This window comes from Pyrus communis, chromosome 15 (genome assembly GCF_041283825.1).
Source record: "Pyrus communis isolate YQ-2024b chromosome 15, ASM4128382v1, whole genome shotgun sequence".
In the NCBI taxonomy this organism is placed as follows: Eukaryota; Viridiplantae; Streptophyta; class Magnoliopsida; order Rosales; family Rosaceae; genus Pyrus; species Pyrus communis.
In genome coordinates this window covers 13,711,023-13,783,111 of record NC_142579.1, presented here as the reverse complement: position 1 = coordinate 13,783,111, position 72,089 = coordinate 13,711,023, and the positions used below count along the sequence as shown (strand labels likewise).

At 38.0% G+C, this 72,089-nt stretch overlaps 3 protein-coding genes across 3 annotated transcripts in view; 2 read left to right on the top strand and 1 right to left on the bottom strand.

Moving 5' to 3' along the window:
* LOC148690542 (uncharacterized) overlaps positions 1-120 on the top strand; it is a 1,420-nt gene extending 1,300 nt beyond the window's left edge. The window contains exon 3 of the mRNA XM_088686726.1: positions 1-120. This exon is cut by the window's left edge and continues 407 nt beyond it. Coding sequence (XP_088542852.1) covers positions 1-45 — 45 coding nt within the window. The 3' untranslated portion in view covers positions 46-120.
* Positions 121-21,841: 21,721 nt separating this feature from the next.
* LOC137738915 (callose synthase 5) lies at positions 21,842-38,703 on the bottom strand. The gene is made up of 43 exons (XM_068478387.2): positions 38,563-38,703; positions 38,066-38,359; positions 37,834-37,934; positions 36,892-37,013; positions 36,695-36,791; positions 35,403-35,513; positions 35,159-35,284; positions 34,975-35,067; positions 34,654-34,745; positions 34,378-34,504; positions 34,144-34,281; positions 33,981-34,057; positions 33,815-33,893; positions 33,608-33,733; positions 33,388-33,502; positions 31,342-31,676; positions 30,887-30,939; positions 30,705-30,765; positions 30,523-30,604; positions 30,395-30,444; positions 30,189-30,275; positions 29,423-29,545; positions 29,230-29,324; positions 29,056-29,140; positions 28,824-28,984; positions 28,302-28,425; positions 28,107-28,201; positions 27,860-27,977; positions 27,593-27,744; positions 27,029-27,138; positions 26,819-26,944; positions 26,683-26,751; positions 26,243-26,432; positions 26,017-26,134; positions 25,808-25,927; positions 25,606-25,721; positions 25,407-25,490; positions 24,832-24,944; positions 24,501-24,730; positions 23,058-23,855; positions 22,833-22,883; positions 22,546-22,731; positions 21,842-22,418 (listed from the first exon to the last, which is right to left on the bottom strand). Exons 2-43 carry the CDS (start codon positions 38,259-38,261, stop codon positions 22,182-22,184), a joined length of 5,769 nt encoding a protein of 1,922 aa, XP_068334488.2. The 5' UTR covers positions 38,262-38,359; positions 38,563-38,703; the 3' UTR covers positions 21,842-22,181.
* Positions 38,704-45,472: 6,769 nt separating this feature from the next.
* Positions 45,473-61,070, top strand: LOC137725674 (uncharacterized). The gene is made up of 8 exons (XM_088684940.1): positions 45,473-45,651; positions 45,754-45,869; positions 47,654-48,942; positions 49,031-49,075; positions 58,240-58,336; positions 60,301-60,364; positions 60,454-60,554; positions 60,652-61,070. The coding sequence occupies exons 4-8, from the start codon at positions 49,067-49,069 to the stop codon at positions 61,068-61,070; spliced, it is 690 nt and encodes a 229-aa protein (XP_088541066.1). The 5' UTR covers positions 45,473-45,651; positions 45,754-45,869; positions 47,654-48,942; positions 49,031-49,066.
* Positions 61,071-72,089: the final 11,019 nt, after the last annotated feature.

Below are 72,089 nucleotides of genomic sequence, written 5' to 3'. Positions count from 1 at the left end.
TTAAGAAATAGAATAGCAACAAGTTTGATGAATGCATCTAATTAGACTACTTTCAAGTACATTAACAATATTGTACTAATGAATCCTAGCTATTCACTCTAAAATATTTCTATTAAAGTAGTTTGTCATACTAATTAATATTTAAGATAAAGTTTATAAATATTTTTCTTCTAAAAATAAAATATATTTAGTAATTCACTTTTATTTGTTAAGAAAATTAAATTAATAGCACATCTAGTAATATACCCTTTTTGGTCATTTCAAACAGTCACAGCTATTTTACAAAAAAGTTTACCAAACACTATGATACTGCTTTTTTTTTTTTCCAAAAGCACTTTTACAAAAAAATTTACCAAACACTTTGCTGCTTTATTTCACAGCCGCTTATTCTCACAGCACAGCCGCTTATTCTCACAGCAGCTTTTTTTCAAAGCACAGCAATACCAAACCAGCCCTTAACCACATCAAGTGTCTACCCAAAGAAAAACACCTTAGAATTCAGTTTCTAAATTTTGCAAATTTTTTAGATCCATTATTTTATCAAAGGAGTGGTTGAACTTTGTTCCATAGATGTGAACCAAAGAAGGAAGGGAGGAAAGGGCAGTTATGAAATCAGAAGCGCAAAAATAGTCACATTTTTTAAGAGAAAAATAATCGCGAGAATTCTGTCATTACTTACACTGAAAAGGTCTCGCTCTCTCTCCAAATTTCTTGGTGATTTGTTGAATGTGTGTTGGTTGTGGGTTTTTTGCAGATAATTGAGAATGAATAGCTTCAATTAAGAAAGTATATTTGATTTCAATGTATTGTATATGGATCGTTCTGGGGAATTATTATTGCTTTAATTGTGTGTTTAATCAGTAATGCAGTGAACTAGAGTTGTTGTAGTCTATGAAATGAATAAGATGATCATTGAATATTGGTTTTAGTGATTGGCTGATGCTATAATTGGTTGTTTAGAAATGCAAATTGTTTGATGAACTAGGCAAGTTAAGGTTAAATTGGAAGTTTAGAGAGACTTTTTAGCTTAGTAGAATTTGCTAACCCTTTGTTTCTCTAATATAACTGCAGGACTTACTGTGCTGAGATTGCACACAACATTTCCACCAGGAAGAGGGAGGTGATCAATGAGCGTATAGCCCAATTTGATGTTGTTACCAACAAAATTGCCAAGAGGACAAGTAAATCTTGAAGTTGTTTTGGTTTATTTTGCTGTTGAATCTATACTATTTTACTAATCTAGTCATGTTTGACGATATTAAGTTCTACCAACTCGTTTGATTTTGCCATATTTTTGCCAATTCCTCGAGTAAATTTTTTAGTATTAATTACTCTTTTTATTTTTACCATCTAATGTCACTTTTTATTAAATTTTGGAATTCAGTTTGTTTTAAGTTTCTTACACTTTACAGTTCATTCACCTAAATGTTATCATAATTTTAGTACTTAGTGAATCGGTTTTTGTCTTGCCATGTGCATGTTTTCAATATGCATTGTGCATATCATGTGCATTCTTTGTGCATGACATGTGCACCTTTTGTGCATGACATGTGCATCTTTTGAGCATGAAATGTGCATAAGCAGTTATATATTCTTTTCGAATGATTATTAAATACGACTCACTAAACATTACGCATTTATCAGGTTGGGATTGCAATCACAGTGGTTTGAAAAGTTACAGAAAGTAATTAAAGCAATTATCCAGAGAACATTTTTTCGGCAAACCAACATCGAAAATGATAGCAGAATTCCATTATAATAATAAAGGCAAACCAACATGGGAAGGGCAGGCAATAATGACACACCCCGACCGAGATCAGGGCGTGCTGGCCGTCACACGAAGGTGACGTAGCCATGTGCACGTGCGGAAGCTAGTAAAGTAGTAATATAAAAAGTACGAATAATTAAAAACTAGCATACAAAGTACTAGAACAAGTGCTAGGGTAAGTGAAACACAATTCAGAGCAGGTCTACAGCAGTCCAAAAGAAAAGTTGCGACATAAGTACACCCGAAGGTGACCCTACAATGGTGAGTGTCTGTCAGAAAAGCCGGAAAAGCCCTCTGGGGAAACCACCGAAACTGCTAATCAACTAGAACCTGGAGGGGCACAAAACAAAAGCGTGAGTGGGCAAAAACAAAGCTCTTTGAAAACCATTTAGCAAAATACATTCTAACCCCTCGCCGTAAAACCTGTATACTTCCCAGAAAATAATCATGTATACGTATGTATAAATATGCCAAACATGCTCAAGGGTATATCAATCATGCTCAACAATGTGCCATGTCAAAGCCTCATAATGATATGCAAGTGCTCAGGTATAAATCACATCAATAGCATAACATCTGGCAGCCGGAGTCACCTAACATGACCTGTACGGCTGCATATAGAGCTCAAATCTCAAACTCAATAACTGAACCTGCCCACGAGTCGGAACCACCTAAAGTGGTCTATATGACAGGCCTGGGTGTAATATATATATATACGCTCTAGTGCTACGATCACGTGAAGGCTGTGCGAATAATCGCGGGTCACCTACGAGTCGGAACCACCTAAAGTGGTCTGTACGACAGGACTGTGCACCTAACTTGGATCCAAGCTGAGCGTGTGGTGCGGGAGGTGAACATCACGTGAAGGACTGTGCCCTACTCTGGGCGGGAGCACTAACACCGGGGGTGCAGGTTATGAGCTCTCTAAGCATCTCAAACTACTGCTGAATGTAAACATGAATAACACTTACCTGGCACTTACCTGTGCGTCCATAGCACCCAATATGCATATGTATAAGTATGCCACTACTAATGCATGCAATGATGCATAAACTAGAATAATATGGTGCATGGCATAAAACACTTAACCCTTTTTAAACAATTTCTGGGAAAATAAATGTATATAGGTATATACGGAAAACAAAAGCCCACTCACTGGTAAGTGGAAGGGTCGTAGCCCCCTTGCCTCGAGTGCGCACGCTCGTCCTCGGGGTACGTGTCACCTATACGCGAAATAACTATAAAAACGTTAACTTTAAAGCACATAACCAACTTCTCGTAATAACTTCTCATACATTGCTCAAAATGGACAAATGAATATACCAATGTGCTCTAGACAACCTCAGGATCACAACCATATTTTTAGAAAAATTTTCCTCCGCCGCACGTGCCCCCACGCGCTGGCCACGCGCAGGCACGTGCGGCGCACACGGACGGCGTCAACTGACGCCGTGAGGAATATTCCGTTATTTCTAACGGATTCCGTCAACAGCGTCAGGAATATTCCGTCAAATTTGACGGAATATTCCGTCACCTTCTCTGGCGAGCCTCCGGCGACGTCGCCGGCGCCGGAAAACTGGAAAAACTTCAAATCGTGATTTCTCGTTCGTTTCTCAACCATTTTCCACGATTCTTGAACCAAATTAAAGCTTAGGACTAGTAGAACAACGTTAGACCACTTTTAAAGCCTAAGAATCACGAGATCATACCTGTCACCAAGCTCAAAAACCGGCCAAACTCGAACAGGACGATCCCGACGTCCAAATTCGTCCAACGAAGCACTCCGAGGCTCCTTGGGACCTCACTAAGACATCTACGAGCTTCAAAATTCCAAAAACATGCTAGATTAAGTTTGCATGAATAGTACTCAAATCGGCCATTGTCGAATCGACGTGAAAACGTAGGATTTCTCACCTGAAAATGGTATGGTTGCACTCGCACGAGCTTCACGAGTTCGAAGGTGTCCTTAGTTTCCTCGATCCGTGATGATTTGGTGTAGTTCTGTGTGTGTCCGTACGTTGAAGGAAGAAGAAGAAGAATAGAGGACTCGGGGGAGCGAGAGAGACAGGGAAAATGACAGAGGGAGAGGGAGAGTGAGACAGTGTGTGTGTGTGTGGCCCGGCACCTGCCAACACCACACCAAGCAACCAAAAACACAACAAAACAAACTAGGGGTATAATTGTAATTTCACACGTACGCTTTAATATTTCCGGGACGGGATGTCACAAATAACCTATTTATAACTGAAAACTCATCGGACAACCACAACATATGCATGTGTTGAGCATGTAGTGTGCATGACCTATGCATCCTTTGAGCGTGAAATGTGTATGAGCAATTATATATTCTTTCCGAATGATTATTAACTACGACTTACTAAACATTGCGCATTTACTGGGTGGGGGTCACAATCATAGTGGCTTGAAAAGTTACAGAAAGTTATGAAAGCAATTATTTGAAGAATATTTTTCGGCAAACCAACATCGGAAATGATAATGGAATTCCATTATAATTAACAAAGGCAAACCAATATGGGAGGGGCAATAACCTATTTATATGGGAGGGGCAATAACTCATTTATAACTAAAAGCTCATCGGACAACCACAACATCCACAAACCATGTGCATGTTATTAGTATGCAGTGTGCATATCATGTGCATATGTAGAGTATACAATGTGCATGACATATGTATCTGTTGAGCATGTAGTGTGCATGACATATGCATCCTTTGAGGTCACTGACGATATTTTGAAGAGAGTGTTGCCTAACGACATCCACAAACCATGCACTCAAATGAGGAGATCTCGCATAGTTGCATTAAGTTCTTCAACTTTAGGGCTTGCACTTTGGCTGGCTCCAAATAATGCAAAAGTGGCATATGAACTATGTCTTTTAGAACCCGATGGGCTATCAAGCACTAGAGAATCCGTGGAAGCTCTGGATTATCTTGACTTGGCCAGAAACTTATTGAAACTACAGAACCTGTTACATTTACCCATGACTTTGGAGGGCCAAGAATGATGGAAATGTGTTTGGAATGGCTCTGCAATGCAAACAAGAGTCTCCCAATAAAAAGTGCCTTGTTAACGGTTACTGGCCCTTGCGTGTCTTTGCCAATTTACAAATAATCAAGCTCACTATTCAGTTGCACCAATATATTGGATACCATCATGCAACACTTATCTTGTAGATCGTGATTTGGAACATACTTCCAAAATCTTATTCATGTACTTCGCCCAAAGATTCTTAACCATATTATAGAGTATTATCTTTTAACGGTTTGACAGTTGGAGATCCCTTGTTGTACACTCACATGCCTCCATAATTAGGTAGCTTAACCCCAAAGATGTTGGTGACACCTCTCACATCATAGTGCCTTTAACATAGTCAAAGAATAAAGGCATAACCATAAGTCAACTATGATGCCTCAAGTCAAAAGACTACTTTGCATTATCCCAATTAGTGAGTTCTCATATGACATGAATATGAGAACTCATGGTCGATCGCATTCAGTAGACTCACTCTCTATTGAGAACCTACATAGTTGCCTTGGTGCATTTGACACCAATTGTGGTAGCAAATTTATGACATCTTCAGTCTTGATGAAATCATACCTACAAAACAAATGAACCCCTTTGATCAACACCCAAAGCCACATGCACTCACGAGATAGGGGATTTGGCCAATGGAACTCCGATTCCTAAGTCAATTTATTTGAAAATAGAGAGAGTTTAGGGCTTAAATGCATAGCAACTTACCAGAATTTGGTTGAGATGGTTATTCATAGAGCTAGGGTCGGTCACATGTAGGGTTTTCCCTTATATGTGTCACTATTTGATTGGTCATGATGTGTCATCTGTAGGAAAGTATAAAGATAAGATTTAGTAATTAATAATATCTTTGATACCTTTCGACATTTCTCCTTGCCATAGGTAGGGGAGCTGTGAAGAGATTGTAGTCAGCTACCCTAGCTTCCAAGGATGATGAATTGCACGTGGATTAAAGTGGGCTTCACCAATTTAATAAGGGCATTCTTTTCTCTTTCTAGAAAAAGTCCACATGTCAGTTCCAGTATTTTCCAGATTGTTTTTTGCTCCACACCAATGACTTGAGACCAGAAAAGAGATAGTATGTACTGATCTTTCCAAATTGTCAATGCCCAGTTGACAATTCTATGATTAAGAACATTTAGGATATGTATATGAAAGAGAAATGTCTCATGAATCTAACTTCTCTAGATTACATTCTCTTAATTACATATTCCCTTGACTTATTGTTTAGGTTTAAAACATTTAATGAGACAACTTTTAAAAATATATATATATATATATATATATATATATATATATATATATATGCTCTTAGATTAAACTAAATTAGTTTAATATGTAAATGTCCGTAAAGTATTATCTTATGATCGGCTTAAGGCACATTTCCAAAAATCTCCGACTTGCACTAAAGCTAATTAGCCGTGTGTTAACTGATGATACTTTTTCATATGTCATTCCAAAGATAGCTGAGTGATAAGCTAGTCAGTGGATATCTATATGTTATCCATAGAAGCAACCTTGAGATTAATGATGTCACCATTATCATGATTCTTTAATCATGTGGTTTAGTCTCTCAATTGTGTTTGGACCTTGATGAGACTTGATTCCCTGGCTTAAGCTATTGCCTCATTAATGTCGCATTAAGAGTGCATTAGCGACACTTTTTTGGCTGGAACCAAATAGAGAGTTCATAAATGAACTTTCCCATCCAAAAAATTTTGTTGTAAGCCTCTTAACGACAACATATATATATTGGATTGATTATGGAACGCATTAGAGTCAATATTTTTAGTGTTTCCAGTCAACTATATCTTTATTCATGACAAAGAGCCATCCAATGTTGGATATGATGTTAGATTCAAAACCAAATTAATTTTATGCTTCCATTAAAACTTTGACTTTCCTCATTCTTGAGGAATCCATCCTTTAGTTTTTCTTAAACACTTAAAGGATTCAATTGACAATTGCCATGGTTCTGATCATGGGCTTGCATTGATATAGTCATGTACTACACAGTATAATAGATATATGAAGGAACATTTTTGTGTATGCTAAGTTCATAGAGCAACATATATGCATGTATTTAACAATTAAAAGACGGACACATGCTTGTATGCACTCAAAAATAAAACTTAGGCAACTAGGGTTTTGGTTTTGTGATACTTCTTGTCATTTTGCATTTAACAAACAAAATGATGCCTTCTATATTATTTTCTTTCTATAGGCTAATGCTAATTGTTTTATGATTTTCCCCCCAAATGCACCTGCTCTTCCAAGCATATAGTTTAATTGAAGATCTTAGTGAATGCCACCTTTCCACTGACCTAAAAGCAAGGTTCTAAAAGATGCTAGCCGCTAGTTGGGCGATGGGATGTGGCCTAGCGCCTAGGTGGCTAGGCAGGACCTAGGTGGGGGTCTAGGCGGATTTAAGGAAAATTTATAATATTTTCATATAAATAAGTGTCTATTTATACTTAAAAAGGATTCATATTGTATTAAGATACATAAATTGTAGATTAAAATGGCATACAAATTATAAAGTATTAAAATATACTCAGAAATGAGGAGCAAACATATAATGAGTGCTCATTTGAGTATTCAACAAGTCTCTTACATATGAAAATATAAATTGCAAAATGATTGTCAATTTTCTATATAAGTGAGAGTCGTGACCTAGGTGGGTGCCTAGACGGGTCTAGGCGTGCTAGGCACTGTAGGTGAAGTCCTTATTAGGTCTAGGCGTCATTTCTTAATTTTCAAACGCCTAGGGGTTAATCAAGGCAGTGACCAGCCGCCTAGCGCCTCTGCGACAATTTTTAGAACAATGCCTAAAAGTCATAGGAAAAAGGCTTTTATGGAAGAATGAGGTCAAGAGCACCTTTTATCTGAAATTCGTCCTGAAGAATCGATCGTGGTACGTGCAAGGTCAAATTTTTCATCTTGAAAGGTGGACAACAAATTTCAAGGACACTGATGTTATCACCAAGCTGGTTGTCTGGGCTCGCTTACCTCGTGTCCCTGTGCAATACAAAGAAGAGAAGATTATAAAGGATATTACCCAGCTTATCGGTTGAGTGATCAAAGTGTATGAGGTAACATTAGGCTTAAACAGTCTTTTTGTCAATGTTCTTCTAGAAGTTGACTTACATTTTCCTCTAAAAAGTGTGCTCATTGTTAACCATAAGGATGACTATCCAATCCTTATCAGCTACAAAAAAAAAAATTTGAAGTGTGTTTTTGCAGCAGAAGAAGGAGGCTTGAGGGACATGTGTACCCTGAAATTGAAGCTAATGACGAGTGCTTTATGATTGACAATGTATTTGAGGATGAACCGTTTGTTTACCAGGAAGACGTGGTGGTGAATGAAGATATAAAGGCTAGTTTGCAGGAGGATGTTATGCTCTACTTTCCAAGTGCTACAAATGTGGAAGAGGACTACACAGAGATAGAGGAGTTTGGACAGTGCATGGAGGACGTGGGCCCTTGATGCGAGATTTACTTGACACTCAAATTAAACCCTCGTTTGACAATTGTAGTAGAATGGATAAGTGAGGGATCGTTCTAGACCGGGGATTAGGAGGGCTTGCTAAAACCTTCTAAATTGACTTAAAAACATAAAAACTAAATTAAAATACTCTTAACAAGACTACTATGACTCAGAAAGGCTTTGAAAAACTCAAATTGTCTAAAACAATCAAATTGACTCAAATAGAAGCTAGAACTTGATTTAGACGAATTTGCAATTGTTTATGACTCCAAAAGCTTAAAGATACAAAACTAAAACACATACGAATGATTAAAACTTAACAAAATAGAGGGGGGGAATTGTGTTTGGACGATATTAAATTAAAAAGACAGAATATAATTAAAGGCAAAATGTAAATATGAATGTGATGAAAATATGGATGATGGAATAGTCAAGGGGTTCTTCTCCACACATGTTACACTTGCAAACAAAATTGATTCTCAGTTGGTCTTTCGATAAGTTGTGAAACTCAATGCTCCAAGTTAATTAGATCCGCTTAGATTAACTTTCAGATTTCCCTAAATTCGTTGGATTGAATGGAATACGCATTACAACCAAATTATTCTTAATCAAAGTCCCTAACTATGGAATACGCATGATAGAGACATTCAACAAAGATCATTAAGTTCAACGGAAATCATAAACATCGACGAGGCATTCGTTACTATAGAATACGCATGAAACTTATGCCAAGAATTCGTTTAACGCGATTGTTTATAAGCAACCTCCACTACTTGTGAATGTAAGTTCATAGCGATTAGGTGAAATTCACTTATATTCTAGCGTCATATTTATGCATGAAAATTAAGCTTGCAATCTCAATGAACATACATAAATAAGTTATCAATCAAACAGTTAAACGAATTGAATCCACAACTTATGAAATTCCAACCAAACGTAATCAATTCAAATTGCAAATATAAACATAGTTTCGAATCACCCCCTAGCTAAAGGGGGTTTAGTTCCTCATAACTTTGAAATCAAAGAAACACCTAAACATTCCAACAACTCAAACTTGAATTGTATGAACGTTTAGGCACTCTTCTCTTCCATTCTCATACGTACAAAACAAAGAGAATTAAATTTAAACTTTGAAATCAAAGAAACACCTAAACATTCCAACAACTCAAACTTGAATTGTATGAACGTTTAGGCACTCTTTTCTTCCTCGTTGTTGTAGCACAAGGTCTAAGGTGAGCTTTGGGGATTATGTGAAGTGTTTTGGAGGGATGGGAAGTGGTTGGATAGTGGCTGCAATGAAGGAGAAAAACTGCACAGAAAATGGAAGTGTTTGTAACTGAAAATGTGTATGGAAGAGTGAATGAATTTTGAGGAGTGTTGGATGCTTATTTATAGGTGAAATGGGGGAACAAAAGAGGGAATATTGCAGCTAGGAGGGGATGAATGATTATGGGTGCATGTGTTTGGAATAATGAAGGGGGAATGTATGTAATAAAACAACTAGGAAAAGTTATGGAAAGCTGGAAATGGGAGTGGGAACTCACGGCATTGTTGGGTTGTTTATGGGAGAATAAATGTATGATAATGGCTAAATAATTAAAGGGAATGAATGGGAGTGACACTAGGTTGGTTATGCATGTGAATGCAAGGAGGAAAGCTGAAAATGCAAGGGAAGCTCACGGCACAATGTTGTTTTGCTTCTTGAAATGCATGTGAATGCATTTGAGTGTAATATGAAAAGAATGACTAATTAATGTATGTAGGGTTGATATGCATGTGAATTAGGTTGGAAAGAGGTGGAAGTGGAATGTTATGCAATGATAATGTCTTGTAAAGATGCTAATAAATAATGCATGTAGGGTTAGCTAGGTTGGCTTTGTTTGGGTGCATGTATGTTAATGGTGGTTTTGCATGTGAATTGATGGATTGTTTTTGATGGAATGGATGGTTCTTTGCATGGCTATAAGGGATAGAATAAGAGAGAATGGGCTAGGCCCTTTGTTTTATGTCCAAAGTGAAAATAAGGCCTTCAAATTCGTCCAAACTTTGGCTCCATGGATAAGCTATCCAATCCATGCCCAAAAATGCTCCAAATGGCCTCAAAATGCACTTTCTTGCTCCCTAAGCCCTTAGAACCTGAAAACACACAAAAGAAGCATAAAGAACTAAAATAACTAAAGAAACATAACGTAAATGTACGAGAACAAGCCATTTAAGTCGCATGAATATGCTCCTATCAAATACCCCCACACTTAGCTTTTGCTAGTCCTCGAGCAAAACAGAATAAAAACAAATAAACAAAACGACACTAAACACGTAAAACACAACCTAAACCTTCCAACAACCGTCTTAGGGATTTCCAATGCACATGACATGTTAAAAATCATCATTCTCACAGATTTTTAGTCATCTTCACACTTAAGTACATTCTTAATCATAGTCACCATATACTAGTTCACAATTAAGCATTTAAAACCATGTTTTGAATGTAGTAACATGCCTTAGAGAATTTGCTCAATTCCTTACAAGATATGCACTCGATTTTCACTCAGAATTTCTAACTACACACCCTAATCTAGTCATATGTGAGAAGATTGATGTAAACATGAAAACGAACACTCACATATATGTATCATAAAGAGAGCAATTTCTGGAGTTATAAGCATGTTTAGGTATGATCTCATGAATGGAATGCTACTACTTAGAATGAGAACCAGTGATTCCATAAGCTCATATCAATTTCAAACTCCGCAAATTGAAACACATAACACTCAAGATAGAAGTTGAGGGATGTAACGGGGCTAAGGGTAATGGTTTAACAAAGAAAGGTAGAGTACACAAACGTTCTTAAAGCAATAGTGAGCAAAGTATTGAATTAGGCACTTAGAATTCCCTTTAGAACGCAGAAGTTAACTTTGAACACCCAAGGGGAAGTCACAAAACTTAGGGCCATATTCAAACTTTTTGGGCCCTTTCATCAACAATCACACTTGTGAGTTCATTCTCACTTATTTTCACTCTTTTTCTTTCTTTTCTTTTTTTTTTTTTTTTTTTTTTTTTTTTTTTTTTTTTCCGTGCCTCCTTTAAGACTTAGGCACATACATACACACAAAAATCCCTTCCCCCACACTTATTTTCTGCAACATATTAATAAAAAGGAATTCAATTAAGTCATGCTCACTATCCTTTAAGAACAAAGGTATAGGAAAGTCCTACTCTAGGCTAGGTAAGGGTTGATGTGGGTTAACAAAGAATAAAGGCTAAACGAGGCTCAACGGGGTTAAAACTTACAATAAATACGAAATATGGGAAGTAAGGCTATTTGGTTATGGTGGCAACTACACAACTTCATCTTGATATATGTTATGCAATTCAATGTCATGCTTTGAATGAAACGGATATAAGTTCTAGCATTTAGTTGTATCATGATACAATTGCATTCTAAGTAGTAACCAAGCAAGGAATAATGAGATCATGCAACAACTTTAGAAAACAAAGAATCACAGAAAATACTCTCCAAAGAACGTTATAGGCTCAAGTCTCTCAGGGTTGTAGCATTTGTTTGAGTTCCTTCCTTCAGGCATGTTACAAAAACGAATATTTCTTTTATGATTGCATGTGAAGTCATACATTATAACCATAACTAAGCATAAACCAAGAGTAAATCAAACTTTTCTCTATGTTTATAATTCTTTTTAACAGTCATGCAATTACAAACCAAATCCTCGTCATAACGTTGGAAGGTACCCTAAGACACAAACACACAAAAACGACTCAAAACACTCTTTTTAGGCTTTTCAAAACATTTTCTTCAAATTTTTATGTGATTTTCGGAGTTATAAAACAAAACATACTAAAACACTCTAAAACAACTTAAAAACACCTTAAAACAGCAAGGAACAACATTTGAAGTTATGGGTGATAAAATCCCACGAATTTGCATTAACAACATTAGTTACCCCCCCACACTTAAATCAAACATTGTCCTCAATGTTTTAAGCATAGATTCACACAAAACATAAGTACACACACAAACAACAACTAAACATACTAAACATGGCAGAATGTAATTAACAAAGAGAAGAGTTTAGAGACGCAAATCTGGTTATAGAGTGTAAATTCCATCTTCTCCTTGGTAATTGCATTGAGGCTTTTGATCTTTGTGATTCCACAGGCTTACTCTTGAACTGGTTTCTGCCCATCGTTGATTTTCCTTTGTGCTACTTCTTGAACTGGGCAGCAGGATGGTTCTTTTGGTCTCCCCCGAAGGTCTGAGCTTATCCCTTTTATCTGTTTCTTTGTTCAATCTTTCCAATTCGTATTGAAAAGGGTTGGAGGATAACTCAGCCTATGTTTGTCTCCACATGCTTCAATGTATCATTTGCACTTGCCTTACTCGCTCCCCTTTGCAGAAGTGGTCCCTTCTCCGGAAGTGTATCAACCGTTGAAGATGACTACTCGAGAGCAACGCTAGGTAAGCAATCAGGAATAGATTCCAGGCAGTTGGCTCCAGAACGGAAGACTGACTCCAAGTGCCGGCTGATTGCTTGTTTTACTTTGCCATGCGAGTAAGAACAAGGACAAAGAAAAAGACAGGGAAAGAGCATGATATGAGATACTTTTGCTTTTGACCTTGATGATATGAGATACCTTTGCTTTTGAAGAAGCGGTGAATGAATCAGCACATGTATTTGTTGTGCTGTTTCCTCCTGGGTCATATGTACTCCAGGCATCTGGTATCATCTTTGGGGAAGAAGAAAGAATTGAGTCTTTCGAAAGGCTTTGCTGGGAGTACGCCCTCAGAGGTGAGGGAGAGTTGGGCATTTTTCTTCAGGTTTGCCCTGCCATAAAAGACGAAGGTCGACATATATAGAGATAATATCAAGTGGTGGTATTTTTTACCTTTGTCGACAAACGTTTTGATCCCGCAAATCTGGCTTTTTGAAATAGTGGCGCCTCTTCGATCTCTGAACACGCCTCTTCGATTTCTGAGCAGGCGCCCCTTCGATTTCTGAACGACGCCCCTTCGCTTTCTGAACGACACGTGGTAGTGCAGATGCGGCTCCTTTTGACAAAGCTGCACGCGTCTTCTGAAAAGCAGAGAAAGCGTCGCCGAACTTTGCGCTTGTCGGCTAAAGACGTGTAATTGAGATGATGGCCTCCACGTGTTATCAGCTTTGTTAGATATCTTTTGACAAAGCTGAACGCGTTTTCTGAAAAGCCGCGAATGCGTCGTCGAAATTTGCGGAGGAAAATCCGGATCTCTGAATCGGTGGACGCGTCGCCATGGCTTTTTATGGAGCTATCGATCACCCCAACAAATACACTCTGAAGAAATCCCATTCTTGAAAAATCGACTCCGGCCTTTTGAGAATTAACTCCATCCACCCCTTGAACACTTTTGAAAAATGGCAAACTCATCGAACCTTAGCTTGGAATTGAGCCTTAGCAGTGATGCGGGCGCGCCGCGTCAAGGTAACGTATGGCGCCCTTCTTTCTTTTCTTCTAACGGTCCTCTCACAGGTGAAGACTCCGTGATGCAGGACGCCACAACAGCTACAATAGTAGCTAGGAACCTCCTCACTCCGAAAGATAGTAGGCTGCTGTCAGGACGGTCCGATGAGTTGGCCGTTCAAGAGTCCCTCGCACTTAGTGTTCAGTGTGCGAGTTCTGTGTCCAACATGGGCCAACGCCTGCTTGCCCGCTCCCGTCAGGTGGAATCATTGATGGCAGAGGTGGAAAGTCTCAAGCAGGAGATCCAGCAGCTGAAGTATGAGAATAGAAGTTTGCACGTGCTTGCAAACAACTATTCGACGGGCATGAAGAGGAAGCTTGATGAGCTGCAAGAGTCTGAAGGTCGGATTCACAGTGACCGTCAAAGGTTTTCGTCTTTCCTCCAGAGGCACCTTTTTCCTGGCTCATCCAGCGCTTGGCCAAGTATTGAGGCCTGGAATGCTCTATCTTCGATGCCTTCTGCTCCTATGCCTTCCGCTCCGATGCCTTCTGTTCCTACGCCTTCCGCTCCGATGCCTTCTGTTCCTACGCCTTCCGCTCCTACGCCTTCTGTTCCTACGCCTTCCGCTTCAAGAGTAAAGCCACGTAGTGGGGCCTCAAGCAAACACCCTTTGTGAAGCACCATCTTTCTTTGTTTAGCAGTGCCTATCAATAAATCAAACATTTTCTCAATGTTACAATCATAGACTCACACAATTAATAAACAAACAAACAATAACAACTAAACAACCTAACAAGGCAGAAACGAAATAGCAACAAAGAAAAGAAATTTTTTTTTTTTTTTTTTATCAAATTTTCGGAGTTTTATACCAAGACACTATAAAACACACTAAAACACTCTAAAAACGCTTAAAACATCAAGAAACAACATTCTAAGTGAAAGGTGAATAAATCCCACGAAATTCATGCAAATACAAATTGTTTACCCCCCCCCACACTTAAATCAAACTTTGTCCTCAATGTTTTAAGCAGAAAGTCACAACAGAGCAAGCAAATAAACAAATTCGAGAAAGAAAGCAAAGTAAAGGCAGTAAAGAAAAAGAAAGGAATAAAAATAAGTCTCTTAAAGGGGTTTCCAAGTTCTTCTCTATTCGGATGCATGGGTTGCCTCCCACGAAGCGCTTTCTTTTACGTCTTGCAGCCGGACGGTACCTCCGTTTAAGCTTGACTAGGTTCCACGGCATGGAGGGGTACCTCCTCCACGACATGCTCCTCAAACATCTCGTAATAGGGCTTCAATCGATGCCCATTCACTTTGAATTCTTGCTGCGTCCTTGAACTTTTGATTTGCACTGCACCATGAGGGAAAACATTAGTAACAACAAACGGGCCAATCCATTTAGAACGCAACTTACCAGGAAACAAACGTAGGCGAGAGTTAAAAAGTAACACTTTCTGCCCAACTGTGAAGGTCTTGGTTCGAATCATTTTATCATGGAATGCTTTGGTCTTGGCTTTGTACATCCGGGCATTCTCATAGGCTTCATTCCGAATCTCCTCAAGTTCATTCAATTGGAGCTTCCTATGAACTCCCGCTGCATCTATGTCCATGTTGAAAATCTTCACGGCCCAATGTGCCTTGTGCTCTAACTCTACGGGCAAATGACATGGCTTACCATAGACGAGCCGAAAAGGTGACATCCCAATGGGTGTTTTGTATGCCGTACGATATGCCCACAGTGCATCATCTAAACGTAAGCTCCAATCCCTCCTTGTTGGTCCAACATTTTCTTCAAATTTTTATGTGATTTTCGGAGTTATAAAACAAAACATACTAAAACACTCTAAAACAACTTAAAAACACCTTAAAACAGCGAACGATCCCTCACTTATCCATTCTACTACAATTGTCAAACGAGGGTTTAATTTGAGTGTCAAGTAAATCTCGCATCAAATTTTGGCGCCGTTGCCGGGGATTAGGAGGGCTTGCTAAAACCTTCTAAATTGACTTAAAAACATAAAAACTAAATTAAAATACTCTTAACAAGACTACTATGACTCAGAAAGGCTTTGAAAAACTCAAATTGTCTAAAACAATCAAATTGACTCAAATAGAAGCTAGAACTTGATTTAGACGAATTTGCAATTGTTTATGACTCCAAAAGCTTAAAGATACAAAACTAAAACACATACGAATGATTAAAACTTAACAAAATAGAGGGGGGGAATTGTGTTTGGACGATATTAAATTAAAAAGACAGAATATAATTAAAGGCAAAATGTAAATATGAATGTGATGAAAATATGGATGATGGAATAGCCAAGGGGTTCTTCTCCACACATGTTACACTTGCAAACAAAATTGATTCTCAGTTGGTCTTTCGATAAGTTGTGAAACTCAATGCTCCAAGTTAATTAGATCCGCTTAGATTAACTTTCAGATTTCCCTAAATTCGTTGGATTGAATGGAATACGCATTACAACCAAATTATTCTTAATCAAAGTCCCTAACTATGGAATACGCATGATAGAGACATTCAACAAAGATCATTAAGTTCAACGGAAATCATAAACATCGACGAGGCATTCGTTACTATAGAATACGCATGAAACTTATGCCAAGAATTCGTTTAACGCGATTGTTTATAAGCAACCTCCACTACTTGTGAATGTAAGTTCATAGCGATTAGGTGAAATTCACTTATATTCTAGCGTCATATTTATGCATGAAAATTAAGCTTGCAATCTCAATGAACATACATAAATAAGTTATCAATCAAACAGTTAAACGAATTGAATCCACAACTTATGAAATTCCAACCAAACGTAATCAATTCAAATTGCAAATATAAACATAGTTTCGAATCACCCCCTAGCTAAAGGGGGTTTAGTTCCTCATAACTTTGAAATCAAAGAAACACCTAAACATTCCAACAACTCAAACTTGAATTGTATGAACGTTTAGGCACTCTTCTCTTCCATTCTCATACGTACAAAACAAAGAGAATTAAATTTAAACTTTGAAATCAAAGAAACACCTAAACATTCCAACAACTCAAACTTGAATTGTATGAACGTTTAGGCACTCTTTTCTTCCTCGTTGTTGTAGCACAAGGTCTAAGGTGAGCTTTGGGGATTATGTGAAGTGTTTTGGAGGGATGGGAAGTGGTTGGATAGTGGCTGCAATGAAGGAGAAAAACTGCACAGAAAATGGAAGTGTTTGTAACTGAAAATGTGTATGGAAGAGTGAATGAATTTTGAGGAGTGTTGGATGCTTATTTATAGGTGAAATGGGGGAACAAAAGAGGGAATATTGCAGCTAGGAGGGGATGAATGATTATGGGTGCATGTGTTTGGAATAATGAAGGGGGAATGTATGTAATAAAACAACTAGGAAAAGTTATGGAAAGCTGGAAATGGGAGTGGGAACTCACGGCATTGTTGGGTTGTTTATGGGAGAATAAATGTATGATAATGGCTAAATAATTAAAGGGAATGAATGGGAGTGACACTAGGTTGGTTATGCATGTGAATGCAAGGAGGAAAGCTGAAAATGCAAGGGAAGCTCACGGCACAATGTTGTTTTGCTTCTTGAAATGCATGTGAATGCATTTGAGTGTAATATGAAAAGAATGACTAATTAATGTATGTAGGGTTGATATGCATGTGAATTAGGTTGGAAAGAGGTGGAAGTGGAATGTTATGCAATGATAATGTCTTGTAAAGATGCTAATAAATAATGCATGTAGGGTTAGCTAGGTTGGCTTTGTTTGGGTGCATGTATGTTAATGGTGGTTTTGCATGTGAATTGATGGATTGTTTTTGATGGAATGGATGGTTCTTTGCATGGCTATAAGGGATAGAATAAGAGAGAATGGGCTAGGCCCTTTGTTTTATGTCCAAAGTGAAAATAAGGCCTTCAAATTCGTCCAAACTTTGGCTCCATGGATAAGCTATCCAATCCATGCCCAAAAATGCTCCAAATGGCCTCAAAATGCACTTTCTTGCTCCCTAAGCCCTTAGAACCTGAAAACACACAAAAGAAGCATAAAGAACTAAAATAACTAAAGAAACATAACGTAAATGTACGAGAACAAGCCATTTAAGTCGCATGAATATGCTCCTATCAGCCCTAATGAAGAAGGTTGAACCACAGTTGTTCCAAAAATGGAGGAAAAAAATGGATAAGAAGAAGTCTGGTGAAAGTTCCAGGGATGACACGTCGTATAGAGATGTGGTCTCTAGTCCTAAACCAAAGTGGGTGGCAAAGGCAGACATTGTGTAGGATTGGAGAAGGGCTAGGAAATCGGAGGAGCGTGATCAGCTGGTGAGTGAAGGCACAATGGGACATTAGGGCAATGCTAGACCTACTCATAGAAATGATAATAATTTTATAACTGATTAGGATATGTTTGTTGCATCTATCTTTGAAGATTTAAATGCGTTATTAATTCCTCTTAAGTCTTACTACACTAGTGATTTTTTACTAGGCATGGTGAACTTTTTTGATGCTATGTTTACTTTGATAAAAAATCAAGACGTGATATCAAATGTGATGAGTGGTGAGACTAAAGCTAGGGAGAATTCGGGAAGTTTTGTTGCTGCCATACTTGCTGCTGAGGCGGCATCTATGAGTGCTAGGCCAACGATTGGAATGTTGCTGAGGCTGATGAAAGGAATTATATGGAATTGTAAGGGCATGGGAAGACCAGATTTCACTAGTTATTTTAGTTATCTTAGTAGCTTGGTTAAGCTAGATTTCTTTTGTTTTGTTGAAACTAAGACTGTTGTGGACAAGACCCTTATTGGTTGCTTTAGGAGGTTTTTTGATCGGTTTTTTGGTTTGAACCCCGAGGGGAGGTCTGGGGGTATTTGTGTTTGTTGGAACTCTAGTCTTATCAATTTAAATGTGATTTCTGCTTCTTCTAGATATATTCATGCCTTAGTACCTATATGACTAATTTTGTGAATTTCTTGAATAATGCTAGCCTTATTTCTTTACAAGCCTCTGGTGTTCCTTTTACCTGGATAAACAAACATAGAGATGACATTCTTATCTTTGAGAGGTTAGACAGGGTTGTTGCTAATTCCTTTTGGCTTGAACTGCACCCAAATTACTCTCTCCACAATTATCCTATTTTAGGTTCAGACCATAGTCCTTTATTCTTGGACACTGTAGGCCCTCAAGTTAGCCAATAGAGGAAAGCTTTTAAATTTGAAGTAAAGTGGAACCTTCATCTTGACTTTAAACACTTTGTTAAAGGTGCGTGGACATGTAGTGAGGGACTATCCCCTCTTGATCATTTTAGGGGATGCTTAGGTACTTTCTCTTATCTTGTTAAAAATTGGAATTGTCTGGTCTTTGGGTTTGTCAAGGAAAAGAAAGATAAAATATTAAGTGACTTGGACCGAGTTCAAAAGGAAATTATGTCTCTTAATTGCAATTCCAACATTGAGAATAATTTCCTTGATAAAATTCAATTGGAGGCTCAAATTAATGAAAAACTCACTCAAGTGCTTAAGGAGGAGGAAGTAATTTGGGCTCAAAAAGCCAAAGCGGCCTAGTTAAAACATGGAGATAAAAATACGAGATTCTTCCAATTGAGTGCCACGATAAGAAGAAAGCACAATGAAATCAACAAGATCAGAGATGGCAATGGTTTTTGATGGTTTAGAGGTGAGAGTTTGGAGTAAGTCTTTGTGAAGGAATTTAAATTGCGATTCACTAATTGCTTTAAACCTACAGCTGATCACATCAACTTGATCACTCCTATAATAAACTCTTGTATTTCAAATAAGCATAATAACATATTAACTGATACTCCTTTAAATGCTGAGATTTGGGATGTTAAAAGCATTGGTGCTCTTAAAGCCCCAAGGCCTGATGGAATCCAAGCAAGTTTATACCAGGAATGTTGGGAGTTGGTGGGACCTTCAATGTGCAACATGGTGAAAGACTTCTTTGACAATAATACCAGTCTCAAATTAATTAATCATACAAATATTGCCCTAATTCCAAAAGTGGAGAATCCGGAGATTGTCAATAATTCTTGACCAATTAGCCTTTGTAATGTTCGTTACAAAATTATCCCACCTTCATTTGTGTATCTCACCTAACCAGGAAACTTTTGCTCCGGGCAGATCAATACAGGATAACATCCTTATTGCTCATGAATTGTTCTGTAGTTTTAACAGGAAAAAAGGCAGGAAACTTGGCCGTCAAGCCCACCCCGATAACATAATTTTGGCTTATCCCTCCTACTACATATAACTGCATGAGTATATCATTTTATGTTGAATGTGCACCTTAGTTTGGTCGACTTTGTTTTGTATAACTGCATGAGTATATCATTGAGTTGGTGAATTCTTGGAAAAATTCAAGCTAAATTCCTTTCTAATTCAAAGAAATTTTATACCAAAAAAGCTTGACTCCCATTCTAATTTGAAGAAATTGTAAAACTTGAAAAGCTTGGTTTTCCTGGTGAGTTCTCCAACATATTTGTTTCGGCTTTGGTTTTTGGGTTCTCTTTTCTTTGTTCAAATTTTTATGATTTTAACTTAAAAATCTGGGTTAAAGAAATTTTTTCTAATTTAAGCAGCCACTGGATTGGATGAAATCAGTATTTAAAGAAGTTTTTCGTATGACAAATTTATTCACAGAGCTTCCTGTGAGTTAAAGTCTTGAACTTATGATTCTTGTCTCACTTTTGCTACATTTGGCTTTTTGTGCATAATGGGCAACCACGGTTTTTGCTCCGGGTGCTGGAGGATGCATGCTATCAATTATTAGGTATATCATTAGTCAATTTGCATATGGTTCAGTTACACCAAAGCTGAAATACCTATAAAAACTTTTGAGAAACATTGTGTGAGTAAGTAACAAGTGAATAAAGTTGAGGTTCCATCATAAAATCAATTAGCAATATGGAGAATAGCTCAACATACTTATAAGCCAATGCAAGATCTCTCATCTCATCAATGTGATATTCGTTCTCAAGCAAGTAGCAGTTGCCAATCACTTAGATATCAAGTTAGCAATGTAAGAGGTTTTTATCTATTTCTTTACATACTTATATGTGAATGATAGTCTTCAACTATTCATGTCTGAACTAATTGATGCATAGAGATGGAGATAATTGCGATTCTTAGACGAGTGTCGCTAATTGATGTCCAAAATGAGCCTAGATTTGTTTAATTCAGAAGTGCCAAGTAAAAGGATATTTGTAACGGCACTACAGGTTCGAAGCTTGCTAATTTTAGAAATACAAATCTAAAATTTGAGTACTAAAAGTCTGCTTATTATTTTTACTAGACTTTTGTACTGCTTAACTTTAAAGTGAAATAGTTTGTGCTGAAAAAAAAAAAAAAAAAAAAAAAAAAAGCAATAACAAACTAGGCCTAAGTCTATTTTTCCATTACTACACTATCATAGTCTTATGTATATACATTATACGAGAAATATGCAAATAGATATATTTTGAAATAGCTGTAGTTTATCTGTATAACCTTAGATCGTAGTTTTTGTAATTTTAGGTGGCATGACAGATGGTAACTAACCTTTAGTCAATAAATGCCCTTAAAAGATAGAGGCTAAGTTTTAATACCAATTTTTCTGACCAAGAAAATAAATTGATAGTAGTACCAATTGGAAAATGAAATAATAGTAGTAATTATAGTAGTGAGACGGTGAGGAAAGGAGGATTTTCAAACTCGGGAACTCAGTCTGCCCCTTTATATTAATATGCGATAATTTTTGTGGTTACTCAATGTATTGTTATCTGCATTGGTGCATTTTAGGATGTGACTCCGTTCGTAACGCCTTTGCAGTGCATCTTTTTGTGCAAATTATTCATGTCTTTTGTGGATAATGATTTCAAAATCCACAGCAAGGGGCACGCAGTTTTTCCAGTATCTCCTAATCAGACAAGCTTTTCTTTCGAGGTATCTCAAAGTCTGGTACCGGAAACGAACAAGGGGAGTTAATCGTCTCAAAGTTCAAGTTGCGCTTGATCAAAGGGTCCCCCAACATTTTAATTGGAAGCTATTGAATCTTAAAAAAGTATGTGTGAGATGCGAGGATAGTGAAGGTAATTAATTGCATTGAAACTTTTCTTTTGTAGTCTAACACAAGGAGTCTTGGAGTTGATCTCCTTCACTTCTCCCTCCTTCCTCTCATCTATCCTTTCTTTCAAGTACAAAACAAAGATTCATCACTTGTTACTACAAAACACATTATGTGATATATGTATTCTAATAGTACATTTCGGTTTCATGTAATACACACGTCACTTACATGCCACAGAATATGTATGTATGTATGTATGTATACTCATTTCATGACTTAGAAGTCTCTCCGAATTTTTCGTCACCTCCTTTTTTATCTCTCTAGCTAGCTAGGTCGATAAATACGGCGATGGGTTTAGTCTGACTTGTGCTTCTTCCCACCAGCAAGAATACGCTGGATCTGGAGCCCTCGGCTGAAAGCTTGGTTGAATAGCAGCCTGGTCTGGAACTCTGAGACAAACGGGAACCACGCAAGAACAGCTACTGGTGCGAAGATGACGAGCCCCATCACGTACTCATACCCTTTTGCTAGAGCTTTGACAGATCCCCACATTCCAAGGACCTTCACCAATGGCTTGCACGCTTGTGACATCTGCTCATCATGCAACAACACCAGCAGTGTACGCAAATGTTAACATGTAGAAAAGTTGACGACAACAGAAAAACTCTGGATATTATAGAAAAGCAAAGTAGGTTTAAGCTTCGTATGAGGCATGTACCAGTAGTAGCGCCCATCCAGTAGGCAAGAAGGCCAATAAGCTCACAAAGATGTCACCAACAGTAAGACTGAGGAAAGCAAAAAGCATTCCAATAGTGACAACAAACCCAATAAACAGGAACAACTTGAGAAGCCTGAACATCAGCTGGAAATCTGCACTGAACCGCTGTCTTCCCATTGACACAACCTAAGATTTCGATGTGAAAGTTCATGAGTCAGTGGAATAAATTTTTTGAGATGTGAGAACATCACTTGCAACCAGAAAGTATTAGAAGCATGAATACTAACCTTTAGGATGATCATCACAGCGACAATGACCAACCATGACAGACCATAAACCTGCAATCGTATACAAAAAAAAAAAAAAAATTATTCCAGTTAATAAAAGAGATTTGGCAAGCAGACAAGGAGTTCCGAACAGGCTGGTAAGCTTCAAAGAATATGGAACTTGTTGCTTTTTTTTAGAGAGAAGACGCAAATACGGCAGTAAATAAGAAACAGAATGATGTTTACCATGATGCTTTTATCACCCCTGGCCACATTTAGATGGTACACAATTCCGTATTGGAAAAGAAAGAAGCGCAGAGCAAGAACAATCTCCCAAAATCGTCCCAAAACCCCTGTGTGGTGGAGGTGTTCTTGTTCCTCATCCCACCAAGACTCCCAGCTCTTGGTCGCTGGCACACCAATACCACCAGGGCTACTTATCCATTTTGCCCAATCATCCCAATCTTCGACTATCTTTTGCCATTCAAATCCCGAAGGGTTAAACAGGAACGGAGCGAACAGCCACGAAACCACTAAGAACCACATGGAGAATGTGACAAAGATATACGATATTGTGCCTTTTACTGCTGAACCATATATCTGATAAACTATAAGAAGTACCATAAGTTCGAGGCCTTTCACAAAGTGACTCCTTGAGTACATCCTGTAGTTCTCGGCAAACTTTTCATGCCGGACAACAAAGCCACGGCCAGTTGCTCTGTATTTAGCCCCGCCGTGCAGTACTGTTCGGCCAAAATAATGAACTTTTGTACCGAGAGAGAAGGTGAAGAAAACAGATGCTAGTTGCAGCTGCATGATTATCATGTCCCCTAATGCAGTTCTGAACCCTCTTTCTAGTCCAATTTCCATGATCATGGGCAAGGAAGTTAAAAGACCTAATTGGAAAACAGATTGTGAAGCCATGGCTGTTTGTAGAACATTATTTCCCCTGGTGGCGGCATAGTTCACAATTGTCTTCTCCATTCCACTTAATGACAAGTAAAGTCTTCCGTACAAGAAAGCATAGACTGTAAGGACAACCAACTGCATTACAAGAAAACGTTCATGTTAGCAAGAAAATGAAAATGCAAAACTTTTTTTTGAGGAACTGAACAGAGAATGCTCAGTTTCTCCCATTACACAAAGAATTGTGCGTTCCAATATTGGACTCACGTAATATAGTTTTACCAGGAAATGTGATGGCTGAGTGAGAGAGAGTAATCAAGGATAATGTAGGACTGCAAAGCATAACATTTGGATAATAGGGACATAATTTCCATGGTTATTTATCAAATAAAACTGAACCAGACTTCCCCATATATCGGATCTGTACAGTTTCAACCACCTAGTATTTTAAGTAATGTAGCCATCTATGCTGCCAAGGGCTCGATGATATAAATGCTAATTACTTGTGTTTGTCAATGGAATAAAGCTACCAACATTTTCTAACACTTCGGGCACTAAATAGTAAGAAGCATGAGAAGTTCACAGTAATTTTATTTGATACAGCCCATCAATTTAAATGAATCAACTTGATGTAGCATGACATCTAGGATTTCAGTTCATTGAAATTATTTCGCAACATATTCAAGGATGAATTCACTGAAGAATGACAATATGAATAAACAAATAGAGTAACATTTTACAACTAAAAACAGAAAATAAAGGTAAAAGTTAAAGACAGATTACCATTGCGCTGATATAAAACCCTATTGTTGAAAAATAACAGGACAACATGCGAAAGAAGTCAAAACGGTGCCCCAAGCGGTAGATATCCCTGCTAAGCGTCTGCTCTCCATTACCACAAGCAACTTTAGCTTCAAAGAGAGAGATTTGGTTGAGCCCAACATCCCTACCCTTCCCAACTTGAATATATTCATGGTGGGTAATATTGCCTCTCCTTAACGTTGAGTTAAAACCTACACAGCAAGTACTCATGTCATAAAGCAGATATTAGTCTGTGTTCTCCTGCATACACACATTCGTTCGTGCATGTGTGTGTGGTATCCACAAATGTTACCCGCAAAGATGTCCTCGCTAAGATTGATGCCACGGGAAGCCTTGCTCATGCCACCACGAGTAATGTGGAAGATTCTATCAAAGACATCTGGGTGTCCATAGTGGAAGCGAATCCTGAAACCAATAGATAATAAGTCATTACTCAAAAACTTATTTAAATCAAATATATATCATATGAATTTCATTTTAGAACAGAGATATGAATCTTAGTTCCAATTTCGTCTGTAACTGAGGCTTACATGTTCAACATGGTTAAAGAAAAAGAAAAACTGTGACCTCAAGATGGACTAGAAAAGGGGACTAGGGAAAAAGGGTAACATGAGAGAGGTTAGATAGTTCACCAGAATACATTGGTTTCTAAACAAATTCCCTACATAACTGAGATCACCATCTTCTACTTATATCAACAGATGCAACACACCTCCAAAGTATGGCAATACTCATTTATTAATTAAGTCTAATCTGAATAATTCTTCCGGACTAAAAGGTACTGCTTTATTATAAAAATGATTCAGATCTTTCTAAACATTTGCCTTGGATTAGTTAAAGAGTTGAATAGTGGAAGAGAAAACATACTTCAAAGGTCTTGCAAGAACTCTTTGACCTATGGTCACAAAGCTCATTTCTTGATTTGACATAAACCAGGCCAATGAAGAAACACTGCAGTTAACATAGAATACAAATCAGATGTCTTAGAAGTACAGGATATATACGTAGCAATACAATCTCCATCTGTTAATTAAAAATAAAAAGAAAAAGCTAACAAGTATCAAACCTTCCAGTAAAGATATGCTCACGAACACCTAAAATTGAAGGTGGACGCACTCCATGGTCCTCATTAAATTCTTCAAGAAGGTTTCGCATTTTAAAAGCTTCTTCTAAGTAATTGTCCTACAAGAGGTTGGAAAAGTACATCTCAGTTGGACTGAAAAATTAAAATATAACTTATCATAATTCAAGACTTCTAAAGGTTTCACCTGGTTCATGTCAATGGCCTGAAGAGCTTCTCCTCGAGTAAAAATTATAGCATGGTTCTGGTTTTCAGGTTTTCCTTCTCCAATCTTTGCCGAACCAGGCAATTTTATACGATATATTTCCTTTGGAAATTTAGAAAAATAATTAGTGTTTTAGGTACAAAAAGCAACATGGTGAACATGATGGTTCTGTTATAAGGTGAAGTGATTACCTGGTCATGATTGTCAACAGCTTTGACCAAGACAGAGTAGTAAACCTTTTGCACCTTTCCACTACCAGCGTCACTCTCTTCAACTTCATCGATATATGCAACCCGAAGAGAGGGATTACTATAAGGGAACAAGAAGGAATAAGATTCTTCAAGAAAATGAGCTCAGAGACACTACTTTAAGAAATCAAATTGCAAAAATATTTTGACTTATCAGACAGATTCATACTTAACCATCAGATTCAAGATGTCTGTTGCACGTCGATCTCCACTGCGTTTCTGATTGCCATAGTTTTGGCAGGTAGCAACATAGGTGAACTTAAGGTCAGCCACTGCTTCTAATTGAGCATAAAGGGATCTCTGGCTTTTCTTTTCTTCTTCTGGTGGAACCATGATTGCTTTGTAGCCATCTAGTATATCTACTTATAACTAAAATAATTAGTAACCAACATATTTACCTCCACTATAACAACTTCATTAGACACTCGACTGCATACCATCAAAAGAGTGAAAAAATGAAAATGGAAAATATTATGCGCTCTTTGCATACTTGAGTAAGGTGGAGATCTTAGGCATGATGGCACTATATTTCACATATGTTGATTTCTTTTGTTTTGATAACTAGTTAAACATTATGGGAGAAAAAAGGTACCACGCTCTTAGTCTTACCGGTTTCAGTAGCCATGTCAAGAAAAGCCTGAAGCTTCAGTGCTCGTCGGTAGTACATCATTCCTCTAACTGCAACATCAAAACAATTAGTACCAGAAATAACACTTCATAAAGAAGAAGATGATAGAACAAATACCAGTCCTGCAGAGAGTTTGTCCTCGTAAGGAGACCCAATGACGAAGATGCAAAATGTTTTCTTCATTCTCCCATATTTCACTATCCTTTTTACAATTAAGGCGCTCCATGAAGTTATTCCATTCATCTAGAAAAGTCACAAAATGGGTGTCAAATCATTCACACATTGACTTCAAAAGAGTCGAGCATGTTACAAGATAGTTTTACTAACCTGGGAAAATCTTCTGTAAGTAGTATATGATTGATACACCATCTTCATTTTCCATCTCAAGGTCTGATTTGGAATACACAGTCTCCTCACTATAGTATGGGGTCATGATGCTGTCAATGGGCAACAATGTAAAATAGAAATTATTTTATGGAAAAGACATCTGAAGCCTGAAAACCTTGGCCTGTTATTCAGGACACTGGCCCGTCAGAAAACCCAAAGGTTTCATATGTGATATGTCTTAAATGATAAAGAAATTACACTAATTTTCAATTGAACGTAGAAAGGAAAAACAAATTACAAAACTCACTGCTCCCACTGATTAAACATCAGAAGGAGAAACCAAATAAAGTAATCGGAAACTTTGGTCATTTTGTAAGTCATGACGCTTTCTAATGCTCCAATAATTTAGAGATGCACACAGTATCTAATGATGGAAATATAATTAAGCATATGGACTTTCCACCAGCAAAATCAGACCCTAACAACTTGGTTTAAGGAAGAATTGACTTATGGAACTCAGATATGCCCTAAGCACAATAGCTCATATGTATGAACGTAACAAACCTGAATGAAAGCATTTTACGGACTCGGGGAGCACGTGGCATATCCATGAACAATGAATTTGTAAAAAATGCAATCCTTCTACGTGCTTCTAGGTTTGTTGGTACGTCAATGGCAGATTCCTTCACTGTTAGCAGAAGATGGAGGCGGCTTATCTGAAATGTAATCCGCGAGAAGTGTGTCAACACAATTTTTATAGCATTAACTATCATAGGATTGTTTCTGAAAAACAATTGACTTTGAAATTATTAAGTAGTTCTATACACTTACCTGCTCTTCCCACCGTGCTGTAACTGGAGGAGGGAATAATATTGCAGGTTTTGCATCAGTTCCAGCAAAAAGTTGCCTTCCAGCATCCTTGCTACTATGACCGACTTCAACCAACTCTCTACAAAATATCACATGAGGAAATACAAGAACTGTTAAGATTTAAAGCAAAGCATCCAAGCATTATGACTTTTTCACTAAACAAATTAAATATTTTCATCCAAATATTATGTTACTAAAGTTTACCAACCGGATCTCATTCACCATCATATCCCGAGTGACTACTTCCAGCATATCTTGAAGCAACAACACCACTGAAGATCGCTTGGATGAATCACCATCTTTCTGCAACATGAAAGAAAGTGGTAAGTTTCTATTAAGATAACAGCCAAAACAAGCACAAGCACATACTGCAGAATTAATCATTCTTTCACATATGACTCACCAAGATCCTCACAAGCTCTACAAATTTATTGCAAAGAGTGGGCAAAGAACCCATTCTAAAATTTACAAGAAATGTATTCTTTGAAATGTTACTTTCAATTTCCTTCACGATGATGCCAATTATCCTGTCAGATAATAACCGAATCAGAATTTTTCGCAATGATAAAAAATAAGATGACTACACAATTGTTCTTGAATAATCTCCTCTTAACAAAAAAAAAATTGAAGAAATTGAACACCCTTCCTTTCAAGTGATAGCCTTATATTATACTATGAGATCCTCAATTATGGGAAAGCATCAACTATATAGGACACTACTGATTAGCCAAAAAATTATTATCTGTGGGAAAGGAGGATGGGGGCCAAAGGAGTGAATGATGGCAAGATTTTAGCAAACACTAAAGGCTCTAAATACTGTTAACATGCAATTGTAAAGGCCCAAATATCAGTCTTATCCTATGCTTGGGTATTACAGAAATTGAACACTAATATTTTTTACGAAACACTATGCAGCAGTACGGACCTTTTCTCATTTTCTCCAACTACCAGAGTACTAAGGATATGTTTGAAAGATTCATAACATTCAATCACAGCACATTTCATATATTCATCTGCACATATCCGCTTCCAGAGATCGGAGTCCTTCGATTTAAATTGAACTGCCATATCTAATGCTATTGGGATCTGTAAAGGTAGACAAAGTCAACAATAAAACCAAGTAACTTAAACAAGACTTTAAAAAGAACGGTACTGACTTTGCTAGCAAGCAAGAAGGGTGGCCACTGAATTATCTTCAGGCTGGGATCTGATGAATAAGGAACTAGCAGCAAATCCATTTCCCTGAAGTAAAAGAACCCAGTTTAGTTTGTACCTCATGATGAGTAAGAGGCTGAATAAATGAATAATACAATTATGTTGGTGAGCATTACCTGTCATTTATGATATCTTCCTCACGGAAGCTACATATCACTTCATTCCACATCTGAGCAAACTTTGCAGCTTCACTTCTCCTGCTTGCTGTAATCTACAGCCACAAAATCTTAAATGCTAAATATGTGTGCTAATTATAAGCGTGCTTAAAGGTTTTACTTAAGTATGAAAGTTGTAAAAAAATTAATCAACCTCCACAAAACGCTTTGAGAAAGAGAATCCCCTTTTTGTTGACTTATCTGAAGGCACTAGGTATGTGTTGAATGCACCGGGTAGAGACTGGAACCGTGATCTCAGCATACCAAGTGTCCGAATCTGTAAAAGGCGAAAAATATATGAATAACAATCCAAGGCAAAGCAAAGATGAAGCATATAAGGACTATTGTTCAATTAAAATACAGCTTGATGATAGTCATATTCTTGATGTTTGTAAAGAGATCTAAAAAAAAGAATGTCTTGAATAAAGCCTTCAATAGAGTAAACTACATGATTGTCTTAAGCAACATATATTTGGGCAGATAAGTATATTTGGTTTAGAATATGATCCATGTTAATTTCTCTCGAAAAAGTCTCTGGCAAATTGATAGTGGAACAATACAACAGATGGTGTTAAAATTTTAGACCAAGATTCAATTCTCAAACCCAAATACAGAAGTGCTAGAATGGTACTACATTTACCTATGACTTTTCTTTTGGCAATTAAAAACAAAACTAGATAAATTGGCCAAGGTATCGTGTTCAGTAATAATGAATGACACAGCAGAAGTCAGACAATTCTATCTCTAAATATGTATAATTTCATGAATGACAGAGAACAGAAGTTCGACAGTTTTATCTTAAGAGACGTATAATTTCATGAATACACAATATGAGACAAGAGGTAACAGATAGTTTTGAAATTAGGGAAAATAGTTGGGGGGAGAGAAAAGCAGGGACGAGACAGAGATCGAAGGATCACCTCTCCTAGGCGATCAAATGCCCCAACAACACCACCATACAAAGTCTGAAAGATAGCATACCATATTTGAGTGTCCATCAAATAAACCTACATTGAATTCATGAAAAAGTATGAGATGGTTTATTAAAGTTAATATAAGATAGTTACATCCTGAAAAACTCAGAACACTTTCAAGATGTTGATTCAATCATGGGGAAGATACAGACCAAGATTACTGGTGCCCAAAGTGACACAACTGCTCCATAGTTGTTTTGAGCTGCATCAATAAAGGATTACTTAGCATAAAACCACAAGTTGAAAATCATGCAAAGATTAAAGCAATAGAAATGATTACCATTAGGGAAAAATTCATGCCATTGATAATCTACACGACGAATGTTCATAATGTCTCTAGTTGGCTTCACCAAAGGTTTTATCTGGAAACGGGACAGGCAGAAAATTAAGAGCACAACTATTAAAATCTAATTCATAAAAAGAATCTAAAATATCACAAAAATGTTATTTGACAACTCCCACCTGGATAAGATAGCTAACTGTAAACTTGCAAGCCAAAAGCAGCACCCAAAAAATAGTATACCTGCAAATTGCATAGCAAATCAGAACAAATGCAAATCTCAAACAACCAACCCCAAAAGATAAAAAGAAGCTAAGCCATATAGTTAAGATGAAATTGGGTGCGTGTTCCTCATCAAACTCACTTAATAAGGGCAAATTGACTTTCATGCATTCCCCTCCCGACATAGATTCTTGGCTGCAGAAAGATAAAGATTAATCAAAACCTTTTTACAGCACAGTCCATAAGCAATTAGTTTTTATGCAAGAGAATAGGTACAAAAACTCTTTAAGTACATTAGTTCTTAACAGGTAGAATTTGTAGCCTTTACCACAAAAAAAACAAAAAAACAAAAAAAAAAACTTATCATTAACTCCAAGATTTTGGTTTCATACAGGGATTAATCATATGGCTGAATATGACTAGGTAAATGGATTTTAGATACCACATGGTACTTTTGGTCTCATGCACTGGTATGGTCTAACCATTAGTTAGCATTAATCAAAAGACTATTTCATAACAGACTGCTATTCGTGAAGTCAAATCCAAGTAAAATATAGTACAAATTTTGCGAAAGGGTGATCAAGGAAACAGAAATACCTGTGACCACCACAGGAGGAACCTAATGATATGCCAGTCTGAGTTTTCAATCCATCGTCGGAACAGCGGGAAAAGGAACAAAAATGCCGCTAGTAAATTTGGCAGCAAATATACTGCAACAGCCATGATGTATAAAGGAGGAACACCATTCACATTCTTAAGGAATGATAGTACATCCATGATTTGTTTAGGGGCATTATTGAAGGAATGCACATAAAACAGTGGAAGAATGATTGCCCATACAAGACTAACAATTATCTTGAGAATATTTCGCAGTACATCAGTGAACCTCCACCTATGATATCCCGGGAAGTTTAAAACAATATCCAAAATGCCTACATCAAAATACAAAGTAGATATGAGGACACATAGAAACCTTGCTGTAAAGATTACGTATAAAACCGTGGAAGAATGAGTGAAAAACTCAAAAGAAGTTATAAAAGGAAATACAAGGCAAGAGCAAACAGTTATATTCGATCTAGACAATGCTTTCCGCAATAGGTACAAAACTATTCAGCTTAAGAAAATATATGAATACTACTATATCTAGTAATTCAAAAACTAAAATTTGCTCACTTTCTAAGAATTGGAGAACACAAACAGCACCAACAACCTTAAAAACAACAGAGAAAAAGGAAAGAAACAAAGGATACTAGTAACAGCTACATTCCAATTTTTTTTTTTTTAAAATGCAGCGAAAGAATTTCCCTAAACTCAGAAGAGGTTCGCCCACCTATGTGAAATAATCCAAGCTAACAAGCAAACCTCTAGGTGTACTTTCGCCCTCCAAATTGCAAATGGCAGGATTAAAGGAGAAAGAGAAGGGCCATCGAACGAGTAGGATATACAAGAAAAGGCCCTTGGTCGCTCCAAATTATATATTACTGAAACAGGCAGTCATAGTGAACAGGGGTAAATCCCCACCTTGAAACGGGAGCATTTGTGCTCACCACCATAACTATGGTGTATGCTCACCATACACCTAAACATCTCCACATGTCCTTTCATCTACTCTAGTTACCTTTCACATTAAATGTTACTTTTTCAATTTTGAAAAAATTAACCAATGTTATGTGAAAGGGCACGTGGCACATGATAAGATGTATGGTGAGCATACAACATAGTTTATGGCAGTGAGCAAATATGCTCTCCATTGAAACATAGATGTGAAATATATTGCCTAAGCCAAAAATGCATGTCACCTACGAACTCTGGTTTTGGATAGTTAATATGCATGGGATTTTGCTAGAGAACTCTAGCAAGCATGTCAGTGGGCATTTGTAGAATATATTAGAAGCTAGGAAAATATGAGGCCAATTAGCAAAGCCATATGTCGGTGGCAATGCATGATTGATAGCTAGAAAGTTCTCGCAATGCCAAAGTCGGCAAACCTCACCATAAATATGGGTGTGGTGCTATGTAAAGAACCAAGAGAAAGTAGCCAAGAAGAGAGCTAAATAAGAGAGTGAGAAGCCTTGTAAGTGAGTAGTCTTGTGAAGAATGTGGGTGGTCTAGAGTGTGTCTCTAGAAAGAGTGTCATAGCTTCTAAAGAGTGTCCTTGAGTGTTTGTGTGTTGTAATATTTTGTGTGTAATACAAGTAATTTGTTTACTTGTGTTGTCTCTCCAACACTTGTGTTAGAGTTGTGTACTCTAGTTTTTCCTCAACATAAAAAAGGACTTAACTGGAAATATTTCAACACTCAATTCTGTCCCTAACAGTATTTGTGTAAAAGCTGAAGTATTATATCGATCAACCAGAAAATTAAAGCATACATGAACAGAGATTTTTGTTTTCCTTCTAGGCTTCTAGTCTCATCCAAAATAGAAACGAATTTTGATCCATGCATCTTCATATATATAGTTAGTGAAAGGCCGTTTGTCATAACATTCTTTTTGGCCCCAACAGTTTACAAGAAGTTGTCCTTCACAAAGTATAGTGATACTTCTAATAAAATTAATTTTGGCTCTGGCATATAATAGTTCTTGTAGCATACGAACAGAGATACAGCATTTGAGAATTGCAGTTTTAAGTAAGAACGTCATACTTTGAAGGACGCGAAGAAATGCCGCTGTGATGAAAATACTTGATAGATCTCTTAGGACATCCTTTTGAAAAATATCCAATGGTGAAATCCCTCTAAAAGCAATAATGAGCAGAGCCTGTTATCCAGTTCCAGATAATATATTATTTAAACAGATAGTCATAATGAACAGGGAACATATGGTGTCATTTTAGAACTTATCCACTCTGTTGTAAATAAATACCTGTAGAGCAAGTATGTAAAAGGTCCAAAACCGGTCAAAACTTCTAAAAATGTGCCAAAATGTCCGAGTTTCAATAAAATAAGATTTTCCTGTGCTTCCAGATTTTCTTCTAGAGCCCTTTCTCCCCTGGAACAAGATTTCATTTATACAAGTTCCAGAAAATTAACATAAGAATAGTGGTGGCAGTGGTGAAAAATAAAAGAGTACCTGCACCAAGTCACGCGTTGATTTGAAAAAATCACCATCATCACGCATGGGCCAACCAAGAGAGAAGCAATCAGACGACCTGAAAGTAAGTGAATTTAAATCTGAATCATAGCAATATAAATAGAATAAGAGGCCAGTCTTTCTCAAAAATATTGATAACACAAACCAGAAATATTCATTGAGATCGTCATAGTTGCACCAAGATATGTGAGGAGCTTTTCCATTTTCACCCTTCTTGGCTTCCTGGAACATCATAACAAACATCCTCATGTGTATAGCATAAAGGCCTGAAACTTCTAAAGAACGCGCATGCTTCTCAGGCAACATACCTTTTCAATTACACGATATAAGGGGGTTATAACTTTCCGTAAAAAAGCCTCATCATCCCCACCATAAGAAGGCTTTATATTTTCCCCAGTAACAATGCTGACATTTCCAGCCAACAGACCATGGAGTTCATATGCCATCTGAATGTATAGTTGGCATCAAGGTGTAAGAAGTCAGCACATAATTTTCATTACCCAGAAATAGATTAACCAAAAAACAGAACCCACAAATCATACATTATGAAAAATATAGCACAAACATTCTGGCATAAAGCGGATGTTCGCTGCTTCACCCCAGATGAGAAGATATAAACCCATGTATAGTATCTTCCTTTGCTGTATTTCTTGCTGACCTTGGGGAAGTCTGCATGGAGATCAAGCATAAGATCCAAAACGTACATATCATTGTATCAATATAGCACAAATGTTTTTATGTTTGCTTTATTTAAAGCAAACATAAAAAATTTGAAACATGAACCAATTACAATTGTTGTAGATATCATTGTATCAAACCTCAAACTATGTTTTCTTCCCAAATATTTGCACCACGTTTTGTAGTTCTTAAAAAGTTTTCCCATAACTGCATCAACAGCTCGATCATCCAGCTGCACAAAAGAGATGAGCTTAGTTTAAGGCCAGGAAGAAATAAAAGGCACACAAAGGGGGAAAATTCATAAAAAGAGAGTGCTCTGAATACAACACAATGATTTCAACAATAAAAAATTAAGAAGAAAATTTATCAGAAAGGAATTCAAATTATCAACAGTGACATAGCTCTGGCATGCATCTATGTAATTCATCCGGTCACCATCAACAGTGACATAGCCGACATACCTTATTAAGAGGTTCGGGTTTGGGATGAAGCCTTATATGAGTATTTGCAAGTAGCAATATCAAATGCTCCCTCTGGTTCCTCACGTTGTCTTTCTGCAGTCACCAAAATAGACGAATGAGTTAATAATTTCTTCAGGTCCTAGAGTGAATCTTAACCATTCAGATTGGTCGTTGTTATTCATGCCTGGAATCCAAACATGGCCCTCAGCCAATCAAGAAGGTCGAGATCGCCAGCTTTCTGCCTGTTCTCGAATGCACTAGGCCAGTTCAAACCACGAGTGTTCCACAGTGCACCCACTGCAGCCTTAACCTTTAACAAGCAAACAGAAAAAACTTCCATTGAGATTCCAAACCAGGCACCAAAGAATAAGAATATAAGATGCCGAAGTATATCAGCACTAACAGGATAAATAATAAGTGTGAAATACCTCTTCAAGTTGCATGATAGACTGAGTAGCACCAGCAGAATCCAAAGGAAGAATGTTATACGGAGCATAAATTTCCGTCTTTTCTTGAACATCTTTAGCAGCCGCAATAATCTGCTCAGAGCATTAAAATATATTTGTGGCTATTATTATGTAATAGAAATTTCAAAATCACTTCGTAGTTTCTGTCATTGCTCAATGGATTCTTCTGTACTTTAAGGACGAGGATTAGGAACAAAAGGGTACTGTGTTTTTGCTGTCACTCCTCTTTTTTTTTTATAGAATATTCTGTCATATAATGTTTGTCAACTCAGACACAATTATGTTATGTTATAGGTTGTTGTATGATTACTCTGTCATCAAGGTTGAGGATCTTGTCTTCTGCTTAAAACTTTCTACAAACAAGGGTTACAAAAATCTTTATTGATAATAGTATTTTATGTTCTCCTCCCTGCATAATGCTTATCATTATTTATTACTTTCAAATTCTCATTTAGTAATTTTCATTTGCTTGAGAGTTTGGTTATACATTTCTTTCTCCTCATAGTGAAACATAACTTTTGGTTCCAATCCATCTCCAACTTGTTGTAGGAATGCACTAATTCTCTTACATGTATTATATTATATACATCTGTTTTTCTATAAGGATTACAAATTCCTTTGGCCGAGTTGACAAGACAACAAAGCCTAATCAACCTCATCATTGCAGGTTCAGTTACGCTAGTAAGTAATCAAATCACACCTGAAGAGTTGTATCTTTGTACTTTTAATTATATGCCATCTTTTGCAAGGGTTCTGCTTATGCTAAATATGCACATGATCAAGCCACTTTCCGCAACTTCTATCTTACATTAATTAGCATGTAGTCTGAAAACTAAAACAAGCTTGTTTCCTTCTAGGTTGATAGCTATGTGAAGATACTTCCAAAAGTTGGACCATGAGGTACAATGTTGAAGATGAAGCAGAGGAGTGGTTTGCTAAGCATGTTAAGTGATTAATAAGTTGTGTAATACGATACGAGTAATTAAAGTCAATTTGGTAGTTAAATTCAATTTGGTAGTAGTATTAGCTATAGAGCAATCGAACTGATTTAGCAATACATGCGAAATTCAAGCAATAGAGTTGAAAAGAATAGTGTGTCTCCATCTCAGAGACGGTAGCTGTATTTCACATTTGATCAAAATGCATAAAACGAATTCCCTCCCTACTATTGAATTCCTATGTATTTTGTGTTTGATCAAACGCATCACACACACATAATAAAAATGAGAAATGGGGGTAAGTTAATTACAAACCTCAGGAGCAACCTCATCAACTTTCTCTGTCTTGTTAACAGCGCAAAGCACTTCAAAAAGGACTCCGGCAGACTGGTAGGCTTTGCCCAGTTGGGCTCTGTTTTCAGAATTTGGAAAAATAAAAGGGTTTACTTGCACTTCAGCATACAATTAACTAATTAAGTAAAAGAAGAAGAACATTATTAGGGATCACTCACCTGTCAGCCTGCTCACCCTGGTCAAGAGCTCTGACATAATGCTCATAATATTGCTGATAGAAGCTTTCAATTTCTCTGGCATCTGTCTTTTTTACCCGAGAAGCCAAACTTGATGCATTGTCCTATAAAATCCAACATCCATTCATTTTCTCCGTTCTAAAATACAATACATACATATATATATATATATATATATATATGTATATAAGCCAGTTGGGCAGAAGAAAACCAGTGAAAAGCCCCAATCAAATGCCCTTACATTCAAATCCACCACCCCATTTGAAATCAAAAGGCAGCCCCTCACGAATCTATGTGGAAATTGTTGATGCAAATTTTGTTAATAAATCCCAATTATTTTCTTGATTAAAATTGAAAAATTAGGAAATCCAACATTCGAGTACTAGAGACCCAGTTCATTTGGGAGAAAGACAATTATAAAAAAGGGGTAAATCCTTGGAGAAAGACAAAATTTAGAAATGGTTAATTAAAATTGTAAAATTTGGGAGAGAGACAACAAAAAGGTTAAATCATTGGGGGGACCCAGTGAATTGCGTAAGCAGCTACTTAACTAATAATTTAATTTATTAATTGATTAAATAATCACAATCAATATATAAAGAAAAGAGTAATAATATTCTTATCACATTTCTTTTCTATCTTGATAGGCAGATGAGTTGAACAAGTTACATCATTTAATTTCAATCTTTTTATTAATTAAAATACTTAAATAATTTTACGTGGAAGAATGAGACTCCTCGTATACCATAATCATCATTTAATTAACAATATTTTTATTAATTATTGATTAACATTTCGAATAAATACTAATTAATTTAGATGATGTAGTTGTCCAACTCATTTGCCATCTAACATGCTAAAGAAATGTGGTATAAAATTGTGGTAAGAATAACATTATTGTAAAGAAATTAAAGAAATTTTTACCCTCTCGAGTCGTTGGAGGAGCAACGTCTTGAACTGGCGGACGCCACGGCCGCTGGAGCTCGGATCCAATCGATGCGCCTTCTCGAACGCATAGAACCGACCTATTCACATACATACATACATTTTCACAAACACCATGCAGTCATGAATTCCTTCATAACCTAATTAAGTACAATAACAGTAGTAATTAATGCGTAATTAATCGATGAAGGAGATTAAGACGACGACGTACAGAGATAGGCGACGCGAGGACGCTCGGCCTCGATCTCGCTGGCGACACGGAGGATGGGAGCGATGGAGGCGAGAGCGGAGGGGACAACCTCATTGTCGAAGACCTCCGTGGAGAAAGTAGTGGTGGCCGCGCTCCTCGACGGCCGTCTCGTCAGCCCCTGAGGGCCGCTAGGGCCAGGCAGATCCAGGTTTGACATCAATCAATCAATCAACGACCAGCACTTCCGCTCTACGTAATTCTGGATCTTCTTCTTCTTCTACTAGTAGTGCGAGCTTTCCTCCCTACCTAAGCTAGCTACACCAAATTAACCAGATTATTTCGCATTAATTCAATCCTTTTCTTGCTTTCAATTTAGAGAATGCAAATAAAAAGAAAAGGAAGAAAATCTGTTTGGTAGCCGAGAAAACGCAGGCGAAAAACAGAGAAAATGTGTTTGGTTTCTGAGAAAACGCAAGAAAATAACAAAGAAAATGCGATGTTGCGTACGCCTCATTTACCATGCTGCGTTGTGATCCGAACCCGATCGTAATGGAAGAAAATGCGATCATGCGTACGCACGCAGAGGTTGTCGCAGGTAGAAAATATCATATATATAGATTCAAAGAATATCAAACAACATGAACAAGAAGAGAGAGAAATATTTCTAGGGAGAGAGAGAGAGAGGCAGTTTGTTTGGTTTGTTGGTGTGAGGGGAAGCGAAACGATTCTAACAGACTGGTGTGTGGTTTGGGCACCTACAGAGTTTACGGGACGCAGCTAGAGCGAGAAATATGACTCCAATGTAAGAGAGAGAGAGAGAGGGAATCCAGCTGGGGGAGTAACCGTACGTACAGTTGGAGAATAACACGTGGCAGAATGGGAGAGTGGTCATCGGAAATTTTAATGAATTTAATTACAAATTAACAACCCGAGAGAGAGATTTAGAAATTAGAAGAAATGGTTTTGGATGGAAGGAAGGACACCGTTTTCGGAGGGAGGGAGTTTTAACGTTTTCTAGTTTTTTTCTTATTTTATTTAAATATATATATATATATATTTAATGAACTATTATTAGTACTTCAAAAATCTCATTCCACCCTCCTCTAGAGTATTTTTTTTTTCTTAATATAGAAAGTTTGAAGTGTAGAATGAGATTTTTGAAGTGCTAATAATAATTCCTTATATTTAGAAACATGATACAGAAACATCACGGTACCATTATATATGTGAATTTGTATGTCAATTATGAATCCAACTAATTTGTGTGTGTGTGTGTGTGTCACTTTTCTTACTTCAATCTATGTTTATTTATTTCCCTAATTTCACTTGAAACCAAATACCAATGGCTACCTCCAAAGCCAAAGTTGGTTACAATTAAACATTTATTCGGTTCAATTGGTTCAATTGATCTTTCAATGGTAGAGCCATCAATTTTTAGACATTATATATCACTATCAAGTTACTAAACTTTGATTTTGGTTAGTTCACTTATTTTGCCTATTATTCGATGGCCCAATTTATTCATTTATTTATTTTCGTTAGTTGGAGATTTTATCACTAAAAGAAGTCCAAAATGGCACACTTCAACTCGGAATGTCCACCTGGACTCCGAATCGAGATATGTTGGCCAACACCAGGAAGGTGACGAAGCTATAAAGTGTAGTGAGATGGAAGATATGAGTAAATTCAAAACTAAAAGTGTCTAAATGCAAGAGTGCATATGTAAGCAGGATTGAACTCATTCACACGTGATGTCAGAGCATAAGTAAAGTATAGTAAAAGTAAAATAAGAATTATACCATCAGAAGTAATCTCCTATATCAATATTTGTTAAGAATCCTCGTTGACATGAAAACTCTGCCACTGAAACTTGGAAGAGCGAAAAATAAAGGTGAGTAGGCCTAAAAAATAAAGTTTTGTAAAACTTTTTCAAAAACGTAATAACCCTTCACCATAAAACAAGTATAGTTTCCAAAAATAGCATACTACATATAGTATGAAAACACTTGCTGTTAACAGTAATATCTCAAAAATGCAATAATTCACCATATTTCGCATATAAAACATATAATATCTGGTAATCACAATATCTCGCATAAACGAAACATATGCTGACACACGAGTTCATGCAGAGGTATTCTGACATGAACATGATTGGGTGTAATGATGATTTACGCTTTAATACTATAATCACGTAAAGACTTGCACTAAGCGCATCATGTATGAGTCCTAATTGTCTATAGCAATCTAGGACAGGACTGGCACCTACCAAGGATCTAAAGTGAGTGTAATGGTGTGAAGTGAACATACACGTGAAGGCTGGCCCTGGCCCTGGGCGAGTACAAACACCAATGTAAGCATGCACAATGAGCAGTTGACATACATATGATCATGCAACAATAATTTGATAATTCTACTCAACATAATACTATTCATGGACGTAAATATAATTAAGGCATCCCCTTATAGTACGCATACCTGTGCATCCTATAGAATTATTTCATAATTCCCAACAATACGATATTTCTTATCAACTTTAATTTAATTATGGCATCATATAGAAAATTCATTATTAAGTATATATGAAAACTAAATAAATACACACACACACACACACACACACACACACACACACTATATATATATAAAAGAAAAGACCCACTCATAATTACTTGCGAGACGGCAAATTCGGAATCAATGCGTCAAAATACACTAAGAATGGTTCCGGGCAAATCCTGTAAAAAGTCAACATAAAGCCAATGGTCAACCGAAAAGTCAACCAAGCCGCCAAGGCGGTCAACTACGTTAAAACTTTGGAATTTCACTAAACAAATGCTCAAAACGAATTCATGGCATCAAAATTAGTCTAGGATGATTCTCAGGAAAATTTCGTAAAAGTCAACGCAGGAAATATTATAGGAATATTCTAGGAATTGGATCTAGGTCAAGTTAGGGTCAACGGGTCACTGGATTGGTTCAATGGGTCACTAGGTCAGGTCAACATGTCAGTGTTGGATCTCGATTTGGATCCGGTTCTGGGTTACGGGTCGGGTCGACCCGGTTTGAAGCCGTGAGTCGACCGAAATCTGGGCAACAATTTTAGACCTCTATTCAAGCTCAAAATACAACCAAACTCAGCAAATTGTATATGGATTTGAAGCTTAGAGAAGGAGAAGAATTTTATACCAAAATCAAGTCGAGTCGTGGCCAGAGTTGGCCAAAAAATGGCCTGAAACTTGTGGTTCTCGCCAGAAAACTGGGAAATGAAAGGCATGGTTAAAACCATCGATTTTTGAGTCGAAGACAACCCAGATAGTTAAGAAAAATCACTAGAAATTGAAATAAGTCTGATTCAATTCAAGCACACCTTGATTTCGAAGCCGAACTCGTCGGAGATGAGGTAATAAGGGAGATCGAGGGAGTTTGGGGGAGAAGTTTGAGGTGTACGAGAGAGAGATGAGATGAGACATGAAGGTGGTGGCTTGAGAACTTGTCGGAGTAACGATGGTTGTACATGGCCAACAGTGGTGATGGTCTCGGTTTGCAGAGAATAATAAAGAGTTTGATAAAGAGAGAATTAAGAGGGAGCAAAGAGAGAGACTAAGAAGTCTGGAGAAGGAAGGGTACTGGTGGCAAAAAGGGAGAGGTCCGTATGGGACCCACAACATAAAAATCTAAAAGGAAAAATAATATAATAATAAAGGATAAAATACCTAGAATATGAATTTACTAAAATACCCTTCACCTTTGTAGTTCTGTAAAATCTTCATCATAATTCCAAATTCACTTCTGCTGCGTGTACGCATTCATATCGACGAGTACTATGAGAATATGCTAAAAGAATGGTTCATACATGACGTTCAATGAAAGTCAATATTCTTGTCTCTAGGAGCATTTTGGTCAATTCACACCTTTAAAATTATAAAAACCGTAAAATTAGGGACGTGTTATTACACAAAAGGACTAAACAAAAAATCTCAGACAAAAGGAGCATACAAATAGGACACCAGTTCTGCATACATCGCATGAGTAAAGGTTCCTAAATGTAGCAAATATGGTGAAGTACAAAAGACAAATCTCAATTCAACTAATATGTTGGAACTAAATTTGTAAAGAACTGCAAACAACGACAATATTTTTCCACTACGAATTACAAATTCCTTGATGGCTGATATTGATGAGAGACATTTGTGGAGTTTGATGGATTTCTTCACGAATGAGGATTCTCTGCATGCTTGTTCCACTACAATATTGTACAAGTCTTTTAATCCTAGCCATACAACAAATTAAACGGTCAAGATTGTACTGCGCAGACAATTTCATGTTCTTTCCCTTACTTCATCTCTAACTCCTTTGTTGTCTTCCATCACCACCCATCACTTGTTCCCCCTCCCCAAATTTTTCCAATGAGTTTCTGGCGCCATTGTTGGGGATCAAATTTGATTCTATCACTTAATTAGATTGTTACATCTTTTGGTTGGTTTAGCTTTATTGTTAGTTTTTTTAATAATAAATTATTTTTCTAAATCTCCTTTTTAGCTTAGCCATTTGTTTCTTGTTTTTTCTAAGGTTCTAAAAGACGCTAGGCTAGTAAGGCAGCGGGTTGGAGCCTAGCGCCTAGGCAGCTAGGCGGGCGCCCAGGCGAACCAAGCAGATTTAAGTAAATCTATTATATTTTATGTAAATAAGCGTCTATTTATACTTAAAAATATATATAATTTCATCCTAAACTACAAAATAGAATGACATATATCTTATGAAATATTGGAACACTATGAAAACATGGAGAACAAGCATATAATGTCTGTTCATTTAAGTATTCAACAAGTCTCTTACAATGTATTGAAAAAAAACTAAAATGCAAAATGAAAGTTATCTAATTTTTGTCTAAGAAAGTCGTAACCTAGACAGGTTTGGGCAGACTATGTCACATCCCTGCCCGGGACGGATCACTTCCCGAACCCGCTCTACCACCGTAGCACGATATTGTCCACTTTGGGCTTACCATTCCTTTACGGTTTTGTTTTTGGGAACTCACGAGCAACTTCCCAGTGGGTCACCCATCATGGGATTGCTCTCGCGCGCTACTCGCTTAACTTCGAAGTTCCCATGGAACCCGAAGCTAGTGAGCTCCCAAAAGGCCTCGTGCTAGGTAAGGATGAGAATATACATATAAGGATCACTCTCCTGGGCGATGTGGGATGTCACAATCCACACCCCTTAGGGACTGACGTCCTCGTCGGCACACCACGGCCAGAGTTAGGCTCTGATACCAAATTGTCACATCCCCGCCCGGGGGGGGGGGACCACAACCCCGGCCCACTCCACCACCGTAGCACGATATTGTTCGCTTTGGGCCCCGACCACGCCCTCACGATTTTGTTTCTGGGAACTCACACGAGAACTTCCCGATGGGTCACCCATCCTAGGATTGCTCTCGCGCGCTACTCGCTTAACTTCGAAGTTCCCATGGAACTCGAAGCCAGTGAGCTTCCAAAAGGCTTCGTGCTAGGTAGGGATGAGAATATACATATAAGGATCACTCCCTTGGGCGATGTGGGATGTCTCAGGCTAGGCGGGCGCCAAGGCAGTCTAGGCGGGCTCCTTAGCAGGTCTAGGCACCATTTCTTAATTTTCAAACACCTAGGCCTTAATCGTGGCGGTAACTAGCTACCTAGTGCCAAGGCGACACCAGGCGGGGATTTTTAGAACAATGTTTTTTTTTTTTCTTCAGAAAATTGAAGCCTTGAAGCCACTTTACCTTGTTGCCTTTACTTTATCTTTTGGTGGATTGTCATCTACATCTTCGCTTTCCACTCCTCCTTTAAACCCGGGAAGTTTCTACATCTTCGCTTTACTCATTTATTTTCTTTTTTCTATACTTTTGTTGTCTATTTTCGTTTATCTTCATTTTTTTTTCAGTATTATTGTTTTATTTATGAAAAATAAGAAAATACATAAAATATATAAAATTTCATAAAATCCAAAACTTTCAAGAAATTTATTGTCACATCCCGGCCCAGGGCGGATCACTTCCCGGGCCCGCTCCACCACCATAACACGATATTGTCCGCTTTGGGCCCCGACCACGCCCTCACGGTTTTGTTTTTGGGAACTCACGAGCAACTTCCCAGTGGGTCACCCATCATGGGATTGCTCAAGCCCCCTTCTCGCTTAACTTCGGAGTTCCTACGGAACCCGAAGCCAGTGAGCTCCCAAAAGGCCTCGTGCTAGGTAGGGATGGGAATATACATTTAAGGATCACACCCCTGGGTGATGTGGGATGTCACATTTATAGCGTGACATTAGTTCCCTATATTTTCTTTGTTTTAACCATATTTTTTATGAACATGACTTGGAAAACTTATATGCACATAGTCTTGTTGATGTGAAACTAGAGCATGATTTGAAGCTTCATATGTGAATCTAGTGAGCTTATGTAACCCTTTTGAGTTTTTGAGCCTATATATGATTGATCCATTATGCATCAATTTCATTTATTCTTGTGCGCATGGTTTTATTTTATCTGTATCTCTAAAACTTATTTTATACTTATCGTTGCATTGATCAATTCACGTAAATACTTGAAAGTGATGTAGGTATTTGTCTCTTTTGTTTGAGCCTTTTTAGCCAACCCTTATTATTATTTTTTGTAGTTAGCCTATTGAACCTTTATACGTGCCTTTTTTGTTTCTTTAACCTAAATATTTTTTTGCCTAGCCTTGTAAAGATTCCTACATGTCCAGGCTTCTAGCATGTAGCTTTTTATTTTTATTTTTCTTTTCAACAAATTCCAAACAAAAGGTTCAAATTCTAGTTACGTTTTTTGTGAAGAAAGAAATTGATATCAGAATTTAAATTGTTTTTGTCGAAATATTCACAAAAATATTTTACAACAACATAATATAAAATTAATTTAAAAAAAGTTAACACAAACAGTAAATTTGCCTCTAATCAAATTAAAATATAAAACCAGAAAAACCTCAAGCTTAGAAATTCTACGATAAATGTGTCCCCCATTAGAGACATATTACTTTAGGACAGAGAGATTTCTTTTAATTCTCTAAATGAGTCCTCCTGTGTGGTGGTTGGAATCGGAGATGCCCCTACATTATGTTTGGATGAGGGAAATAAACATGAAATTTATATAAAAGTTAGAATTTATAAATTGACATACACCAATTCCTTTGTTTAGATTCATAAACATAGAAATTTAGAATTTCCTTGTGATAAAAAAATTTGGAATTTTGGAGCTCCAATTCCAAAGTTTAAATTCCATGTAAATAAATGTCATTCCCAATTTCTATGAATAAGAGTCTAAAAATAACAAATTTTGTATTCCTTATTTTTAGATTAACTAAATAAATTTTTTTATAAATTATACAAAATAAAATCTCGTCATTTTAATTTACTCTATTTTAATATCAATATCCTTGCTAACCTTAAATTTCTCTGTTACTTCCGAATAAGAAGAATCCCCAAACACCAAGAAAATGAAAGGAGGGAATGTTCAGATCAACTGGCACGACAACAAGCCGGTCCTAACCCTAGATTTCCACCCGATTCCCGGCACTCTCGCCACTGGAGGCGCTGATTTAGACATCAAGGTACTCGCTCAAAATGTTGATTTAATTTTGTTACTTTTTTTTCTTCTTGCTATAGTGATTTCATTTTGTTAATTGTTGGACTAAAAGTTTAATATTTACCAGCTTTGGTCAATAAGTTGGAGTGAAACAGAGAAGAAACTCCCAGTAGCTTCATATCAAAACAGCCTTTCTTACTATAGTTCCGCCGTGAATGCTGTTCACTTCTCGCATTCCGGCAAGTGAATACCTATGTCTCACTGTTGTATGTTCCACTCAGAAGTGAGTAATGAATGTGCTGAACTGTACAATTGTGATTGAGTTGCATAGCTAGTTTCCGCAAATTCTTACATATTACATCCTGAAACTCGTTAAACGTTAGTAATGCTAACTCCAGACTCGGAGAACAGAATGCATACTGGCTATGTATATTCTCAACTTTCTAGGATTGTATTAAGGTTGAATGGTGTTGTCATATGCAGAACATTAAGTTGAAGTTTCATGAGTCTACATTTGACTTTATACCGTTATTAATTTACTTTATCTTCAAAGGGTAGCAGATTCTGTTTTATAGTTTATTTTAGAACATGATTTCCATTTGTACGAGTCTATAAGAATTCAGGAGTAGCTTGAAACTTTAGGATTTCCTACTATTATCCATATATGATGTTGGTGTGAACCTGTCACTGAGTTTTTAAGCAGAAATGTAGTATCAGATTTACTATTTAAGTAGTTAGGACTTGCATGGATTTACTCGGAAATTTACCAGAATCCCAATGATCCTCAAATACGACCCCAAACATGTTGCTCCCAGGTTTTGAAATATATAAATAAGCAAGAAGCTTCATGGTAGAACAAAGCATCCATAGTAGACTATACTGCAATGTATAAGTTCCTAAACTTTAAAGTTGTAATTTTGAATCAATAAGGATGAATATCTAGTTTCAAGATTCCACAGTATCTCCAGGGGAGCTGTTTTAATTTTAGTCAACGTTATGCTAAAATGACTAGAAAGTAGAAAGTTATTTTAGCTGGTCACTTTTTAAAAAGCTCAAGCCAACCATACTAGCTATTTTAAATACTCACCAATTTTTTCTTACTTTTTGAATTCATCTTTTTTATTTAACAATTATTTTTTAGCTACTCCAGCCTCAAGCGAAATGTAATAGTATTAAAGCATTGAATAGCTAGGCACTAGAAGCCACTTTCTTTCTCCTTAGTCCTTAAACACAGGAATTCCTAGAGGTTAAGCTATTTTAGGAACTCGATAGCTAGTATGGTTAACCTCTCACGGAGATGCTCTAACTTTTGAGAGGTTTGAAGTGTGTACTTTTTGTAACAATTGGAAAGATTAGAAAAATGTGAGTCTAATGAAGAAGAATGTCGTTAGGGCTCCCAGATTGTCAATAGATTATGAAGGAATTATGGCATCAACATTCTATTTTGAAGCCAACTCTCATTGATGCCATGATAAAGAACATTTGTAATGATTAAAAAAAAAGTGTAGAACCAGTAAAGAGAATTTAGAAGTATAGAGGGGTTTAAAGAAGAAGAATGAGACAGAATAAGAGAAACACCAAGGGAATTAGGAGATAATAGAAGAGAAAGAGAGAGATAAGAAAGAATTGAGGATGGAAGAGAGATTAGGGTTTAGAAGGCCGAGAGGGAATCATTTAGGATAATTTCATTCATCAATCTTGTTTGTCACTACTGGATTACTAAGAAACATAAAATTCGTTAAAAGGAACTATTGTCCAGGTTTATTCTTGTCTTAAAATGTATTTCTCAATAAGAGTATTGTTGAAGTTTCTTTGATTTCTCAGTCCCTTCCGTATCTGAAACCAAACTTTGTCCTTCAAACAGTAGCTTCTGTTTGTTGTACTTCTGAGTAGCATTTATGCAATAAGTGAAGTTTCTTTTCAAAAGATAAACTGAAGCTTGGGCGATTAGGTTATTCACATGTCTTGCCTTCATCATGCTTATTGTTGATGTTCCAACTAATATGATACCTTTAATGACGATGCAGGAGAACAACTTGTTGCTAGTGCAGACGATATGTGGAGCCACTCATCAAACTTTATTTGTTTTTATATGTATAACAAGACAATCATGATTCACCTATTTAGCTGATACAATGTCCTTTGAATTACCTGTTCTTTTTTTCCTGTTTTTCTTCTTATCATTAGGAGGTAATCTCATTGTGTGGAAGTTGCATGCAACATAAACTAACAAAACGTGGAAGGTCCTAAAGACATTGTCGTAAGTGATGCAATACCTACATCATGGTTATATAAGAGATATCTTCTTTGGATCCTAAGACAGTCCATTGGTTGAAGTCTAAATGTAGTCTTTTGGGTCTAGAGAGAAGTGTCCATGGTAGTTTAAGATCAAAATTTTTTTAAGTACAGATGATTATTAAAATAAATGGGAATGTCATTAGGTGCACTCAATGACCGTCATGAAGAAGTGAAGAAAAGTTGCTAATGAGTGTAACAAGTGGTGGCGCTATTGATGAATTTATATGGACAAAGGAATCCTATCCATGCATATGAAATAGTCCTTTTACTGTACAATGCCCAGGCTTTTGTTTTCAGCTCATATAAATGGTGAAACACTAAATTGGATATTCAATGTGCTTATTGTAATGATCACACATGATCTCCCAGAAAAAAGAAAACTTGAACCGAGATAGTACCTGTTCCTCATCCCATCCTTGTTAGAGCTAGCTATTTGAGGTTTAGCTTTGTAAATTAAAACAGTTTAACCAATTAGGTTTGCAAATTATGACAAAACAATGATTTTATAGGATACAAAATAATGTACACCTCACATGCACGTTAGTTAAACACCAAATCAGATTGGCATGAATGAAACTTAGTGATTGGTGAAGGCTTGGTGCTTTGTTATCTGCTCTACCTACCTATACCCCTGTCTGTCTTCTCTAGAATTACTACAAAGCCTAACCTTCTTAGTCTTATACACATCCTTTTTCTTCAAAATTTTATCATCCTAAATTCGCCATAGTTATATTAGATACTAAGGTGAATAATTTGAATTCAGTTTATCTAGTCAATTTAGTCCTGGCAATCTTGCATGTTGGAGTTCAATTGCAGATGTATGTCAATCAAAATGTCAGATTCTGTTTAGAGCTTTTCAGGCCATATATTTGTTGCATAAATCCTATGTTCATGATTGGCTTTTCTTGGGTTAGACTTCACCTCAAGGATGTGCTTGACCTCCAGTGGTCCATTGATGGTGCGTATCTCATCTCTGGGTCAGTGGATAATTCTTGCATCATATGGGATGTGAACAAAGGTGAGAGAGAATGCCCAACCAAAATAACTACAGCAAATATCTGTTTATTGAAAGATCAAGAATGACCTTACCTATTTCTATTCCTCAGGTTCTGTCCATCAGATTCTGGATTCCCATTGCCATTATGTTCAAGGTATGGCATGGGACCCATTGGTCAACTACGTTGCTTCTCTTAGTTCTGATAAGACTTGTCGCATTTATGTCAAGAAACCTCAATCAAAAGGGACGAGTGCTGAGTGATGCGTGATTTATACGCACACAAATTAAACCCTCTTTTCGTCAAATTATAGTATATGTATAAGTAGGGATCGTTCTGGACCGGGGATTAGGAGGGATTGTTAATCACTTGGATTTGACTCAAAAACGTAAAAACACAATATAAAACACTAAACTAGACTCAAAGAATGTAAAACTAAACTTTAAAACACTAAGACAAACCAAAGACTCAAAATGCTTTTAAAAACACAAACTAAAATGATTTCTAACTAAATTGACATTAAAGTAAAGGGGGATTTAAGTTTATACGAAAATTGAAATAACGAAACAAGTTAAATAAACTAGACAGAATGTAAATATGAAATTGATGAAATGGAATGAATGGATGATAGAATAGCTAAGGGGGTCATCTCCACATATGTTACACTTGCATAATAAAAAGATTTCCAGTTGATCTTTCGATAAATTATGAAACTCATCACCCCGGGTTAATTAGGTCCGCTTAAATTAACCGTCAAGTTTTCCTTAAGTTAATGAATTGGATGGGTTAGCGCAACGCAATTCACATCATTCTCCAAAAGTCCTTTATGTGAACAGCACAATAAAGATACAATCAAAGATCATTAAGCATTATGAAAACTATAAGTGTTGACGAGGCATTCGTTACTATGATGAGCATGAAACTCGTGCCAAGAATTCATTTAACGCGATTGTTTATAAGCAACCTCCACTACTTGTGAATATAAGTTCATAACGATTAGGTGAAAATCACTTATATTCTAGCGTCATATTCATGCATGAAAATTAAGCGCGCATTCTTAATAAACATACATAAATAAGTTATCAATCAAACGGTTAAACAAATTGAATCAACAACTTATGAAATGCAATTAGAAGTAATCAAATCAAAAATGCAAGCATAAACATATATTTCGAATCACCCCCTAGCTAAGGGGGGGTTTAGTTCCTCATACAAAACAAAGAGAATTAAAATTAAACATTGAAATCAAAGAAACACCTAAACATTCCAACAACTCAAACTTGAATTGTATGAACGTTTAGGCCCTCTTCTCTTCCTCTTTATTGTAGCATAAGGTTTAAGGATAGTTGGTTTGGGGGAATGGAAGTGTGGAATGGAGTGAGGAGTGATGGAAATGGAAAGATGGTTTTTGGATTACAAGGGAACTCACGGCAAAGAGAAGGAATGGAAGTGTTTGTGGTGTGTTGTGTATGAAAATGAGATGTCCAGAATGAATGAATGCAAGGGTATTTATAGGAGTAGTGGAGGGAACATATGGCTATGTCATTTGTAGGTGAAGTAGGTGGATGTTGTAGGTGAAGTAGGTGGATGTTGTAGGTGAAGTGGATGTTGTAGGTGAAGTAGGTGGATGTTGTAGGTGAAGTGGATGTTGTAGGTGAAGTAGGTGGATGTTGTAGGTGAAGTAGGTATGTTGTAGGTGAAGTAGGTGAATGTTGTAGGTGAAGTAGGTGGATGATATGTTAAGTGATAAGTGATAAGTGATATGATATGTGGTTATGATATGATAAGTGGTTAAGTGGTGATGATAAGTGATAAGTGATTAAGTGATATGATATGTGGTGATGATAAGTGATAAGTGCATGTGGGTTAACTAATGAAGGAAATGCATGTGCAATGACAATGTGTTAGAATGGATGTGTGTTATGCATGGCATGATTGGGATTAGGAAAGGTTTAAATGTCCTAAAACTAAAGAGAACAAGGTTCCAACACTTTGGCTCCAATTAGGTCTTCAATTTCGTCCAACACTTTGGCTTCAAGCATAAGCTATCCGTCCTTAGCCCAAAAGTGCTCCAAAAGTCTCCAAAATGCATCTTTTTGCTCCTTTAGCCCTTTGGACCTACAAACACACGAAAATAGCTTAAAGTACTAAAATAACTAAAGAAACATAACGTAAATGCACGAGAACAAGCCATTTAAGTCGCATGAATATGCTCCTATCAAATACCCCCACACTTATCTTTTGCTAGTCCTCGAGCAAAACAGAAAGAAAAACAAAACAAAACCAAACGAAACAAAACAAGTAAAATACAACCTAAACCTTCCAACAACCGTCTTAGGGATTTCCAAAGCACATGACAAGTTAAAAATCATCATTCCCACAGATTTTTGCCATCATTACACTTAAGTACATTCTTAATCATAGTCACCACATACTAGTTCACAATTAAGCATTTAAAACACATTTCGAATGTAGTAACATGCCTTAGAGAAATTGCTCAAATCCTTACAAGATATGCACTCGTTTTTCACACAGATTTTCTGACTACACACCTTACACTAGTTATATGTGAGAAGATTGATGTAAACATGTAGACGAACACTCACATATGTTATAACAAGGAAAGCATTTTCTGGATTTACGATAATGACATGAATATGATCTCATGAATGGAATGCTACTACTTAGAATGAGAACCAGTGATTCCATAAGCTCATATCAATTTCAAACTCCACATTATTGAACACATAACGATCAAGATAGAAGTCAAAAGGGTGTAACGGGGCTAAAGGTATTTGGCTAACAAAGAAGGTATATGGAAAACAAAGGTTCTTAAAGAAATAGCGAGCAAAGCATTTGAATTAACGTAGAATTCACTTTTGAATGAAAACTCAACTTTTGAACAACAAGGGGGAACAAGCTCTTTTTTTTTTTTTTTTTCTTTCTTTCTTTTCTCTTCTTTTCTGTTTTTCTTTTTCATATGTTTTTCACAATTTTTTTTTTTTTCTTTTCTTTTGACTCTCAAAACATACAAACTTAAGAACAAACTTTTACTCCCCCACACTCATTTTCTTGCAAAATGTACTCAAAAGGAATTCATTTAAGTCATGCTCACTATCTTTTAAGAACAAGAGTACGGATGGTCCTAATCTAGGCTAGGTAAGGGGTGATATGGTTAGCAAAGAAAATAGGTTAAACGAGGCTCAACGGTGTTAAGACTTACAATATATACGAAATATGGGAAGTAAGGCTATTTGGCTATGGTGGCAACTACACAACTTCATCTTGATATATGTTATGCAACTCAATATCATGCTTTGAATGAAACGGATATAAGTTCTAGCATTTAGTTCTATCATGATACAATTGCATTCTAAGTAGCAACCAAGCAAGGAATAATGAGATCATTCAACAACTTTAGAAAACAAAGAATCACAGAAAATAACTCTCCAAAGAAGGTAATGGCTCGAGTCTCACAGGGTTGTAGCGTTTGTTTGAGTTCCTTCCTTCAAGCATGTTACAAAAACGAATTTTTCTTTTATGATTGCATGTGAAGTCATACATTATAACCATAACTAAGCATAAACCAAGAGTAAATCAAACTTTTCTCTATGTTTATAACTCTTTTTAACAGTCATGCAATTACAAACCAAATCCTTATCATTGTGTTGGAAGGTACCCTAAGACACAAACTCACAAAAACGACTCAAAACACTCTTTTTAGGCTTTTCAAAACAATTTTTCAAATTTTTATGTGCTTTTCGGAGTTATAAAAACAAAACATACTAAAACACTCTAAAACAACTTAAAAACACCTTAAAACAGCAAGGAACAACATTTGAAGTTATGGGTGATAAAATCCCACGAATTTGCATTAACAACATTAGTTACCCCCCCACACTTAAATCAAACATTGTCCTCAATGTTTTAAGCATAGATTCACACAAAACATAAGTAAACACACAAACAACAACTAAACATACTAAACATGGCAGAATGTAATTAACAAAGAGAAGAGTTTAGGGACGCAAATCTGGTTATGGAGTGTAAATTCCCTCTTCTCTTTGTTGATTGCATTGAGGCTTGATCTTGATGATTCCACAGGCTTACTCTCGAACTGGTTTCCGCCCATCATTGATTTTCCTTTGTGCTACTTCTTGAACTGGGCAGCAGGATGGTTCTTTTGGTCTCCCCCGAAGGTCTGAGCTTACCCTTTTGGTCTGTTTCTTTGTTCAATCTTTCCAATTCGTATTGAAAAGGGTTGGAGGATAACTCAGCCTATGTTTGTCTCCACATGCTTCAATGTATCATTTTCACTTGCCTTACTCGCTCTCCTTTGCAGAAGTGGTCCCTTCTCCGGAAGTGTATCAACCGTTGAAGATGACTACTCGAGAGCAACGCTAGGTAAGCAATCAGGAATAGATTCCAGGCAGTTGGCTCCAGATCGGAAGATTGACTCCAAGTGCCGGCTGATTGCTTCTTTTACTTTGCCATGCGAGTAAGAACAAGGACAAAGAAAAAGACAGGGAAAGAGCATGATATGAGATACTTTTGCTTTTGACCTTGATGATATGAGATACCTTTGCTTTGAAGAAGCGGTGAATGAATCAACACATGCTTCAATCCGCCGTTTCCTCCTGGGTCATATGTACTCCAGGCATCTGGTATCATCTTTGGGGAAGAAGAAAGAATTGAGTATTTTGAAAGGCTTTGCTGGGAGTGCGCCCTCAGAGGTGAGGGAGAGTTGGGAATTTTCTTCAGGTTTGCCCTGCCATAAAAGACGAAGGTCGACATATATAGAGATAATATCAAGTGGTGGTACTTTTTACCCTTGTCGACAAACGTTTTGATCCCGCAATTCCGGCTTTTTGAAATAGTGGCGCCTCTTCGATCTTTGAATACGCCTCTTCGATTTCTGAGCAGGCGCCCCTTCGATTTCTGAACGACGCCCCTTCTCTTTCTGAACGACACGTGGTAGTGCAGATGCGGCTCCTTTTGACAAAGCTGCACGCGTTTTCTGAAAAGCAGAGAAAGCGTCGCCGAACTTTGCGCTTGTCGGCTAAAGACGTGTAGTTGCGATGATGGCCTCCACGTGTTTTCAGCTTTGTCAGAAATCTTTTGACAAAGTTGAACGCGTTTTCTGAAAAGCCGAGGGAGCGTCGCCTAACTTACGCCGGAAAATCCGGCTCTTTGAATCGGTGGACGCGTCGCCTTGGCATTTTATAGAGCTATCGATCACCGCCAACATACACACTCTGAAGATTTCCCATTCCTGAAACTCGACTCCGGCCCTTTGTGAAATTTTTAACTCCATCCACCCCTTCTCTTTGAACACTTTTGAAAAAAATGGCAAACTCATCGAACCTTAGCTTAGATTTGAGTCTCAGCAGCGATCCGGTTGCGCCCCGTCAAGGTAATGTATGGCGCCCTTCTTTTTTATCTTCTAACGGTCCTCTTTCAGGTGAAGACTCTGTGATGCAGGACGCCACAATAGCTACAATAGTAGCTAAAAACCTCCTCACTCCAAAAGATAGTAGGCTGCTGTCAGGACGGTCCGATGAGTTGGCCGTTCAAGAGTCCCTCGCACTTAGTGTTCAGTGTGTGAGCTCTGTGTCCAACATGGGCCTACGCCTGCTTGCTCGGTCCCGCCAAGTGGAATCGTTGATGGCAGAGGTGGAAAGTCTTAAGCAGGAAATCAAACAGCTTAAGTACGAGAATAGAAGTTTGCATGTGCTTGCAAATAACTATTCGGCGGGCATGAAGAGGAAGCTTGATGAGCTGCAAGAATCTGAGGGTCGAATTCACAGTGACCGTCAAAGGCTTGCGTCTTATCTCCAGAGGCACCTTTTTCCTGGGTCATCCAGCGCTTGGCCAAGTATTGAGGCCTGGAATGCTCTAGCTCCGATGCCTCCCGCTCCGATGCCTTCCGCTTCGATGCCTCCTGCTTCTATGCCTCCCGCTTCTGCGCCTTCCGCTTCTGCGCCTCGTAGTGGGACTTCACGCAAACAACCTTTGTGAAGCTCCACCTTTCTCCATGTTTAGTATCTTTCTTTTTTTCTTTTTCTCTTTTTTTTATTTTTTTATTTTTTTATTTTTTTATTTTTTATTTTTTTTTATTAACATAAATAAAATCAAACGGCATGGAATTGGTCCTTGAATGGAAGGTGATACTTGAAGTGAACCGGCATTGGTTTGAATTCTAGTGTAGGTGCCTGATTAAAAAAAAATAGCAAGTTAGTATAAAATCTAATGGAATTTGGAAAAAAATACTTACTTGTTTTGTCCGACAAGAACTCAATGACAAATACCACTCCTTTGAAAGTTTCAGGGATATTGGACTTGGCCAGATTGCAAGTGATGGTTATTACTTGTCCAATGTCATCAAATTTAACTTTTTTGGATTTTGTGGTTTCAAGAACGTCCTCTTTGATGGATTCATGACATTCCCTACTTGTCACCTTTGGAAGGGCTTCCAAGATGTCTTTTTCACCTTCTTCTTCCTTGGAAGTCATGAATCTGCAAGGAATAGGGTTAAAAATAATGAAATTTGGAACAACCATACCTGTATTAGATGGCATAGGAGCAATAGGAGCCTCCGGTAAAGGTGTTTCCACCCTTTCCGTGGGTTGGGTGTATTCCTCTTCCTTGTGATTTGATTTTGATGGTTGAGGGTCCGTTCCAACCTCCTTGTCACTGCTCAACATGATTTCCTTGGCAGTTTCAAATTCTCCCTTCTGATTTGCAATGGTTGAACTAGGGAGTTCGCCTTGGTCGCAAAATTGTCCTTCGAACTCCGCTATCTGCCCAATTTGCTTTTCCAGAGTAGTAAGTAATTGAAAAATCGTATCATTATCATTTGAATTACCTACATTACTTTGGGCAGGTTGTGGTGGCTGCATAGGCGTTGAATAGAACTCCTCATACGGCTGCCAATATCCTTCTTGTTGAGCCTCATTGTCTTGATTTTGTAAGCCCTGCACCAAACAAATTAATTCATCAAGCTTTTGGTTATAATTTATTGACGAACTTAAATTTGGTTGGGCATATTGAATATGAGGTTGTGGTGGCTGCCAATATCCTCCTTGTTGAGCATTTTGAGGTTCCCACCACATAGAGTTTGAATGATCACTCCAATCCGAATTGTAAGTATTGGAAAACACGTTATTCCTTGATTGAAGATTAAATATATCAACTCTTTGCATTTGGGACCTTTCCATGAGTTGTGACAAAAGAGAAGCATTATTAAGTGCCGTCTTGTTCTTAACAAACAAAACACAAATAAAAAAAAAAAAAAAAAAAACTAAATCTAAAAGACAATACAGAAACAAACAATCCAAGGGATTAGCAAATTTTCTAATCCCCGGCAACGGCGCCAAAATTTGATGCGAGTTTTATACGCGCACAAATTAAACCCTCTTTTCGTCAAATTATAGTATATGTGCAAGTAGGGATCGTTCTGGACCGAGGATTAGGAGGGATTGTTAATCACTTGGATTTGACTCAAAAACGTAAAAACACAATATAAAACACTAAACTAGACTCAAAGAATGTAAAACTAAACTTTAAAACACTAAGACAAACCAAAGACTCAAAATGCTTTTAAAAACACAAACTAAAATGATTTCTAACTAAATTGACATTAAAGTAAAGGGGGATTTAAGTTTATACGAAAATTGAAATAACGAAACAAGTTAAATAAACTAGACAGAATGTAAATATGAAATTGATGAAATGGAATGAATGGATGATAGAATAGCTAAGGGGGTCATCTCCACATATGTTACACTTGCATAATAAAAAGATTTCCAGTTGATCTTTCGATAAATTATGAAACTCATCACCCCGGGTTAATTAGGTCCGCTTAAATTAACCGTCAAGTTTTCCTTAAGTTAATGAATTGGATGGGTTAGCGCAACGCAATTCACAACATTCTCCAAAAGTCCTTTATGTGAACAGCACAATAAAGATACAATCAAAGATCATTAAGCATTATGAAAACTATAAGTGTTGACGAGGCATTCGTTACTATGATGAGCATGAAACTCGTGCCAAGAATTCATTTAACGCGATTGTTTATAAGCAACCTCCACTACTTGTGAATATAAGTTCATAACGATTAGGTGAAAATCACTTATATTCTAGCGTCATATTCATGCATGAAAATTAAGCGCGCATTCTTAATAAACATACATAAATAAGTTATCAATCAAACGGTTAAACAAATTGAATCAACAACTTATGAAATGCAATTAGAAGTAATCAAATCAAAAATGCAAGCATAAACATATATTTCGAATCACCCCCTAGCTAAGGGGGGGTTTAGTTCCTCATACAAAACAAAGAGAATTAAAATTAAACATTGAAATCAAAGAAACACCTAAACATTCCAACAACTCAAACTTGAATTGTATGAACGTTTAGGCCCTCTTCTCTTCCTCTTTATTGTAGCATAAGGTCTAAGGATAGTTGGTTTGGGGGAATGGAAGTGTGGAATGGAGTGAGGAGTGATGGCAATGGAAAGATGGTTTTTGGATTACAAGGGAACTCACGGCAAAGAGAAGGAATGGAAGTGTTTGTGGTGTGTTGTGTATGAAAATGAGATGTCCATGAATGAATGAATGCAAGGGTATTTATAGGAGTAGTGGAGGGAACATATGGCTATGTCATTTGTAGGTGAAGTAGGTGGATGTTGTAGGTGAAGTAGGTGGATGATATGTTAAGTGATAAGTGATAAGTGATATGATATGTGGTTATGATATGATAAGTGGTTAAGTGGTGATGATAAGTGATAAGTGCATGTGGGTTAACTAATGAAGGAAATGCATGTGCAATGACAATGTGTTAGAATGGATGTGTGTTATGCATGGCATGATTGGGATTAGGAAAGGTTTAAATGTCCTAAAACTAAAGAGAACAAGGTTCCAACACTTTGGCTCCAATTAGGTCTTCAATTTCGTCCAACACTTTGGCTTCAAGCATAAGCTATCCGTCCTTAGCCCAAAAGTGCTCCAAAAGTCTCCAAAATGCATCTTTTTGCTCCTTTAGCCCTTTGGACCTACAAACACACGAAAATAGCTTAAAGTACTAAAATAACTAAAGAAACATAACGTAAATGCACGAGAACAAGCCATTTAAGTCGCATGAATATGCTTCTATCACTGAGAAGGCAAATATGTTTCTCAGCATGCTATTTCGAAGGCTGAACATCCACTTTCGGATGATTCTAAGGTTGGCAGATAGTAAATTGTCCATGTATTTTGTTTATCATAATAATAGATGGAATAGACATGTGCTAAGCTTCTTGAGGTTTTCAACTGCAGTTTGCAAAAAACCATCTCTTTCTTGATGAGACATTGCCATCTTTCTTTCGAAGATTAGCATGGTCACCTCATGGATCTTTTCTGCTTGTTCCAGCAGGTACTAGCCTCAATAGAATGCTTACTGAAATGTGAACTTATGTAGTGTAATTTTCTGTCCACAATGGGAATTGTATGTTTGTTTCCACCCTACCACCTTTTTGTTGGCAATTATTGTTGTATGGACCTCTAGGGGAGGACTGTAACTGATTTAGTACCATGTCCATTGGGTTAAGTCTGCTTTGGAGAAATGTAATTTGCTCCATTATCTTTTAGATGGACAATGTCATATTCATGAATCTCACTGTCAGTTGCAATTTGAGAAGATCTAGGTTACTTAAGTATGGTAATAAATCCAAATGCCAACTTGAGTTAGCACACATGGAGCCACCCTTGGGTGGTTACCGATGGTATGAGATCAACTAGTTGTGTGATTCAAGGGCCATTGTTATGATGACATCTTGGGGCTACTGAGGGAATCGGCCACGCCAAAGAGTATATGTGTCATATGTGTGATTTTCTTGTTGGTGAAGATGTGAATGCCTAATGGACGAGAAACTTTGATACCCTTAAATCCCGCATAGGCTATGATTGGGTAGATTTAGAGTGCTTAAGTAAGTTGTATAATGTTTATATCCATTATTTGTGCCTTTTGTGAATAAGCTTTTAGCTGTTTAGTGGTTGCTTAGTTTTATTTGTTTCTGTGCATTATGTGTTGTAGGGCCTTAAGTATGTCATGCTATTGTTTTTTGTTTAATTGAGTTATGCAAACTCAAAAGAGCCCATTATTTGCAATCATGTTAATTTTCAGGACTCTTTGAAGTGAATTTAATTTATGATGATTTGAAGTAAACGTCATTTTAATTTCCATTGTTGGTAGATTCGCACAAGACATGTATGATTGTATTAGGCTATAAAATGAGTGTACAGCAACTCTGGAATTTTATGGACTGAAGCGTCTATAGAATAACTTACTTAAGTTTTAGACCTTTATGACTTGTGACTACTTCTGCTTGATTTTTAAGCATAGGTGCTGCTGGAATTCAGTCTGGTAGATATTTGCTATCTTGGTTTAGGGCCTTAGTTTGAATTTTGTTTGATAGGTTAAGCACCTTTTTTAAGGCTCTTACTCATTTTGATTTTGTGCTTTTCTGTCTTTAATATGAGTAATCATGGTAGACATGTACATATATATGCCTATACGTACACAAATATGAATATGCCTATAAGTGTATGTATGCACCTATGTATGTATGTTCGTAAGGATCTGTACTTAGTTTGAACTTTTAATGGGTTTTTATAATTTTTTTAGGATTTTTCTTGGTGCATATATGTTTTAAAACAATGAAAGGATAATCTGAGATGCCCCACTGTATGTTCCTGAAAGATGATGGTGATTTAGACATCCCTCTAAATCCTGACTCCCTACTATCTATACTTACCACTAAGGTTTGGGTTCTTTGCTTCTTTTTTTTGACACAACAATCTTCCAATTTCAGGTTCCTACAAAGTATCACCCACAACAGAAATAGTAAATACTGCTTATATATTTTCTAGGAATGACCTGTCAAGGCAAGGCATAGCATTTACATTTTGGTTCTGAATATTGCTTTTCTTAAAATGATTTGTCATGTATATTATGGAATAAAGTCCACCTAAGTTTCGTGTTGGGTTTCATAGCCTGACCCTGTGCTTTTCAGTTCATAATGGTCAAGTAAATGAACTAAATTTGAAGGGAACTTTCTTCTTGCATTATTCTCCCATTTCATGTTAACACATGCCTGCTGTACAGCTCCCTGGTGCCTGTAAACCTGTTATAGCAGTTCATTTCCGCCCTTTGCTTTTTAGCCTGCGGGGGTCAAATCAATGTACGCACATTGGTTACATTGTAATTTTCAAACACTGTTGATTGATGATAGTAATATGCAATAGTCTTTGGTGAATTTGCAGCTGGGTTCTTTAACCTTCCCCACTGTATTATTTTTGTTGTGGCCACTCTCAATTTGTTGTACATTTATGAAACAGAGAGTGCTCCTCCAATTGCTATCTTTGCTGGTTTTCACTATGCAGCCATAACAGACATTGCATGGTAAACTTTGTATCAGTTTTCAGCAATAAACTATTTATTTGATGTTTTAATTATAATAAGGTTGAACTCAGGTATTTTTTGTTCAAAAGGTCACCCGACGCTCATTGTCTAGCATTGTCTTCCCAAGATGGTTACTGCACTCTAATTGAATTTGAAAATGATGAACTAGGGTCACCTATCTATTTAACAGGTTTCCTGTCCTTGCATTTTCGAAATCTATTTATCACTAATTTTTGTATCCATCATTTCTTCCATTGCATTGTAACTCCTGTTTCATTCTGCTATAGAAGAAAAGAAAGTCGCGGGTGACGAGAAGAGAAGCCCAGTTCACAAGCCAGAGGACATGGTCCTTGAAGCTGTGAAAAATAATAGTCTTGTTGAGAAGGCAGAAAACGTACCGACAGAAGCTGTGGCAGCTAATAATCTTATTACAACAGACAGTGCAAAATCAAAAGCAGAATGGAATCAACTCACAGAAGCAGAAACGAAAGGGAAAGAAGTCGGGGGTGAAGAAAATGAAAGCCCAGTTGAGAAGCTAGATGACATGGTACTTGATAGTATTGTTGCAGAGAAAATCGGAAAATCAGAAGCAGAAAGGAATGAAGGTAAAAATGAAATACGTTGTTTCAATCCCGTTTTGTACCCTAAACCACAAAAACTAGTCCTGAGTGAGTCGGAAAGCAGTGTAATGTTGACAACCTCATAGAAAAACTCTACAAACGACATTGTTGAAATTGACGTGAAATTGAACTCTTGTTCTACTTGGACAACAATCTTTAGGCAACTGTTTTCTGATACCTTCTAAGAATGTCTTCACCGACGAGAAGCTTCCATTGGGTACGTGAAAGCTTTGAGTTTAATCAAAGTGGCTAGAATAATGTGCTTTACCTTTTTAACTCAAATTCGAATCACTATTATGATACTTTAATTGAATGTAATGTAGACATCATAACCTATCATTTGTTGTCAATGGGTTCTTTAGTTTAATGAGTACATTATGGGTGATTATTCCAATTGCATCACATCTTGAATCACATTGATTTCGGTGAGAGTATGTCCATTTCAATTAATTAAAGTGAAGCTCTGTTGGATTTAAGTGTGGAACAACTTAAATGAAACAAAGAAGCTGATGAAATGAGCACTAAATTACATGAGATGGGCCTCAACTGCCTCCAACTTGTTTTGTGGCTCATCTCTAGTGAATGTCAAATATTAATTAGAAACTACAGATTGGGATATGTAATGTATTAGTCCCTTCCATTCACATCTCTCAAATAAGCTTATTTGAGGGATCCTATTGTCACGGGATGACTCTTTAAGCCTTCCGCCCGTGCGGCACTTAGACTTGAGAACCTCGATGAACAAGCTAAGTAAGCCTTTGAAGCCTCGCTTCCCCGGATTGAATCACAAAGAAAGCTAAGATAGCTTGGAGAATGCTAAGATCACTTAGAAGATGGGAGAAAGGAAGCTTTGTATTGAATCTTAGGAGAACTTTACAATTGCTTACAATTCTTGGATGCTTTGGCCAAATGGCCTTGCCTCCTATTTATAGGCCTAAGTAACCTCCTCAATGGAGGGTTCTAGAATTCCCTACTTACATCCAAAAATATCTAGAATAGTTCTAGATACAACTTGCCTAATCTAGATTGTTCTAGGTGAGGCTTGAATTTGTACACTTGTGTGGATTGTTCCGGAATGCCCTAGATTATCTTGAACGCTCCGCCATGTTCTTGATTTTTTCCGGGATGTTCCGGAAGCTTCTATGAAGACAAGGCTTTATGGGCTTAGATATATGATGTCTTGGGCGTTTTCTTTGTTTGTAACATATGGCCCGTGACATCCTCCCCCACTTAAGCCGTCGACGTCCTCGTCGACTCTTGCCTCTCGAATGTATTAATCAGGTCCTTATATTGCCATAAGGACGTCTCCTTCTCCCATGTTGCTTCGGAGTATGGTAGCCCTTTCCATTTGACAAAGTACTCCACATGCTTTGGTTGTCTTGGTCGCACCACGACACGCTTGGCTTCGATGCTCTCCACTTCTTTGTCAAATGCCTCCGTCATCAAAGGGGGTGCTCGATGAGACTCACCTCGGCTTGGTTCCTCATTGTCTGCATGATAAGGCTTCAAGTTGCTCACATGGAACACCGGGTGAAACTTGAGACGGGGTGGGAGTTCCACGACATAAGCGGCTTTGCCAACCTTCTTGATGATAGGGAATGGCCCCTCATATTTCCGCAACAAGCTCTTGTGTAAGCCACGAGTACTCTTGTGTTGAGACGCATTAAGCTTCACAAAGACTTGGTCGCCGGTTTGGAACTCCACATTCCTTCGCTTACGATCCGCCCATTTCTTCATCTTCTTTGAAGCCTTCTCCAAATGAGCTCGAGCAAGTTCGTGGGCTAATTGCCACTCCTTCGCGGTTTTGAAAGCGGCTGGACTATTCCCCGTGTAGCCAGTCACGACCGTGTTCGGGGTCAAGGGTTGTTGCCCTATAGCCAACTCGAACGGACTTTTCCCCGTCGACTCTGAACGTTGCAAGTTATAAGAGAATTGGGCAACATCAAGTAACCTAGCCCAATCTCGTTGATTGGCACTAACATAGTGCCGCAAATAAGTCTCTAACAATGCATTAACCCGCTCCGTTTGTCCATCAGTTTGGGGATGAAAAGCGGTGGAAAAGTCTACTTTTGAGCCAAGTAGCTTGAAGAGCTCCTTCCAAAATCTACCCGTGAAGCGGGCATCTAGATCACTGACTATGCTCCTCGGAACACCCCAATACTTCACCACATGCTTTAGAAACAAGCGTGCAGCTACTTCGGCTGTGCACTCCACCGGTGCGGGTATGAAAGTGGCATACTTGGTGAATCTATCGACCACGACGAAGATAGATCCACATCCATCAGACTTGGGCAGATGTGTGATGAAATCCATGGTTAAACACTCCCATGGTCTTGATGGGGTGGGAAGCGGTTCCAACAGTCCTCCCGGTTGCCTTTGTTCCACTTTGTCTTGTTGGCACACAAGACAAGTCTTCACGTATGAATCTACATCATCCCGCATTTGGGGCCAATAATAAGCATCACTCACCAAGGCCAACGTGCGGTGAGTGCCAGGATGTCCTGCCCACATTGAGTCATGGCACTCCTTCAGGATTTCTTTCCTTAAGCTTCCCCACTTTGGGACGTAGATCCGCTTGCCCTTGGTGTATAGCAAGTCGTCCTCAAGCCAAAACCTTCTTGTCTTCCCATCCTTGACAAACTCCACAATGTTCTTGGCTTGGACGTCATGTGATAAACCTTCTCGGACACGGCCCAAGAGATGGCTTTGCGGCTTGAGTACCGTAGCCATTAACTATACTCGTCTACTTAGAGCATCTGCCACCACGTTCTTCTTTCCTTGCTTGTACTCTAGCTTGTAATCAAACTCCGCCAAGAACTCTTGCCACCTTGCTTGCTTTGGTGTGAGCTTTTGTTGGGTTTGAAAGTAGCTAGTGGCAACGTTGTCCGTCTTGATGATGAAGGGAGTACCAAGCAAGTAATGCCTCCAAACTCTAAGGCAATGGACGATGGCGGTCATCTCCTTTTCATGGGTCGTGTACCTCTTCTCGGCATTGTTTAGCTTGCGACTTTCATAGGCTATCGGATGTCCCTCTTGCATCAACACTCCTCCTATGGCAAAGTCGGAAGCATCAGTGTGCAACTCGAAGGGCTTACTAAGGTCGGGCAACCTTAGTACAGGCTCCTCCATTAGGGCCTTCTTCAACCTCTCAAAGGCCTCTTGACACCGGTCCGTCCATTCCCATGCCTTGTTCTTCCTAAGAAGGTCGGTTAAGGGTGCCGCTATGGCTGAATACCCTTTTATGAATCTCCGATAGTAGTTGGCTAGCCCCAGAAAAGATCGAAATGTTGGTACCTTGGTCGGCGGTTCCCACTCTTGAATGGTCTTGATCTTGCCCTTTTCCATCATAAGTTTCCCCTCCTTTATCTTGTGGCCAAGAAATTCTACTTCTTTTGTGGCAAAGGAGCATTTCTCCTTCTTGACATAGAGTTCATGCTCCCGAAAGGTCTTGAACACTATGCGTAAGTGCTTGACGTGCTCCTCCAATGTCTTGCTATAGATAACGATATCATCAATGTAAACCACGACAAACTTGTCAAGATAAGGATGGAATACCTTGTTCATCAATGTGCAGAATGTTGCAGGGGCATTGGTCAGACCAAATGGCATGACTTTATACTCGAACGATCCATATCTGGTCACCATCGCCGTCTTCGATTCGTCTCCAGGGGCTATCCTCACTTGGTAGTATCCGGATCGAAGATCTAACTTTGTGAAGTACCTTGCTTCACCAAGTTGATCGAATAAGTCGGCGATCAACGGAAGTGGGTACTTGTTCTTGATGGTAATCTTGTTCAATGCTCTATAGTCGATGCACAACCTTAGGCTACCTTCTTTCTTGCGTTGGAACAAGACGGGTGCACCATATGGGGACTTGGAGGGTTGGATGTAGCCAGCATCAAGTAGCTCGTTGAGTTGCTTCCTCAATTCCTCCAACTCGGGTGGCGACATCCTATAAGGTGATTTGGAGGGAGGCTTAGCACCAGGCTCCAACTCAATCGCATGGTCGACCTCTCTCCTTGGTGGCAACTTCTTTGGCAGTTCCTTAGGCATCACGTCCGCAAACTCCATAAGGACTGCTTCCACTTGTTTCGGCAAAGGCCCGTACTTCTCATCCCCTTCATTCAACATTAGGGTTGCAAGAAATGTGGCCTCGCCTTTCTTCTAGGACTTGGCAAATTGCATTGCCGACAAGTGCTGGGTACACTTCTTGGCTTGCCTCTCCAATGGCACCAGGCAAGGTTGTCTTCCGTTGTCCAAGATACATAAAATATTGTAGAAGGGAATGGGAAAGGCTCGTACCTTGTCCATGAACTCTAACCCAATGACTACGCCATAGTCGTCCATCTTGACTATGGTGAAGTCGATCTTTCCCTTCCATGCGCCAATGTCTACTTGTACATTGCGCGCAATTCCGACAATGGGGGTGGCAGCAGAATTTACCGTCTTCACGCTACCGGGCTCCTTTGTGACTCGGAGGCCAAGCCTTGTGGCTTCCTCCGACGTCATGAAGTTGTGGGTTGCTCTCGTGTCCACCAACACACGCGTTGTCTTGTCACCAGTCTTGACGTCGACGAACAATGATCCTCCCTCAACTTGAGCCTTAGGTTGTGGGAGGGTTGTTTGGATGGCATTCAGCAGACGGATGCATCCCATCCTTGCATCGTTACTCTCCTCGGCCTTGTCCTCCTTGAAAGCTATGGCCTTAAGGGCGTTCTTTTGTGGGCAATCTCGCATCATGTGAGGGCCGTTGCATAAGTAACAAGTGGGTTGCCAAGACTTACCCTTGCCTTTGTCATGCTTATCGGCTTTCTTCTCCTTCGGTTTGCTTGTCTCAGCCCCTTTGCTTGTCTCAGCCTTATCCTTCGGCTTATGTGCTCCCCCACTTTTCTCATGGTTACCCCTCTTCCCCGTGGACTTGGAATCACCTTGGTGGCTTGATCTAAACTCAATCAAGGATTCGGCGGCGGCAATGGCATCAGACAATGTTTGCACGTGTCTCCTTTGTAGTTCGAGTTTTGCCCAATTTTGCAGTCCACTCATGAAGTACATGAGCTTGTCTTCCTCTAACATGTTGGGCACCTCGAATAACAAACTCACGAAGGTGTTGACATAGTCTTTGACGCTCCCCGTTTGCTTGAGCCACCTTAGTTTCTCCTTGGCTTCGTACTTGGCATTTTGGGGATAGAAGTGCAACATAAGATCTTTCTTAAATTCATCCCAAGTGGTGAGGGAGAACGTACCTTGTTCAATCTCCATGCTCCGGCGACGCCACCACATAAGGGCATTGTCAGCTAAGAACATGGTTGCCGTTGCGATTTTGTACTCGTCATCTTCAAGCTTCAGGTACTTGAAGTATCGCTCCACGTTCCACACGAATGTGTCGAGCTCCTTTGCTTCCCTTTTCCCATTATAGGATTTGGGCTTAAAGGAGTCGATTATCTTGGAGTCCAACGCCTTGATTTCCCTCGGCCCTTGCACGAATTGCTTCACAACTGCTTCTTTACAAAACGCCACATCTCCCTTAAGTTCTCTTGTGTCTTTTATCTCCTCTTGAAGCGCCACAAACCTTGCCTCTATGTTGTCAAGGTGAACCTGGACTTCCCTCCGCATCTTGTCTGCCATGGTGTTGAGGGCGCCAAGGAGCTCATCTCGTAGCCCTTCCACCAAGCCACGCAGTTCATCCTTACCATCGTCCACCATGGTTTGGATTTCCTCCTTGTCGACAACGTCCTCATCAAGTCGAGTATCGAACTCGAGTATGGTTCGTTCCACCTTCTCGAGTCGCTCCTCCATGGTCTCCATCGATGCTTGCAAGTCCTTTAACTTTGGCTTGCTCTTGGCAACATCTTGGACCTCGGCAGTACGCTCCCTTAGGTCGGAGACTCCAGACACCATCTCTCCACTTGCCATATCCTACTTTCCTTCAAGTGATTCACGAGCTTGGCTCTGATACCAGCTGTCACGGGATGACTCTTTAAGCCTTCCGCCCGTGCGGCACTTAGACTTGAGAACCTCGATGAACAAGCTAAGTAAGCCTTTGAAGCCTCGCTTCCCCGGATTGAATCACAAAGAAAGCTAAGATAGCTTGGAGAATGCTAAGATCACTTAGAAGATGGGAGAAAGGAAGCTTTGTATTGAATCTTAGGAGAACTTTACAATTGCTTACAATTCTTGGATGCTTTGGCCAAATGGCCTTGCCTCCTATTTATAGGCCTAAGTAACCTCCTCAATGGAGGGTTCTAGAATTCCCTACTTACATCCAAAAATATCTAGAATAGTTCTAGATACAACTTGCCTAATCTAGATTGTTCTAGGTGAGGCTTGAATTTGTACACTTGTGTGGATTGTTCCGGAATGCCCTAGATTATCTTGAACGCTCCGCCATGTTCTTGATTTTTTCTGGGATGTTCCGGAAGCTTCTATGAAGACAAGGCTTTATGGGCTTAGATATATGATGTCTTGGGCGTTTTCTTTGTTTGTAACATATGGCCCGTGACACTATATAGGGTCCATTTAAGGCCGACCATGAGGGTCCTTGTAAGTGTAACGGACTCAGAGGCTGCGCATTGTCCAAAGAATCTTAAGTTTGATCTTTCTTATGAAAGGATTCGGTAGCTAAGATCCCTACGATATCTTTCTATATGGATTCCTTGCCTTTGAATCAAAGTCTATGTCTGATAGGGCCCGGGGTTTAGGTCACTTCGACTTCCCCTTTTTTTTAGAAAGGACGAGGCCTTACTTATTCTGTTCAAGGGGATAAAAGACAATGAAAGGGATTTGGGGGCGTTGCCGAAGTAGGCGCCTGCTTAGGGCCCCTACTTTGGGGGGGGGAGGGGGTTCCCAATTTTTTAACATATATATATATTTACAATTCAAATTTAATAAAACTATCATAAAATAACATCATAGGCAATAATATAATTTTACACAAAGAAAATTTTTACATGTATCAATCTTGAAAGACTTTTGAAACATGGTGAGCATTCTAATATTCATGGGAAAAACTTATTGCTAGAGCTAAGAAAAATTAGACAAATGGATGTTTGTTTTCTGAATGCATGGTTTGCTTATAGAAATTTGTTAACTACACCAGTTACAGTTGCCTCTACATAAAGAAGTTTTACAGAATTAAAGTTGATCAAATATATCTTTGATTAGCTATGTCACAATAAAGACTAAATGGGCTAGCTATTTTGTCCATTGAAAAATAATTATTGAAAAAATAGATTATGTAAACTTAATTAGTATATTTGTGTATTTGTGACTAAAAACACGAGACGTGTAATTAGGGGTGGGCAAACAGGTTCAGGACCTGTAGGTCGGGGTGGGTACTTGCGATTCGGCGCAGGTTCAGGGCGGGTACGAATTTATCAAAGAAGAAATAGGGTGGGGCGAATGTAATTACAGGGCGGGGCAGATCTAACACTTAGAAAGCATGGGACTGGATCAGCACGTATCTAATATGAAATGAACGGATTGGATTAAAGGATTGAATTTGTAATGAATGGATTGGATCAAGGGATTGAATTTGTTTCTCACTAGGTGGAGTCCGCTCACTATCTCGATTCGACCTTTTTTTCCCCCCAGTCATTTCCAGAGTCCTGAGTTTCCTCCTCCTATACACCACAAAGCCTGCCATCATCATCGATTCACCATCATCTTCTCTTGACTCCCAATCGCAAGTTGGCACCACCACTTCCCCATCGCCGCGTCGAGAACACCACCATCATCCTACAAAAATTTAGTTAATTTCTGAAATAGGGTTTTCTATTTATGTGAGTTTCTGATTTAGGGATTTATGTTTTTGAATTTGGATTTGTGAAAATTGCTTTCTATCGTGAATACTTATGTTGATAGAATGTTGTTTTAAGAATCAGTTTGAGATTGCTTTTGGAAAGATGAATCTGTTCTGGGTTCTCAATTTCTGGGTTCCGGAATCTGGTATGTTCTGGGTTCTTAACTTCTTATGTTTTAGAATTTGGGTTATCAATTTGAATTTGGACTATATATATATATATATATATATATTTGTAAATTAGCAGTATTAGTATATGTATTTGTACACTAGTTTAGCAGTTCTGCAACTTTTGTTGGCATGTGTTCATAATGCTAGCTCTAAACATCCAAACATATTAGCCCAGAAATTACTTGTCTTCTCATAATACTTTTATTTTCTATGTTACTTCTGCTCGTAGAGGATTTGCTCCAAATGTTAAAGCTTGGCTTAAATTGGTGATTGCTTCTCAGCTTATTTGGATTTGAATAAGCTAGGACTCTGAGTGTGCAGCATTCTTACGGACAAAAATAATCTGATACTGTAGCTGAATGCTCATACACCAATCCAAATTCCAAAAAAAAAAAGAAAAGAAAGGGGAATTGGACCCATGGACCCATATGGAATCGGCCCGTTTCAAATAGACTGGATTAGGTCCGATTCCTGTATTAAAATTTGTTGTACCCGTTTCGGCCTAGCCCGTTTCTTTTAAACCCAAGTCCGATCTGGTCCCTTCAAAATTAGGCCAGGCCCGGCCCAACTCGTGCCTAGCTCTATGTATAATATTTAAGTAATGTTTGAATATCTTTCTTCTTTTGATAGTAACTTTCAAAGATACTTGATGTAGAAATATATATATATATATATATATATATTTTTTTATTTTTTATTTTTGGTGATTTTTTTATTTTTTTTATTTTATACATATCAATGTACAAAGAGGCGAAAGTCAAATAACTCTAGGGCTCCACTTTGAAGGCTCACTAAGGGCCCCCAAATTCTTAGGGGCGGCCCTGGGTCCATTCTACATTGTATTTCAACAACTAACTATTCATCTTTTAGGTCTTCTATAAATAATCATCTCTACAAAAGATTACTCAAATCTGAAATCATTTGACTGTTGGATTAAATGGTAGTCATAGTAGCGTTTCTTTGCAAAACCCGTATCCGTCCACTTTCTTCACTACAATTGGATGTCTTAATAATTTTGGATTTGTATATTTTTTGTAAGGATGATCTATGAATGATGTACTAAATTATAGACAAGCCTTCGTACCATGCTCTATTTCCTTAAGGAAGCAAGCCTGGTGACATTCTCTACCATCCCAGGGAAACTCATTGGTAGAATGCAAAGTGCCAAAATCAGCCATCCTTGCCCAGGAAACAATCAGAAGCTCAAGCTTGTATCTCAATCTAACATGATTTTACTCAACAAATTTGCACACATACAAAGTAAATACCAATGTTATTCCAAAATCAAATATCCCAAACGTCATGCCAAGTTCAATATCATAGTTGAAAGTTGAAGCAAATAGAGAAATAAAAGTAAGACAAAACGCAAAAGGCCCCATGCCCATTGTCTGAGGGAGTAACTAGCCATTCGGAAAGAAAAATGTAACAAAAGTAAAATAAAGCAAGGAGAACAGGTTCTTCGTCAATCACGCTGTTATTTCACTGCTACAACATCATCAGGATCATGCTCTGCCAAGAAAAGGAAAGTGAAGGTCAAGTAAACAAAAGAGCCAAGAAACATGGATTGCTTGGGAAAAGCAAAAGACTAACCTCAGTGCGCTACCTTTCCAAATGAACGCTGGAAGCATCAGCCTGCATTTGATTCGCGCAAGCTGAAGGCAGTTCGCTATCTCCTTTAAACTCCCATGGCACATCTTCTTCAACTTGGACCTCTCATGCTCCAACTCTTTATGCTTGAACTCAAAGGCACACTTTATCTCTCTTACTTTGGAAGTTTGCCCCATAATGTCTTTATCCTTTTCGAGGTGGTGCCCAAACATTGTGTTGCGAAGCTTCTCTAATCTCTTGGCCAATGAGTTTATAAGCATGCCCAGGGTCATTAGATCACTAATCATGTCACACTAGTATAGTGGCTTATATTCTGTAAGCTTCGAGCAGGGCACGCACTCCATGCCCAATAACAGGACCCCTAGCTCTTTAAGCACTATGTCGCGCATATAAGGTGACAAGTTCCTTAAGTTTCTATGGGCATCCCCTACCTTCTCAAAGAACATGCTTGGAAGTCCAGCAACCTTGTGTGAACCATCACCCTTAAAGTCAGTGTGAAAGATGAAGGCCTCGCCCTGAGAAAACGATTCTTCAATCGAGTTTAGCACCTTCGCACCATTCTTGAACTCATCCTTGAGAGCACCAAACGCCTCGTGCCATGGTGCCCACTCCTCGATCGAACCTGCTCTTCCAAGGAACAAAATGAAGCATAATAGTTGAAGCTTGGACATTACCAGGGAAAACTCCCGCTGCCATTTCCTTAGGGAAAGCCATATGCTTGGAAGGAACAACATTGGGGGCTTGTGGACTTATAAAAGCTATCGGAATGCCAATGTTAGCTAGAGAGACATATGTCCTAACACTCTTTGCATGCAAGAATAAATGAATCAACACATTCAGACCATCGATATCACCTGTGAGGAAAGCACAAAGTGTGCATCATGAAATGATATATCAGCAAGCAGAAGCACGAAATATCAGAAGCCACTGAACCTATCCAAGGTAAACATGTAACATGAAGAAAGACATGCCAATGCTCAACAATGATTAATCACCTCATATGTGCATGAATGAATCCATGCAAGCAAGAGAGAATGGGCAGGCAGTTGAAAAAATCCACACAAAGATGTCCATGAGGGAAAAGAAATACTTCTACATTCATTGAAGTCGTAACACTCGCCACAATGGGATAACATGCTACACCTACTCGGACATCATCATTGAGGAAAATATCAACCTCATCGAAATTAACATTACCAATCACTTTGTTGTCATTCTCATAACTTAATCCTGTATCACTATCCTTGCCAGCAATACCTTTCCTAGGGGAAGCCTGAGGATGCCATCTACTTCTCGGTTCAAATTTGGCACTTGTATTGCTATTCTCTTCAGCATCCAAATCTTCACTGGACACCTTGTCGTCAGCAGCACCGCCGATTCTCCAATCCTCTTCACTTGAACCAGTAATATTAAGATATTTAGGAGACATAAGAGTACCAGATGACACAGAGGCCTGAGAAATCCTGGTTCTATAAGTGGGACCAACATGTGCAGCTTCTTTATCAGACGCTACAATGAAGAGACTCGG

Excerpts from the sequence above, each read along its gene's own strand:
- LOC137738915 (XM_068478387.2), bottom strand. The coding sequence starts at position 38,261 with ATGTCAAACCTGGATCTGCCTGGCCCTAGCGGCCCTCAGGGGCTGACG. Across the intron at positions 28,202-28,301 it reads TAGAGCTTGTGAGGATCTTG|AAAGATGGTGATTCATCCAA; the intron begins GTGAGTCATATG and ends TTCATGTTGCAG. Across the intron at positions 25,491-25,605 it reads GAGCATATCTTTACTGGAAG|TGTTTCTTCATTGGCCTGGT; the intron begins GTTTGATACTTG and ends TGTTAACTGCAG.
- LOC137725674 (XM_088684940.1), top strand. Across the intron at positions 58,337-60,300 it reads TTTTCTGCTTGTTCCAGCAG|AGAGTGCTCCTCCAATTGCT; the intron begins GTACTAGCCTCA and ends TTTATGAAACAG. Across the intron at positions 60,365-60,453 it reads GCCATAACAGACATTGCATG|GTCACCCGACGCTCATTGTC; the intron begins GTAAACTTTGTA and ends TTTGTTCAAAAG.